At 42.5% G+C, this 72,089-nt stretch overlaps 1 long non-coding RNA gene across 1 annotated transcript; it reads left to right on the forward strand.

Moving 5' to 3' along the window:
- The first annotated feature begins 28,885 nt into the window (after positions 1-28,885).
- On the forward strand, positions 28,886-56,344 carry LOC140914889 (uncharacterized). The gene is made up of 3 exons (XR_012160029.1): positions 28,886-29,119; positions 52,847-52,964; positions 56,098-56,344. It is a non-coding gene; the product is annotated as an uncharacterized lncRNA (long non-coding RNA).
- The last annotated feature ends 15,745 nt before the right edge of the window (positions 56,345-72,089 follow it).

Genomic DNA, 72,089 nt, shown 5'->3' on the forward strand with positions numbered 1-72,089 from the left:
TGCAAGTGCTTCAGAGGATAGGATTAAAATTCAAAATGATCTGGACAAACTGGAGAAATGCCCTGAAGTAAATAGGATGAAATTCAAAAAGGACAAATGCAAAATACTCCACTTAGGAAGGAACAATCAGTTGCACCCATACAAAATGGAAAATTACTGCCTAGGAAGGACTACTGCGGAAAGGGATCTGGGGGTCATAGTGGATCACATGCTAAATATGAGTCAACAGTGTTATACTGTTGCAAAAAAGCAAACATAATTTTGGGCTGTATTAGCAGGAGTGTTGTAAGCAAGACACGAGAAGTAATTCTTCCGCTCTACTCCATGCAGATTAGGCCTCAACTGGAGTATTGTCTCTGGTTCTGGGTGCCACTTTTCAGGAAAGATGTGGACAAATTATAGAAAGTCCAGAGAAGAGCAACAAAAATGATTAAAGGTCTAGAAAACATGGCCTCTGAGAGAAGACAGAAAAAACTGGGTTTGTTTAGTCTGGAGAAGAGAAGACTGAGAGGGGACATGGTAACAGTTTTCAAATGTGTAAAAGGTTGTTAAAAGGAGGAGGGAGAAAAATTGTTCTCCTTAACCTCTGATGATAGGATAAGAAGCAATGGGCTTAAACTGCAGCAAGGGCGGTTTAGGTTGGACATTAGGAAAAACTTACTAACTGTCAGGGTGGTTAAGCACTGGAATAAATTGCCTAGGGAGATTGTGGAATCTCCATCATTGGAGATTTTTAAGAGCAGGTTAGACAAACCCTTATCAGGGATGGTCTAGATAATACTTAGTCCTGCTGTGAGCGTGGAGGACTGGACTAGACAACCTCTTGACATCTCTTCCAGTCCTATGAGTCTATGCATGAAATGTTATCTGATAGAGCTGAGGCCCCAAAGATTAGAGATGGATGATAGCATTCAGGCGGGGATTTGAAAGTATAATACAGGACAACAGAGAGGAGGCAGTACAGAATAACTCAAGATTTGCGGAAACTTGCTGAACAAAAGGACCTGATGGGCAGTTGACCCATGAAAGAAACTGACCACAAGAACAAGGCAGAGGAAGAGACTGGACAGTGGAGGTGAAATAGAGTTGAGTAATAGGTTTGCTGCACTATAGAACATGGAGGAAAAACAGGCAGAAGATAAGGAGGCAAGGAAGAAAAGAAGGGAAGCCAGAATGCAACCCCAATGCATTTACAGTCTTAGGGCTTATCACCCCTACAGTGTTAGCTCAGGTTATAAATCAAGTCTTGCCCCTAACCTACATCCTGTCCACACACACAAATGTCTAGCTTGAGTGTGGTGGTGCTTTTAACTCAAACTAGCTGAACTGTCATGTAGTGTGGCTTGAAGCTTGAATGCTGCTGCTGCTGGAATTAGTAATGCAGTGGAATGCAGCTACTCCGTGCTGCTGATACAACCCCCCTGTGCTCTTAATCCAATCACTTGTTGCAGTGTGTGTGTTATTTTGCAATGAGAACAGTCACACTTGAGCTAGGTTAGCTCAAGAGGAGTTAACTTGAGCTAAAACTGCAGTGAAGACCAGCTCTAAAAGACAGACATGAATAGCAGAAGACACACAGGGCCAAGAGAGGTGTTAAAAATGTTATTTTATATCATTTGTTTGGTCTAGTGATTTCCTGCCCCTCCTCCGCTGTTGAGAAGTTCTCTCTCTTTATTTTTAATCTGTTTGCTATGGATAGGAGTGGGAGCTACTTTTTACTGTTTTGTAAAGATATTGTCTAAATTTGATGGGGGTGTTTCTAGATAATTTTCTCTTTGTGGACTTCTTTGTTTATCTATGTGACCTTGGCCATGAGTAAACCTAGTTTCAAATGTGGTATATGCATTATTAACACTCTGTGTACTTAGAAGTGTCTGGTTTAGATGTGAAAAAATCATAAAAATGTTGTTTTATGATTCATTAAACTTTCTGTTGACACTCTGAGATACAACAAATAGGAGTCCATGAAAATTGTTTATAAGAGACTATTAATTGCTCTGTTTCTGAGAAATCTGTTTAGAAAGTGACCTGTTAGTGCTTCCTCCCCTGTGATAGCATTCAGCTTTTCACTTCTTATGAAGCTTAATCAACAAAATTGGCCAGAGTTCTAGGACATAGTTCCTGTGGTGACTCACAAGTTTTAAGTGAGTGTTTTTGACAGGCCATAATTCACTTTATGAATCCTTTCCTTTTTCTCCTTGGAAAAACAGAGGTACAAATATGGACCAACTTTGCAGTACAATATTTTATTTCTGCTTGAATGAAATTTTGAATAAATGAGCTTTTTGTAACTTTACCTTGGGTGTAAAATGGGGACAAATACTAGCTGGACTAACTCTCATGCACATGTTCAGTATTATAAATGGAGCTGTCACTGTTTTAATGTTTTTGAAGAAAATTAACTACAGTGCTTACATTATCTCTATTGTAATAAAATGTTATATTGTGTTGCTAATTTGTATTGTGCTGAGACGTTAAATGCATGTACATGGTACACATAACAGATCTAAGAAAACAGTGTTTTTGATGAAAATGGTGGTCAGTTATTAAAATACCATGGAGACAATATTTGTGACATTTTGCTACTATTTCTAGTACAAGGTAAAATTATTGCATTGCTAATTCTAGAGTTTTCAAAAAGAAAATCCCTTTAAAAGGGGAAACTGCAACTAAGAGTTCTTACAACTGTACCAAAATGTCATCCATTTCTTACCTGTTGCTCTTTGAAAGAAACACACAAACAAAACTCTTGCAGTTATAGTAATGAGGGGAGACACTTGGAAAAGTAGTAGGTTTTTAAAAAAAAAAAAAAATCAGAGAAGGGAATTTTTAAAGTCCATGGTGGCCCTCTAAGCAGGGGCAAGATATAGTCTTAACAGTAGTCAAGGTGACCTCTAACCACAGATCCTGGGTAAATCACCTGGTGTGATTATCTTCCGGTTCTTTGAAAATGGCATAGTATCCTGCAAAGGAACGGGGGGGCTGATTAACTCAGTGAAGCAGAGTACTGCTGATGCTTCAGAGTACTTTGCAAAGGCAGGTCATTAGCCCTACTTTTTCCACCTGGGGAAATAGAGACTTGCCCAATTTCACCCAGTAAATCAGTGGCACAGCTAAGTGTGATACACCCAGGTATAGAACTGATGTCTTCTGAGCCCTAGGTACACAGCTTACCTGCTGAGCAAGGCTGCCTCTCAAAAACAGAAAAGCTTGTCTTATGTGTTGAGCACCCACAGGTCCCCCTGCCTTCATGAAGAGCTGCAGGTGCTCAGACTCACCTAAAAAATAAATATTCAGTGACAAGCTTCAGTTTGAATTCATTGCTTCAGTGCTCTGTTTTGCAATGGGACTCCATAGTCATTTCATAGTGCTAAGACTTTTTTTTCATAGGGACACCATTCCAGATCTTTGCTATTGGATAAACTGCCTTCCTGAATGAAAGGACATGTCTAAAGATGGCGTGATTGCCTAACATGGTGTGCAGTTAGTGAATACAGCTTGTGTATTTGGCATGGAATCTTAGAAACTAACCCCAAGATAATGAGTTTACAGCACTTCTTACACTAAGGAAAATGCCTATAGGATTGTAAAGTTTGGAAGGAAGGGCTTAGAAAGAGCTACATTCAAAGGAACTTAAGAATTCTAGTTCAATTTCCCTCACCCCCCAAATATTTATCTCTTCCAAAACAATCTGTGTGAAGAGACTGAACTTAGTTTTTCTAGCTCTCTAGCTTCTGTAGTGCTTATGAGGATTAGCTCATACCGAGCTCAGAGGAGTCAGCTGCCAATGTGAATGTTGCATTACTGGGATGCACAGGTGCATGCTGATCCAGTCCCAAAGACCTTTTAAGAATTGAGAGAGCCCACATTATGCAGTCCCCAAAATAATTTGCTGGGAAAGCAGCCATCCAGTGACAGGCAAAAGCAAATGCAGGCATCTCCAGAAGAAGGAATAGGACTGGGTTTGCATTGCTACCTTCAGCCCCAGAGCAAACAGAACTAGTCCTAGGGATATACAGAGCATGTGATGGCTTGCAGCACCCCATAGTCCTGTCTGGTGACAGCAGCAGCAGCATGAGGTGCAACCTTAGGGTTACAACAGCTATGGGGAATTGCCAAGTCCCCAGTAAGGAGGGACAATACCCCCTACTCCCATCCAGTAACCACTTCTCTCCTCAGGCTGTCTCCAGTCAAGAAGGAGGAGCTAAGCAGAGGGAATGACTTGTTCTGACCATCCATTGCAGAAGCCCTGAGACATTGGTGAGGAGAGCACACAGCACCATCCAAGGGATTGTGGAGGAGGAGAGGAAAGGAGGGCAGGAATGTTGAAGGAAAGTGGCTGAAAGGCAAAGTGGTACCAGTGGAATGCTGACACCTGCGTGTTTACAGAGTAAGGAAAGAGCTGGGGTGAGAGTGAATGAGGGGAAATAGGGTACTTGTAAATGCGGAGCCAGTGTGTATCTGGGGGCAGGTGGAAGTGTCTCAAAGTTTGGAATTTATTTCCCTGAAATTGACTTTTTTTCTGTGCAGAAATGCAGCTTCTCCCCTAGGCAGGAGGGTGCCATGGCTACAAATGTTTAAGGTTTTTCGTTAGGTATTATATATGTTAGAGGAATAATTAAAATTGCTGTGATGTCACATTTTGTTATTCAGTGGAAAGACAAAAAAAGGTTACTGTGGTTACTTGTGGCTATATCTAGTGGTGAATTTTTAGGGGAATTTGAAGTAGCCTTAGATTATTAAGTGCCTTATTGTGCTTAGTGTGATATTGGTGTTAGTGACGGTCCTTATTGCAATAGGTTGAAATAACACATACACCTAGGAGCTCAGGAAGGACTTGAAAATGGGATTCCAAAGTTTTTTTTTAAAAAAGATACTGTTTTACCTGCAAAGCTCTACCTCTCTGGAAGCCTAGCTTCAGAGTGATCTGTCCCATTATCGTAAAGCTGAACAGCTTTTAATACAAAATGCTGATTTTGAAAAGCTTATTTCAGCAGCCTTTTGTTTTATAAACTATTAAACCAGTGGGCAGAAGGCTGTTACTGAACATTTGTTCCACTGTTTGCTGAATGAAGAATTGAATAGTAGGCATTTAATTTACCTATAGAAGAGAGAGTAAAGATGGAAAAGTCTAGAGTATTGTTGCAGAAGTAGAGAACAAGAGGCTTCGGTTATGAACAGCTTGTGCCAGTGAAGCCTGTTTATGGTGTGTGGACAAACAGACTGAAAGAGGGGACTGATGCTTAATGAGGTCACCAAAGCTATTACAAAAGACTTAAAATACCTCTAAATTGTTGGTATTAATCCAGCTCAGGGTGCTAGTGAACAAATGCCACCATCTGATGGCTGTTCTACCTATGTGAAATGAGTTTGATAGTCTCAGTCCAGTTCTCAGTGGACAAGTTTCCCCGTCAGAAGATGGGCTACCATAAGTTGTTGGCAATGGAGTGGCTAGCCATGGTATGGTCATGTAAACTGAACTATCCACTAACCGGAAGAGTAGTTCACCCAGGTAAGTATTGAGCTAGAAGGGCAGGGAGAAGCTTACACAGGTGGAACAGAGACTCCACCAGTACATTTGATTGAGAAATTCAGCCTGCAGCACTGACAATCCAGAACCCTCTCCTCGCCCCCACACATACGGGTCATGAGGCTTGAAGTTAGAGCAATTAAGCAAGGACTTAAAAAAAAAAAAAGATGGCACTAAAGGCATATTGTCAAAATGGATGGAACTTTTTAAAAAGTGAATTTAGTGTTGATGAAATGTGCCAGATAGCTCTAGAGACTGAAGTCCTCTGACTACAAGATATGTATATCTCAGAAAGTGGCAGTGTATGTTTGTTCTGCCCCACCAATGTGCTTCCTCCTTTACCCAGCTGAGTGATGTAGCTATAATACTGCAGCTGGGACACACCTAGTTTCAGCTGTCCCATAGGGTGAGTTTTCCCTTCCAAAATAACCCAGCAGGTCAAAACAATACCTAACAGAAGATCAATTTTTTCTGCAAGAAAGATCCTGTACTTTGTCCTTAACACTTTAAAATAAAGGTTAAATTGTGCCAAATATATCGGAAGAGAAGATGTCAGGGCTCAAAATGGAAGGTCATCCTATCATCATTTATCAAGCCTACAGCCCAAGTGCCAAATAGCCCACTTAAACATGAGGACATAGGTGGAAAGAAGTGTTGCTCTAAAGGATTCACACTTGGAAGAGTTCAGTTTAGCAGGAAAAACAAGTAGCTGGTAGCGGTAAGTTAAAGTAACTGCCTATGCAGACCCAAATCCAGCCCTGTGTAACTTCACTGATTTCATAAATTGGACCCAAACACTATAACTTGCAACTTCTTTGGATCCCTCAACATAAAGTAAAACCAGCTCAGACTGCCTTACATCTTCCTCCTGATGTGTTACTTGTACCATCTTGTATATCAACTCTGAATTTGGCCCTGCGAGTCTTGGAAGCCAGGGTCTTTCGTGTATAATAAAAAAAAAATGTAGATGTAAAGTCAGGAGCCACATGTGACATCCTTCATTCCCTTCATGAGACTCTTTTAGCTCTTTCAGGATGCCCCTTGACCCTCAATAATGGTGTTTCATTTCCTTTTTTTGACCTTAAAATACACATCATCTTTATTATTTTTCACAAAACAGGTGAATTCTCATACCCTTTCTCACAACACTTGTTTTGAAGAAATCATGAACAGAGACTTTTATAGATCTCTCAGGATACCACACTCACCAGTGATTTAACTTCTCCTACTCTAACCTTCCTGTCCCACAGTCCTTATCTAGATGTACTCATTAGCAAAACCTTTTAAAAACAACCAAATTAATACACTTTTAATAAGAGGATGTTGGTCAGTGACAGAGCAACATTAGGAGTCTGTCAGGTGGTCAGTAGATATTGTTAAAATATTTGCCAAAAGAAAAGGAAACTGCTAAATAAAGAACAGGATACAGAACTAAGATCAGGAGTACTTGTGGCACCTTGGAGACTAGCGAATTTATTTGAGCATAAACTTTCGTGAGCTAGAGCTCACTTCATCAGATGCATTCAGCTGTAGCTCACGAAGGCTTATGCTCAAATAAATTTGTTAGTCTCTAAGGTGCCACAAGTACTCCTTTTCTTTTTGCGAATACAGACTAACATGGCTGTTACTTTGAGAACTAAGATCAGCCTTGTTCAGGATTCTAAGATGTTGTGGTTGGAAACACCTTGCAACTTTAAGGATGTGTAGTCATTTTTCCTCTAACTGCTACTTTTCCCCAGTATTTATCTTGAAATTCAAGTAATGTCTTGCACATCTGATCACTCCGTCCCTTCCACTAACTGCTCACACTCCATCAGATTTTAAGGTCTGTTTTTGAGCCTGCAACACTTGCACCTTTCTCCAATGAAAGGAGTTTATATAATTAAAAATAATATCTTGTATGTAAATCAAAAGTCGTATTGAATTTGCTTTTCTGCTCCTAAGATTTTCATTCTGAAAGCCAAACTAGAGTGGCTGTTTCCTGAGTCATCATGAGAATGTTTTAAAACTGTATGACCAAAATAATGGTCCAAAGCAAATATGCCAATGTTACTGATGTATAGTAAATGTTCTTTATTTATTCAATAATCATTTATTTAATGAATAAACATTTATTCAATAATGTTAGTTCATCCAGCCTGAGACATCTTCCCACAAAAAATTCATAAAATATAATTCCAATTATTTGATATTCAGAAGTATCCCCCCAAATTGGAATTCCTTTTTTAAAATTGTCTTTTTTTTCCTCTGACTTTCAGAAATATCTCTATCCCCATCCCCATCTAGATAATGAAGGTTTACCTGTATTTCATTTGACAAAACTGGTCTTACAGCACCTCATCTGTAGTGGGAACTGTAGTATTATGAAAATTACTTTTGCAATGCTGTCTATAAGCTAAAAACAGTCAGGATCAGGACCTTTCGTTTATCAGTTTTAATTAAGGCATTTCCTAAAATTGACTCCGTAAAAAGGGGAACTACATTATGGCTTCATGTTCTCCAAGAACACATCCACCTGGCTATTGGAGAATAACAATGCAAATCACAAGGAGTGAGGAGTTAGGCCAGGGTCAAACAAAGAACTTTTTTTTTACACTGACACTTCAGCGGATGACCCTCTTCTCCTTGCTCACACTTGCTCTCCCAAACACTAGAAAAGGGGTATAAAACTGTAACTAAGTAATTCCTGTGGGTTTCTTCTTGTCTCCTTTGACCACCAGTCCACTTGCTGTGGGAGGATACACTAAATTGACATCTTAAGTTCAGTGACTTCCATTGGTCGCTGAAGATATGCTGGGTTGGGACTGCTGAGTGAATGCAGCAGAGAATGCATCCACCAAATAGAAAGGGAGGGAAAAGAAAATTGCAGCAATTACCTCACCAAAAACCCTGGAGTGCCTTTTAGCATAACTGATGGATTTCATTCACATGATCTTCCAGACAACAAAATGGAACAGTAGCATTGATTTTTTTTTCTTGACTGTCTCCTACAGAGTTTGTGAATGAAGTCTACTAACAGCATTAACAAACCTTCCAGTATCACTTCTCCTGCAATTAGCCACTAAGCTTGTAATGCAGTAGTGGGTGTAGCCAAGAATTTGTTCTGTACAGACACTGGACTTGCTTCATTTCCCCATCCCTTTCGTCTCTGCTTGTCCATTCTCACTCATTTATACTCTGCTATTCTTTCTGTTCTCCTTCCTGCTTATTTCTCACTAACACCGGTAGAAGAATTTTGATTGCAGTCAGTTTTTTTTGCCAATCTCAACAAAAAAGCAAAAGAGAGATTTTTATTTATTTTTTTTTTAAAGAAAACTTGCATGAACATGTAGTTGTTGTTGGGCTAGCTCTATTTCTCACCTGAAGCCCCAGTTCTGTGTTTGTGATATCACAATTAGTTTGCGGTGGATGTAATCATGCCTGTGGGTGAGGAAAAATCACCAGGAGAAATGAAATTCCTAAGCAATGAAGATGCTATTTTCATGCAGGAGTCCCAGAGGTTTAAAAAGGAGGGAGAAAGTACAAAGAAATTATTACATAAAAGCTGGAGTGTTTCTAAAAAAAAATGTTTTTCAGTTTTCTGTGGCCACTTAGTGTCTGTCAGTTACTAAAAGGTTTCTACTTATGCTGACAACTTTTATAGTACTCTTGTGTTGGCAAATGACTGCAGGACCATTGACACCTCCTGCTGAATACAATCTTGGTAGCGCCTGGGGTAGTGGTAAGAAAAATGTTGAATGCTATGCCCTACTTTCAATTTAACTAATGAGAGGGTCTTTTTATCCAACCCATAACAGGAGGTTCTCTAAGTGTCTTTAATTAAAATAAGAGGCAGCTTGGTTCCATAATTCTGCTTTCTATATCTGGCATAGATGACAATCTATGGATGTAAAAAGAAAAGGAGTACTTGTGGCACCTTAGAGACTAACAAATTTATTGGAGCATAAGCTTTCGTGAGCTACAGCTCACTTCATCGGATGCATTCAACACGGCTGCTACTCTGAAACCAATCTATGCATGTGTTCATCTTATCAGGAAAGATCAAGCAGTCACCAAACCCTCTCAGTGGCCATGTTTATAACACATGAAAAAGTAGGAAGTTGGGGAGCTGAGTTGAGAACTTGAAAACTCATTGAAAGGGCAAGGGATATTAGGTGTTTGCTGTAAAATCCTCAAAATATACATCTAAGGTGTAGTGGAACCTACTGATATGCCTCTCCTGAAAAAATACAGATTGCCTGTGATTTCTCTTCTCTGGTTATATGCCATAAAATTCCAATCTAACTGCAAAGATACAAACCCTGAGCAACCCAGAGTTGGGGGGAAATGGCATTCAGATATGTGTGACTGAGGAATTTTCATTGTTTGCTAGGAACCCTTTATTAAGTGACAGAATATTCTGTTAAATAAACCAAACATCTGAAAAAAACAAACTACACTGAACATATTGGTGCGGGATGCCATAGTCCCTGATTTTGAATATTTGACAAATTAAATTCTGCAAATGTCATGTTTTAGCTGAATTGATTAGCAGTTACTGAGTCTTTTATTTTAGTGAGTGAGAATTTACAGACGGTGGGGGAATTCTTTTATGCATTTCATAAACCAAAATATCCTGTTACTCATTCTGATCTAGAAACAAAGAATAGTCTGTCAAATTCCACTTTCTTATCTCTCAGACAAATCTTTTCTAAGCTTGCCAAGAAAGTATACTAGTGTACTACCCCCAGTAAGCAAACCTTTTACTAATATTCACTTTTTAAAATATATTTTTGGTAATTGTTACAACTCTTAATAATAAATGTTTTGGCTGCTTGGATAAGTTTGTTACAGGTAAAAAAAAAGGCTACAGCATAAAACTCCCAGATACCTGCTTTCTAGGATTCTGTTTATATGGATTCTTTAATCCAAATGATAGTGCCATTGGGCACTTCTACAGAAGGGACACATGAGGCAAAAATACATTCATGCTATTTATGTGGTGGCCCAGTACAGCAAAAATACCCTGTTGTACATGGCCATTTAGATTGTGTTGTGAAGTTACAGCCATCTTTAGTGCTGTGGGCCATGTCTTCCTGAATGTGTCTCCTTTCTTCAAAATCTCTGAGCCAACCTGTTGCCCCTGCCATGTAAAAAGCCATGAGAGGTAATTTCTTCTAAGAGAGCCTTCATCAGGAGTCTCTTGTGCCTCTCACCCTAAATTTTCCATTAGTTGGTGGGGTTTGCCTCCTGTACCTTTTCCCCCTGGCATCCCATTGGAAAAGGCATGGGAGGTCTGCCTTCAAATTTGGTGGATCCCTGGAAATCCACAGCACAGACAGCCATGGACATCTGCACAGAGGCCTAGTGACCCCACAATTGCTCCAGCCCAATGCACACAAAACCCTAGCAACATAGCTGCATTGGACTGGGCATGGTGTCCAGGCTACCCACAAAAAGTAATATGGCTTGAGCTTGGGGGCTGCTACCTTTCTGGACAAGTTCTTCAGGGCTAAAGGGGAGTTGGTATGTAAACATCACCTCTCGGCCCTGCCCTGCCCAGTCCATGCTCCTTCCCATCATGGACCTGAGATGCTCAGTTGAGTTAGACTTCAGATTTAAACAAAGCAGAGTAACACAGATAATTCACTTTTTGCTGGCAAAAAATAATAATTTACATCTGACTATCCAGCTTTCTCCTGGCAGGCCAGTTAGCATTCATTAATTGATTAGTATGCTAAGTTTGATCATATAACCCCATTAAACTTCAAATGGTACCTCATTGTGTGAGTTACTGAGCTCTTCAACTTCTATCAATTTCAGCGGGAGTCGATGGCTCTCAGTATCTTTCAGTATTGGGCCCTTGTTCAGATAGGATGGGAGCATAGACAAGAAATCGAAAATACATATTTCTGTTGGGATTACATCTCTATTCCTAGAAACTATACTAGTTTGAGTTAGCACAGAGAAGGGCGAAACTCCAGTTTATGGGTTCCTCACCCCCTTAGGTTAAAGTAGTTTGCATGAACTTTGAGAGAATTGTGGGATGAATCTGCACATGAATAGGGTGTACAGAGGGCTAAATCCTGCTTGCCTTACCAGTGCAAGTGCTAGCCCTTTGGGGGCCCTAAGCAGGAATATTTTGGGCCCCCACACACAACATATACTAATAATTAACAGGGGGCCCCCTTGAGCCGCTTGGGGCGCTAAACAATTGCTTAGTCTGCTTATGCCAAGCGCCTGCTCTATGCCTTACTCTGGCTGAAAGGATGGGGTTTTTGCAGGACAAAACAGAAGGACAGCTCACAAAGCTGTAACATTTACAAGAACTGTTGCAACAGTTTTGTGATTCGCTTTCAGATTATGTCTAACTCTATCATACGTGGGTTGGAGGGGAATGTCCCATTGCTGTAAAATCCCTAACCATTTGTTTTTCTCCTAATAATACTTCCTCTTCTCAACTTCCCTTCACCTGCACTACACCTGGCTAAAGGCATCTGTTGTTCATATAAGAATAATTTGTTTTCAAGTTTGTTTTATTCTATTTATACTTAGTATGGTAATACCCAGAGGGTGCAGTCAGGACCATGGTCCTATTATGTTAGAAGCTTGACAAACCTAAGGGAAGACATAGTCACTGTCCTGTGGGGAAAGGTGAGTAAAAGTGTCGCTTTAAAGTTTTGAAGTTTTTCTTTAAATGTAACAAAGATATCAATAAAAGAATAGTATTAATAGTCTAATAATAAAATACTACAATGAATATTCCAAATTAAATGTCTCCTTATGCTTAAAATGCCTGCCCCTAAACAGTGTGGACAAGTAATAACATATACAATTTGACTGATCAAATAGCTGCAAGATCCAGTGCAGTATTCTAGCATAATTTCTAGACATTAGTTTCTTTTTTTCACAAATCTGGCTGGAGACCAAAGCATCAAAACACAGGAAAACCCCAGACATGCCCAGACACTCATCTGTGTGAAGTTTGTTCTTTATCATAAACAAAACCAAGACTCTAAATGTCACATGTACATTGTTTTGCATGTGTTTTGGATAGATAGTATTTGGAAAAGTTAGCATTTTATGCACAATGATCCTGAAACCCTTGCTGAAACTCATATTGAATACATCACCTGATTCCCAAAGTGTCAGAATTTCAGCCTGTGTTTTGTGACAAAGTCCTGCCACTCGACACATTTTAATTGGTTAATATATTAAATACTATTTTAAAGCCATTCCAGAAGCAATCTGTTAATTCTCTGTCCCATTTTAGGAGGTAGTTGCAGACAACCATTCTTCAATTGGTCATCTGTTCTCTATCCCCCTTACAAAGTGCACTGATGTTACACAGGCTCTTGTATACCTTAGTTCATAGTCCACAAAGCTGTGTAATGCATAGCTCTTCCTTACACTTCAATTAGAACATTCAAGTAGAATGCCGTGCTGTCAAGGCTGTAAAAAAGGTGTGAAAACTAGTACTTAGGGCTGTGCTTTGTATTTGAGTCCAACTGTGAATACTCCCAAATGTAGGAGTAGGTAAATGGCACCAATACAAGCCCCTCTTTACATAGGGCAGCATGTTTAATCCAACGGTTTGCAACAGTGTTGTTGTACTTGTACAAAAATCCCTAACAGAGAACCTCCAACATGAGGAATGTTCATATTTTGATCTGCACAGTGGCTATGCATCAGAAATGTGCATCTTTTATTCATGTATTTATTAAGTATATAAACATTAAAAGGTGCTTATGCAAAGCTCAAAACACCTTTATCATATCTCAAATACACAAAACATATATGCATCACCCCCCAAAATGAAAGAAAATAAAATACCCTGTGATCCTCCCGCTGCAGAACACCATGCTCACTACACACAGCCTGGACTTCAGCCCATGCCCACCCCCTCTCTAAAAGCCTGAGAGAAGAGCCTTGGTAGTCTGAAGTTGCCTTTTAAAATCTGATGAGTCTGGACTGTACAAAGTGCCCTGAGTAAGGGGTAGTGCACAGCTGCGCTCTGCAGCGCAGAGAATGAGTTGTAACTCAGTCACAATTCCTTCCTCCTTGCTGCTCCCTCCCCTTGTCTGGGGTGGGAGTAAATTATTTCTGCTCTTTTGTGGATTAGCTCAACTGCCCTCTGAAAACCTGTTGGCAAGCAGGGGGTGATTGAGCCAGGGCTCCCCCAGTTTCCTCCTGGATGGGAGTAACTGGCAACTAGATCTTACTCTCCACCCTCCCCAGAGAAGTAACAATTTGTGCAGCGCTGAGCAGTGGAATTGGGTGGGTGAGTGGGTGTTCCAGTCCCAGTTACTCTCCTGTGCAGCTGAGTGAAAGCTCTGTCAGTCTAGCCCATAAGTAAGAGGGGGTTTGGTTCTTTTAGTTGTGAATGATACAAGACCAAATAGTATAGTTCACACCTAACCATCTCTCAGCACTTAAAATAAAATAAAACAATAATCAAACTAAAAACATCCACCCAATGCCAGGCTAAAACCAGAGGTCTTCAGTTTAGTCTTAAAATTGATTTCAGATCTCCGCAATGCGAGGGACTACAACTCTGGTCCATAGGTCAGAAACACTGAAAGCAAAGGTGGTTCCTTTACAGGCTTCCAGCTGATCAACAAGACAGATGAGAACTCCTGCCTGAAGGATCATAGTGGAATGAAGGAGGTTATTAAATCTGAGGTAGATAAGGAAAGTAGCCCCAAAGAGCCTGAAAAGTCAAAAGCAAAATTTTGAAGTAAAAATGTTTTAAACCACTGCAAAGGCTCTAAATCAGGAGTTTGATGCTGGGCTAGCCCTAGTCCAAGGTTAGGTAGTTGAATAGCTTGGTAGCCAAATTCTGGGTGGAGGTTGCCATTCATTCTAGCCAACAGGAAAGTAGAGAGAGTAATTTTAGAGGTTTTAAAGCCATAAATTACTGTTTCCAGGTTAGTTATGGAAAGACAAAGATGTATCCTGGCAATATTCCTGAGAGGGCAGGGCAGGCATTTGGTGACTTTTTGATTTGAGCCTAAAGTGACATCCAGACACTGATTCAATGATCCTAAATATTACTGTACCCTGATGGGCTATATTTTGCCTTTCAGTGTGTGTATCTGAAAGGCAGAAGTGAACACCAAGTGGAAAAGTAACCAAAGACAACAGAAACTGGCAATTGCATAGCATCAAACCTGAGCACTTTAATTTTATTGATCTTTAGTTTTAAAAAATTCTTTGCCAACCACAAATTTTACAGCTGAAAACCGCATTCATGTTCTTGAGTCACCAAAGATACATTATCAGAGGAGCTGAAGATGGGAGTGATGCCAGTTGAATGTAATTAGGCAATCCATAAAATTAAAGCTATCATCCATGCATGTAAATGTTAAAAACATGGGATCCAGAACAGAACCCTCAGGAGTAGCCCAACGGCTTACCACACTATCAGAAATAGAATCAGAGGAAGTGAAAGAAGTATAATTAGAAAAATGAGTCTTCAGCCAAAAGATCCTCTCTATGACATATGCAGACTTTACTGGGAAACTGTAAAGCAAATTAGACCCAAAATGTAGACTTAATTTAACATAATAATAACTTAATATAAGATTGAGATTTTCAAAGATGTAGAGATTTAGATATCTTGCATTACAATTAATGGAACGCAGTGTTGTCAACTCTTGTGATTTTATTGTGAGTCTCACAATATTTGGTGTTTTTCTTAAAGCCTCAGCAGCTGGAGTCAAGTGAAATATATAAGAATCTCAGCTTCAATTTTTAAAGAAATAAGTTTCTAGCCCTTGTGCTTTCAAGTAAAACTTGAAAACACAAACTCTACAGGCTCAAAAACGAAGGGAAAATAAAAACAACCCAACATTTATTATTTTAAAAATGTTATGACTGTCAAGCCCATTTCATGATGCGGTGGGGGCGTACATGATTTTTGGGGTGGCAATATTGTGTCTACAATCTCTCTGAAAATCTCAAGCTTATAATAATAACTTGTCATTATGTTTTCAAATAGCAATGAAAACAGATTTGGCCTCTTTTCCCTGGATTCATCTATTTTCTTGCAATATGAGGGACTGGTTAGGGCACTAGCCTGGTACTCAGGAGTACCAGGTTCAGTTCACTGCTCTGCTGCAGGCTTCCTGTTTGGGATTGAACAAGTTTCCCCGCTCTGTGCACCCATTCCGGGAGAGGAGTTTGGAATTAGCCATTGCAGTCTGTCTGCAAGATCACACATCAATCAAGCTGGGCTCACTGACTCCAGCACCATGTGTGCAATGGGTCAGGATTCGTGGAACTGCAATGGAGAATGTTCAGATACATTAATGTATGCCTTGTGCACACTATCTCTGCAAGTGGAGCCAACCCTCCTCCCCCATGCTCTCCATTCTAATGAGCTATAGACCTCAGGTTCAACCTATCACCATAAGGAGGAACTGTCAGAGGGGGAGACATCAACGCCTCTGGAGATCCCCTCTGAGGGCAGCAACTCAGATATGCCACCACCGGAGACCTGTATGGACAGTAACCAAGAAACTCTGCTTTTAACACAGTCTTGGAGGTGCCCCACTGGGATTGGACCACCAGCACCACATGGCTACAACCTGGCTGGGCCTGTACAAGCACAAGCACATCTGCTCTGGCCACCAGCAACAGGGAACTGGGACTAGCATCTCTTCACTGGGCACCTGCATCACCTCTGAGAGCAGCTGCCACGGTCCTCCACCTCCTGTGGCCACAGATGGGGACAAGATGTAATATTTGGCTCATGGTATATCCCTAAATGACCCTCAAACAAACTTGATAACTCTCTCTCTCGAGAGAGAGAGACCGGGAGAGAAATCAGTTCCTACTGCAGTGTGCTCATGAAGTTTTTCCCACCCCACCCGCATTACAGCTGAGAGAATTTTGGAGAGGTCATGGCAAACCAGAATGACACACTGGTGTGGGAAGTTTCATGGATAAGGTGGAGCAAGATGGATGGCTCAAAGGTGTGCTGGACTATTAGAATAAATCCAGTGATGTGAGCTGCATGAGCTGTGACAGGCTGTATGGAGTTAAAGAGGCCATTTTTGCATTGCATGGTTGGCAAGACAGCCAGACTGCAAAAAAAGATAGCAGAGGCAATCATGCTAATGGCCACCCAGTGTCAGGCATCTGGCATTCTTCCCAACTCATCAGTGCATGGATTCAGACCCAAGCGCATGAAAGTGTTTTGCCCATCCTCCCCACTATTCCCCCACTGCAGAATCAATTCAAACAATCCTAGCCAAAATGTTGCTTACTGCCCAGCCATTCAACCACTACCATCTACCATACCAGCACCCCACTTGCTTCACCTTTCATGACCTTCATACTCTCACTTGTACCAATGTTTGTCAGTCCCTTCCTCCCCAACCAATTGCCTCTGTCCTTCTACCTCCTCCTGTTCCCATACGTACTCCTATCTGCCCCAGACCCCCCATGCCTTTCTACCCATCATCTGTGTCCCATCCCCCCCATCCTCCCCACACACACATAGGCTTGGTGCTCCAGTCCCCCTATCACAGCCTGCAATCTGTCTGTCACAGATAACAACAACTGGACTGTCTACCTCTGCTGAAACTGATATTGACACCTGGACAACTTCTCAAATACCCACTACTTCTGAGGGTGAAACTGCTGATCCACATTCAAACAGTGACAATAATGGTCACCTGCGCCCTGTGTTTTGGTTACCCCTCCACCAAAACCTTCACATTAAAGAAAGGGCAAAGCAGTGATGAGTGACCCCGGTCCCAGCACGTCTCCACCAGTAAGCCCCACAACACAGCAGAGAACCGGAATGTACAGGGACAGTTACTGGGTGCCAAAGGAAAAAAAAAGGTAAAAAATGAGCAGCCGTGTGCACTTAACACCTGTTCCTTCCCCCACTCCCATGGACTTGACCACCACTTCCCCCAAACCTTTGTTATGAAGATACTTCTTTATTTCCATAACTATCCAAACTGTCCCAACACACATCTCTTATTCCCTGTAGGTGCCACACTAACCCCCTGACCCACTAACTTACAATCTATCCCTGTCTAACTAAACATTTTCTCACAACATACATCTCTGGCTCACTCTCAGTCGCTGTTTCTGGCTCACCCTACACTTTCCTGCCGCCATTTAAGCACATTCATTGTTGCCACTCCACCTAACACCTGCAGTCAGTCCCAGGTGACGTGTTAAGCTTGACCCAAGCACTTCTACATGCCCAGCCACTGGAAGTGAGAGAGGAGTGCCACAGCCTAGTATAAATGTCAATTAGACACGCAGGGAGCTCCATGTCAGCAAGAGAGCTGAGAGGTGGCACGTGTAACTGTTCAGATGTACTGCTAGCTGGGTTTGTGATTGTCCCTGTGTATAAGCCCCGTTTCTCAAAGCTGTGGCCATTGGCTGTGTGGTAGCAGCAATGCTTAGGCTTTTCTACTGCTCAGGCATTGTGGTTCCAGTGAGCAAGAAAGCAGGTGTCCATGGGATTAGGCACCAGATAAGTGGCAGTTTTAAAAATACCATTGGTGGACTTTGGTGCCTATCTGCCTCTTCAGGTGCCTAAATGCCCTCAGTTTCTCTTTACCTCCGTTCCCCCTCTGTAAAATGAGAATAATACATCCCTACTACACAGAAGTGTTGTGAGGATGACTAGACTGAAGATTGTGAGGCTCTCAGGTCATATACAGGATAGATAAATAGAAACCAGATACTGCAGCACTTGTGCCAGTGCAGGAGATCCAGAAAATGAAATAGGTCTGCGCATGGGACTGGGACTCGGAAGCCAAGAACTCTTACAGTAGATCCAGAAAGTTGTGACCCTACAATGTTCCTCTGCATTGTACATAATACATAGTATACAGACTCCTAGTATTGCCATTATAGCACTGGATGGCAGATACATGTACATCATGATAGTTATGAAAATAACCATGAGGTATTCTAAGGAAATGCCTTTGAAATGGTCTGAAATCCAAAGAAGCGAATGGAGAAGATGCTAAGAAAACAAGTGAACTGTTGTTATACGTTTCTTTCCTTTAAATTTAAGTTGAACTTTGAAATGTTTCCCAAAAATTTATTAGCAGCTTTGCAGATGACATGTTGTTATAAATGTAAAATAATACATCTCCCACCCACCCACTAATCATAACTGAGTACCATTTGCATCTAAATAAATGGGCCATATACAACTCTAAGATAACTCAAGGAAGAATTTGGCTCAGGTTAGCCTGAGTTAAGATAAAACATTAAGAATGGTGCATTGTGTACAATACATTGTGTATCTTTTTCTTCAGCTGAAGATATGTGGGAAATACCCTATACCAGGGTATATATTTTGTAGATAAGAGAAGACTGATGCGTGACTTATAAAAGGTAACCTCCAACGCTTAAACATTTAAACGATTATTCTGAATTTAGCTTACTGATTTCTAGGAAAACTCAAACCGAGAGTATGGTTGATAGAAGGAATTGATAGAACCTTGTTTACTGGCATTAACTAAAAGGGCCAGTAAAGTGGTAAGTGTAAAGTGGTAAGCTCCAGAGCTGCCCCTATTCCTCTAAACTGTACTTCATCACAAGCTAGGCAGTCATTTTAGATGGAGCATATGTCCAGGTATAACTATGGAAATATTTTATACAGTGGAAGCTGTTTCTAATTAAACTGTTTTAGTTGAATGAGAGTCTCAAATTGTTTCAGTCAATTGCCACTAGAGATAGACCTGACCTGGAATCCAGCATCCTCCCATTCCAAACTTTTGGGAGTTTGGCTCTGTGGCCAAACTTAACAGCCTGGGCTGGTCTTTAATTGCAGAGAATAATTAAAATTCTAATTATAGGCAGGGCTGTCCTTACCCATACGCAAAGTATGCAGCTGCGTAGGGCCCAGGAAATTTGGTGCCCCACATTTCCTGGTGCCCTATGCAGCTGCGTACTGCTCCAGCCCCTGCCCCACCTCTTCCCCAGGGCCCCCACCTCTGCTCCGCCCCAGCCCCACCCCCACTACACCCCTTCCCCAAAGCCCCCCTTCCCGCCTCTGCTCCGTCCCCCGCCCTGCCCCTTCCTGCCCCTGAGGACTGCAGCAGGACCAGGCCTGCACTCACCAGCAGCAGGAAGTGCAGCGACCCGGCCGCTGTTGTGCTGCCGGTGGGTCCTGGGGGCTGGTTCCTCCCTGCCTCCCAAGCCAGCCTGCCCCCCACCTACGGAGGCCTGGGGCCCCCACAACCCCCCTGCACGGGGAGCTGCGTAGGGCCCCAGAATAGCTAGGGACGGCCCTGATTATAGGTAATGACAAAATATAGTTAAATTGCTGGGTGAAAAGGTTATTTTCCTACAGGTGAATTCTATTGTGCTTTAAGAAATGATTCCCCATTGTGTCAAGCTCCCTCCCACACTGTATGCTGTCATATTGTCCTTCAGTATGGGTCTGTCTGGCATTAACTTGCCCCTTGGCAGTTGCAGAACAGTTATCCCAGTGAGTTCAGAGCAAACTGCAGCTCTCTGTTCAGTGGCTCTTCAAAACCTCAACTCAACTTCAACATTAACACAAAGCTGTTGCTCAAGGGCAGGGGACTAAGGGTGCGCCCTTAGCATCTGTCACTTGATAGAAGGGGGATGGCCAAGAACCCCCACAACAAACATTGCAACCCTGCAAACCAGCACCAGCACTAGCCCCCCCAGAAGAACAGAAGGGAGAATGCCCTAAATAGATGAGCAAATTAAGAGATTCCCCTTCTCTTTGCCAAGCTGCTAGGCCCAATCATCCTAACATTGTGCCTCTGGGACCTCTGCACTGCAATAACAATAATCAATTAACCTGTCAGGAAAGATTGTGTTTAGAGCCAATATTGCAAGTCCAGCCCAGCAAGTCACTCCATACCCTACCTGCTGTTTCGCAGAGCCCAGAAATGAATTCATTTCATCCTAAGCAATCTGCACAGCATACTTCATATCCATCCAAGAATCCAGTCCAGTCTCTCAGGTTTATTGATGCTACCACATGCTTCATTTAGGAAGATCTGTACTGAAGAACAGAAGAAATGGCCATTCTGGGTCAGACCAATGGTTCATCTAGCACAGTATATGGTCTCCTGACAGTGGCCAGAACCACATGCTTCAGAGGGAATGAACAGAATAGTGCAATTATCATGTGACCCATCCCCTGTGTCCAGTCCTAGCCTCTGGCCGTCAGAGGATTAGGGACACCCAGAGCATGGGGTTCCATCCCTGACCATCTTGGCTAATAGCCATTGATGGGCCTATCCTCCATGAACTTATCCAATTCTTTTTCGAACCTAGCTATGCTTTTGGCCTTCACAAATTACAAAATTACTCAAGATAAGTAAATCCAAAGTTGACTCCAAAGAGTTACAAAGGGATCTCACAAAACTGGGTGATATGACAGATGAAATTCGATGTTGATAAGCACAAAGTAAACATAATCCCAAGTATACATACAAAATGATGGGGTCTAAATTCACAGTTACCACTCAAGAAAGAGATCTTGGATTCATTGTAGATAGTTCTCTGAAAACATCTGCTCAATGTGCCCCATCTCCAAAAAAGTTATATTAAACTTGGAAAAGGTACAGAGGAGGGCAACAAAAATGATTGAGGGCATGAAAGAGCTTCTATGTGGGGAGAGATTAAAAAGACTGAGACTTTTCATCTTAGAAAAGAGACAACCAAGGGGGGATATGATAAAGGTCTACAAAATCACAAATGGTGTGGAGAAAGCGAATAAGGAAGTGTCATTTACCCCTTCACATAACAAATTTTGCCAACTCACTGCTCATCCCCTTTTTCAGATAATTTATGAATATGTTGAACAGCACAGTTCCCAGTACAGATTCTTGGTGGACTTCACTATTTACCTCTTCCTATTGTAAAAATTGACCATTTATTCCCGCCCTTTGTTTCCCATCTTTTAACCAGCTACTGATCCAGAAGAGGACCTTCTCTCTTCTCTCTTCTATCCCATGACTGCTTACTTTGCTTAAGAGCCTTTGGTGTGGGACCATGTCAAAACCTTTCAGAAAAGTGCAAATACACTATATCCACTGGATCACTGTTGCCCATATGCTTGTAGACTCCTTTAAAGAATTCTAATAGACTGGTGGGGCATGATTTCCCTTTACAGAAACCATGCTGATTCTTCCCCAATATATCATGTTCATATATGTATCAGATAACTCTGTTCTTTACCACAGTTTCAACCAAGTTACCTGGTACTGAAGCTACACTTACTGGCCTGTAATTGCCAGAATCGCCTTTGGAGCCTCTTTCAAAAAATCTGAATTATATTAGCTATCCTCCAGACATTGAGTACAGAGGCTGATTTAAGCACTGGGTTACATATCACAGTTAGTAGTTCTGCAATTTAATATCTGAGTTCCTTTTGGGTGAACACTATCTGGTCCTGGTGACTTATTACTTTGTAATTTATCAATTTGTTCCAAACCCCTACCTATTGACACCTCAGTCTGTGACAGTTCCTCAGATTTGTCACCTAAAAGAATGACTTAACTGTGGGAATCTCCCTGACAACTTCTGCAGTGAAGACGGATGCAAAGAATTAATTTAGCTTCTTCACAATGGCCTCTCTTCGTTAAGTGCTCCTTTAACACCTTGATCATCCAGTGGCCCCTCTGACTGTTTGGCAGGCTTTCTGCTTTGGATGTATTTTTTTTTAAAAAGGTTGTTACCGGCACCCAGTGCCGAGAGGCAAAACAACAGCAGGGGCTGGTTCGCTACCTGGTGTTGTTCACCCAATAATCACAACGGGGTGGAGAAGCAGAAAAGTTTATTTGCAGCTGCAAAAAGGTACAGGGAGAATAGAATCTCAAATCCTGCACCCAGAGCAGGAAGTTACACAGGCTTTTATACATCCTTTCTTCAGCATACTTATCCAATAGCAAGCTGCCCTAAGTATCCATATAGACAGCCAATCCAGTTACCAGCTAGTTCCCTTGTTTTTTGTATCATTTGTTAAACTATACATAAAGCTGCTTTATTCAGCATTGTTCTTCATATCTGTCCTGTTTGGCCTTGTTTAGTTTCAGGCAGTCTGACTCTGCAACATATTGTTGCAGATCCTCAGCATAACTGCTGTGAGTGCTTCCAGGCGGGGGGCAAGGACACTTGGGCCTAATGAGAGGGGGCTTCATCGACACTCGTGGTCTTCCATCCCCTCGAGTTACCTAGTGGCCATGCCCCAGTGTCCCCAACAAGGTGGTTGTTAGTTTTTGTGTCCTTTGCTTGTTGCTCTTCAAAATCTTTTTTGGCCTGCCTAATTATACTTTTGCACTTGATTTGCCAGAGTTTTATGCTACTATTTTCCTCAGTAGGTGTAGCGGGGTGGTCACCTGCTCTGGCCTTAAAGGGCTTAAAACTGCCCAGGAGAAGGCTGTGGCTAGGAGCAAGCAGTTCCCAGGCTGATTGGGGGAAGCAGGCTCAGATGTGGCCATGCCCCAATCAGGGTTCAGCTGGCCCTTATCAGAGGGCAGTGGGCCAGGAGCAGACAGAGTCTCTCTCTGCCTTTAGAGGGAGAAGGGCCTGGCTGCCGGGGAAGCGTACCTGGGCACCTAAGGTGGGGCAGGGCTGGGGGAAGGCTAGAGGAGCTGGGGAGCTCTGGCCTGGAAACCCCCCAGGCTGCAGGCCTAGTGTAAGGCCAAAAAGGGTACTACAGTTGCAGGAGCAGCCCTCGGATAGGCAGAGGCAGCAGGTCCAAACCCCCCTTGCCTGTGATGATTGGCTGATACGCTACAGTCCACACCAGTGACAGGGGCTAGATGGTGACTGGGCAGTAGTGAAAGACTGAGCCAAGGTGGTGATAGTGGGTGGGGGCTCCCTGGGGAGGGGAGACCTGGAGACTGTGTGGCACTGCCAGGGAAAGGGGCACAGGGGTCTATGAGGGACACAGGGGCCAGCGGCAAGGGGGACACTGACCTGCAGAGGGCACTCTGGAGGCTGGAAGAGCTAATTCCCTGAGAGACCAGCAGGAGGCACAGCAGGAGTGAGTCTCGCTCTATTCCAGTAGGCTTTTGAATTCCACTTTTCAAAGGATGCCTTTTTGCCTTTAACTGCCACTTTTACTCAGTTGTTTAGTCACGGTGGCATTTTTTTTTGTCCTCTTCCTGTTTTATTATTTGGGATGTACATTTAGGTTGAGCCTCTGTTATGGTGTTTTTAAAGTAGTTTCCATGTAGCTTGAAGGCATTTCACTCTTGTGACTGTTCCTTTTAATTTCTGTTTAAGTAGTTTCCTCATTTTTTGTGGTGTTCCCCCTTTTGAAGTTAAATGCTACTGTGGTGGGTTTCTTTGGTATTTGTAAATTCAGTTACATTATCGTCACTATTACTGAGCAGTTGCGCTATATTCATCTCTTGAACGAGATCCTCCACTTAAGACGAAATAAAAAATTGCATCTCCCCTTGTGGGTTCTAGAACTAGCTGCTCCAAGAAGCAGTCATTAATTGTGTCTAGAAGTTGTATTTCTGCATCCTGTCCTGAGGTGATGCATGTCCAGTCAATATGCGGATAGTTGAAATACCCCATTATTATTGGGTTTTCTGCTTTTGTAGCTTTCTAATCTCCTCCATTTCACAGTCCTCATCATCATCCTGGTCAGGTAGTTGGTAGTATATTCCTGCTGCTATGCTCTTATTATTCAAGCATCACATCTCTATCCATAGAGATTTATGGTACAGTTTAATTCATTTAAGATTTTTACTGTATATGACTCTCTGCTTTCTTTCACATATAGTGCCACTCCCCAACCAGCATGACCTACTCTCATTCCTGTATATTTTGTATCTTTTGTTACCATGTCCCCTTGATTATCATTTTTCTACCAAGCTTCTGTGATGCCTATTATATCAATATCCTCATCTAATACCAGGCACTCAAGTTCACTCATCTTAGTATTTAGACTTCTAGCATTTGTATTCAAGCACTTATTTAATCATCTGCCTTTGTATGATGTAATTGAAGGGGATTCTTTTTTGTTTGAATATTCAGTTCCTACCTGTACTTTATCAACTTCTATCCTCTCCTCTTTACTAGGATATAGAGTATCCCTTTAACAAATCCTTTCCATGGAATGTATCTGAGTGAACCATGAGCTTCTCCACAGATGTTGACTTCCCCCCCAGCAATTAGAAAACTCTGACCCTTTTAATTTTACATGCCAGCAATCTGGTTCCATTTTGGTTTACGTGAAGACCATCCTTCGTGTGTAGGCTCCTTCTTTCCCAAAAGATCTCCCAGTTCCTAATAAATCTAAATCCCTCCTACCAACACTATCGTCTCATCCACACATTGATACCCTGTAGTCCTGTCTGTCTAACTGGCCTTGCATGTGGAACTAGAAGCAATTTCAGAGAAAGCTACAATGGAGCATAGTTGAAGACAGAAGTGAAACAGTTGTAATATAAGGACACCTGGCACTATTACTGTATTTTTTAAATCAACAATCAAATATGATTGTAAGCCCCCTTTGGGGGTCATGACTTATTCCTCTGAGGGGCACTGCATAGTCAGTGTTTGACAGAGGAATGAAGTCCTTTGCATCAGCACAAAGTGTTGCCTTGAAGAGGAAGTTGCTCTTGCAGCCTGTTGCTCCTCCCTTTTTCTCCAGCCAAAGCAGTACTGAATGAAAGACAGAGAGTGGCAGGGAGCAAAAAGCAGAAGAAAAAACAGGGTCCAGTTTTAGAACTGGCAGAGGGAAGGCTGAACAAGAGATCTCTTGACAGCCCTTTGGCCTCACCCAGCTGCCCCCCTTCCTCAGTTGGCTCCTATCAAAAATTTCTATCTTAGGAGAGGAGAAGAAGCGAAAGGCTCCAAAGCTCAGACTGCATACTTGTGGGCTGACCAGCATGCTTGAATTTCTGAGATGCCCCAATAGATCAGCATCTGTACTGTAGCAGCTGTTGTGAGTACCCCAGGGGATGTTCCAGCAACCATGGTCTAAGCAGTTAGTCAAAGAATCTTCGGGAGAATGACGGTTGTGATGCTGGATTTTGTTTTATATTAGGTTTAGAAGCCTTAAAATTTTGGCCCCAAATTGCTGCATTGGACTGTGTGTTTGCAAGAGTCATTCAGCTTGTTGTTACTGTCTGGCTTGGATTCCTAAAAATAGTTTAAGGGTGCTCCTCCTCATCATTGACTGCACCCACCCACTTGGTAATATGGGGTCAAAATATAGAGGAGTTCTCAGAACAATTAGCTGAGCATTCATTTTCTAGCAGGATACACAAGTCCCCAGGTACAGGGGGGACTTCTGTGTCCTGCTGGAAAATGGGTACACAGGAACATAGCCAGCTGAGGATGTGCTGACTGGCAAACGCATCAAATTTCTGCCTGTTTCATGGAGAATTTTCTTTTCCCTCTTGCCCCCAACAAACACAGAGCTCCAGTTGGGGCAGCAGTACAGTGTCCCAGGACCTCTCCCATGCTGCTGTTTGTACTCCAGAATCTCAGCTTTCATATAAAAAAAAATAGTCTCCAGCTGTTACAGTTTCAGAGAAAATCTTGAAAATATGCACTGAGTGTAATCAGTTCATATGTTTTCACATAGCCTGAAACAAGATCTTTGAGATGTGTGAACAGCCTAGCTTATTTCAGCGAGGTCTTTTGATTTCTTAAAGAACTGGATATATTGTTCACTGAAATTATTATGAAATAGGATGACACCCATTGTGTACATCTGCTCACAGGAGCCAAAGGCAGTGCTGATACCACTGTCTGATTACCAGATTTAATTACAACTAAACAGATGACACCACAGTCAACATTAACATTAGTCTGACCTATAGATCCAGGCCCTTCATACACATCCAGGTAGTGATTCTCTGCTATGTTCAAATGATTATTTTGATGCCTGAATGGATCAAGCTACCCAAACGATCAAAGGTAGCATGCTCTGATAGAAGCAAAAATAGCTGTGAGAGAATCTTTGCAGAATGGCCATGGATGTCATCTGTACCCTCAGGAAGAGCAAATCGGATGCTACTACTAATAAGTACTTACCCATGCTTGAAAGCACTCTTGGCAATGCTGGAAGTGCAGAAGGGGAAAACTTTTTATAGCAGCTGAGGATTGTTACTAAGCAGGTAAGAGAGAAATCATCCCTATTTGATTTATCTGGAAGATCTGCTACAACCTGTGTGCTAGTTAGAAGAGGTGTGTCCACAGCTAGACAGAAATGAATGAGACTGAGTCAGGTCTTGAGAGGAGTCCTTTATTCTGATCTTCTGCTAATCTATTTTGGTTTGATAGTGAATGTAAAAACCATCTAACATTTTCCCATCTTCTGAGAGAAGTCTTGAAGGCCTCACGAACTCTTTCTTCCTAGAACACTTTCTGCTTACCTACAGTCAAGGCCCATCTCTTTGATGCCCTACGCCAGTGGCTCTCAACCTTTCCAGTCTACTGTACCCGTTTCAGGAGTCTGATTTATCTTGAATTTTCACCTGCTTACATAAGAATGGCCATACTGGATCAAACCAAAGATCCATCTTGACCAGTATCCTGTCTTCCGACAGTGGCCAATGCCAGGTGTCGCAGAGGAAATGAATGAACAGCACAGGTAATCATCAAATGTTCCATCCCCTCTTGCCAATTCCCAGCTTCTGGCAAACAGAGGCTAGGGACACCATCCCTGCCCATCCTGGCTAATAGCCATTGATGGTCCTATCCTCCATGAACTTATCTAGTTCTTTTTTTTTGAACCCTGTTATAACATCAGACATAAAAATACAAAAGTGTCACAGTATACTATTACTGAAAAAATGCTTACTTTCTCATTTTTGCCATATAATTATAAAATCAATTGGAATATAAATATTGTATTTACATTTCAATGTATAGTGTATATAAAGCAGTATAAACAAGTCATTATTTGTATGAAATTTTAGTTTGTACTAACTTCGCTACTGCTTTTTATGCAGCCTGTTGTAAAACTAGGTAAATATCTAAATGAGTTGATATACCCAGGGTTGAGAACCACGGTCTTAGGCCACAGGATGAGGACCCAGTAACTGCTCACTTGCAAGCTCACTCACCCAAGCTTCTGTTATTAGTGGGAGGAACATGAATACTTGTCTAGTAAAACTAAGGAAATACTGAGAAACTGACACCACTGAAACTCCAAAGGCACCCAATGAAATAACAAAATGGGACTTCTATTAGAGCTACACCCTACGTAGAACATCAATAAGTGAGCTGTAGCTCACGCTCAAATAAATTGGTTAGTCTCTAAGGTGCCCCAAGTACTCCTTTTCTTTTTGCGAATACAGACTAACATGGCTGTTACTCTGAAACCTATGGGGATACTGTATTTATTGCAATCGTAAAACATCATCTAAAGCTGGGAGGGAGAATGGGGAAGGAATCTGAGTTGCTTTAACCAAAAGATAATTTAGTAATCTCAAATTATACTATTAAGAGCTCATTATTTCCTTGATTTTAACACTAGAAATTATCACCCATAATGCCAGGGTCACAATCAACACAACAGCACTAATAACAGCCCCCCTCACTGTTAGAGTTCTGAATGGGCTTTTGATGGGAGAAAAGGGAGACTGATGTGGCATTTTTCTACGACTGTTTTCCAAAGCACTATTTTGTCATTTTATGGGAAAAAGAACCAAGGGCTGCCTGAAGCTACCATTGTCCGAAGCAGTAATGTGGATCAGAACTTGTAACCGAGCTTGCTTTCTTCATCAATTTGTAAAAGCTTGTGCGTGTAGTGACGACTTGTTGCTTCCCTTACGGAGTAAGCAGAGGGAGAGATGTGGTTTATTCCAAGAGCCATAACTGGAGGGGACAGATAAATAGATTGAAACATGGATGGTTTACACACTCCAGCTCCGGAAGAGGGGGCCACGCCGAGCCCACCGGGACGCAATCCAAGCATACGGGCAGATACTCAGGGTGGGTTTGACTCTGTCCCGCTAGATGTTTCTCTCTCAGTGTCCAGCCCAGAATGCAAAATCCGGCGGGTTATTCGTGTGTCCCTCGGCATCTGCTCTCAGCACCCCCCCCGCCGCCAGCACGCGCAGCCTTCTCCCCATTCCCCGCCCTGCTCCGGGCCCGGGGCGCCTCAGCCAGGCAGCTGGCCGGGTAAGGGCGGCAGCAGCCCTGCTGGGGCTTCCCTGCGCTACTGGGCCTGTGCAGCCGCGGTGCACACGCTCATCGGGGCCCCAGCGGCCGGGCGCCTGGGCATCTGCGGCGCCGGGGCGGGCAGCTCCTGGGGCGGGGCGGGGCGGTTAGAGCGGTCCCCGGCCCCGCTCCGCAGCCCCGACCGGCCGGGGCCAGCGCCAGGGAGCGGCGGCGTGGCTCGGAGGGCAGGCGGGCGGCGACAGGCTGTGCCCCACTTTGTGTCCAATCAGAGCGTGCGGGGTGCGCGCGGAACAGGGCAGCAATGCGTAAACAAGCCCGGGAAACTCCTCCGCCCCCCGCGCCGCTCCCTCGCACTCCGCTCCGCCGTGCTCTCCCCCGGCTGGCTCCCGCAGCCGCCTCCTCCGCCCCCGCCCGCCCGCTCCGGAGCGCCCTACCGTTACCTGCCGCCCGCCCGCGCTCCCCCCCAAGCTCAGGGCCTCTTGAGGGAAGGTAAGGGACCCGTCTGCCCGCACGCCCGAGCAGGGGGCTGGGGAGCCCGGTTCTGGGGCGCAGGGGGGCGAGCAGGTGTCGTAACAAGTTGCTTAACGTGACATTGCTGTTGAATCATGTTGCAGGGAAGAGCAGCAGCGAGGCAGGAGGGAGGTGACGGGCTCCAAGGGACTGGAGCAGAGAGCCACAGAGTAACTTTCTCCCTCATTTCCCTTTAATTAGAGAGCCTGTTTCAGGGCGGGCAGAGGCTGAGCGAGCTGAGATGTCTGGCTGGAGAGAGGGGGAGAGAGAGAGAGAGACCCTGAAATGCGTTTGGAAGAAGCTGCTGCAGTTTGTGATGCTTGTAGCTGGGGACTGAGAGCAGCAGCAGCACATTCGCTGTTTGGTAACAAGCAGGTTTGCATTTGATTGCTGCGTGTGCTTCCACCAAGGATTTTCCTAGCAAAAGAGCCTGGGTGGCTAGTTAGTGAGCAATAGGTTCTGGTTCAGACCATCTGTTTCTAGGGTAATTATCTCTAGTTAATGCTCCATGGCAGCGTCGTTGGCTTCCGTTTTGATTAGGTTGGATTATTATATAAGGAGGAGAGACAGAAGTCCTCTGTTGCACAGAGAGCTACTCCTGTGCATTTCTCTCTCCAAGTAGTTGGGGATAGGGGGACTAGTCATGGCCCAAAGGATGTAGCCAGTGCAGAACTGGGAGACACACCTGTCTGAGCCCCCAGGCAAAACTGATGAGCTCTTTTTATGCATACTGTTGGGTGTGTTTTCCAGTGGTTGTGGTGGAAGTGAAATACAACCCTTTGTATTTCCTCATTGCACATTTTTTCCTCTTACTCTGCATATTTCTCACTTTAAAAAATAAATGTTTGAGCACAAAAGTTTAAGAACTTGTTTTTTGCTTTATTATTGAGCATGTTTAGTATGTTAGTATGATCTGGAGATGACTGAATGAATCATCATCTATATGGAATAAAGGCTGGTGAATCATCTTTCTCACACACATGTGTGCATGCATACACACACACAAAATACATTGTTGTTGACAGTGAAGGATCAGTGTCTGAAACAGTGGGAGGGGGATAGGATGTACTTTGCACTCAAAAACCCACCCCAGTTTCCTGAGGCTAGGTCATGAGCTGAGAAAGTCTTGCGACACTAAACTGTTATTTTCTTGGCACAGTCAGAAAAGAGTGGTAACCTGTGCCTTTATGAACTAACCAACCCTTTGATTTCCTTACTATCTTAAATGATATTAAGGTTGCCAATATCTCATCATTGATATTTGGGGTGCAGGACAGGAAGCAGTATATTTTAAATCAGATTTGAACAGGGAAAAATATGAAATTGTATAGTTATATATCTGTAAAACATAGGCCAAGGACATTCTTTGTTAAATACAAAGATTTTTTAAAAGGGTTTTGGTTGTAGGCCAAAATAATTGACCTATTTCAAAATAAAAGTTTGTTCCAAGCATTCTATATTTTGGGGGAAAGCTGAGCCAATTTACTCAATAAATGTGCTACAGTTGCACTCTTACATAAACTACAGTCTGATACTGCTCCCTTTAAAGTTGATGGCCACTGGCTCCACTGAGACTATTACTGGGTCCTTAGTATACAGCTTCTCTCTGGAATGCAATTTGCATACCTTCCCCTTTTCCTGGACTTCTGTCTCCTGTCTTCTTGTATGGAGGCGGTAACATGAAATTTACAATTCCTCTCCTTCCCTGTGATGCCAACTTGCATTCAAGAATGAAGCAGCCAAGTATAGCAGGGGAAAATGCTGTACAGGTGAGTCGCATCATACACGCATTTAACTTGTGCGAATTCAACTATCCGCACTCGGCAAACAAAAAAGAAAAATAACAAGATACCTATAAATAGTGCAGGTGATTCCGCCCACCATTCCACTCAATGACCGTATGCCCCGGAGTGAGCGTGAGATGGGAGACGTGAATCTGTTGTTCCCTCAGTTGGTCTCAGTTCCTGCATGCCTCTCATAGTGTGAGCATCTCGCCATGCTGAGTGTGATTCTAGACTTTAAAGATACTGTACGTATTTTTCATACAACATGGCCGCTAAACAAGAGCCAACTAGTTCATCTGGTGCCCAGCCGAAGAAACAGCAATCTGTTCCAACACTGGAGGAAAAACTGGCTGTGTTGAACTTATTGAGAGTAGATATGTCGGTCTCCAACGTGGCGCGTAAATATGGCCACAATGAATCTAGCATCCGTGCCATCAAGATTTGAGAGAGAGAAATTCGTCAAGCCGTGGCATCAAGTGCTCCAATAACTGCTAAGATGATGAGCCAGGTGCGTGATAAGACTTTAGTGAAGACTGAAAAGGCATTAAACTTATGGCTGGAAGATGTGAACCGTAATGCGTGCCTATCAATGGCAACACGTTGTGAGAAAAGGCTCTTAGCCTCTATGCGCTGTTCAAACCTCCTGCCGAAGAGGGACAGCCTTCTGATGAGAAGGAATTCAAAGCCAGCCAAGATTGGCTTAACAGTTTTAGGAACCGCTTCAACCTCAAAAATGTGCAGACTACTGGTGAAGCTGCATCTGCCAATGAAGAGGCAGCAAAAGCCTACCCCAAACAATTAAAGAAAATCATAGAAGAAAAGGGCTATCTTCTGGAACAAGTTTTTAATGCTGATGAGACTGGGCTCTTCTGGAAAAAAAAAATGACCAACCGCACTTACACTTTGAAATCAGAAAGAGAAGCCCCTGGCTTCAGAGCAGCTGAAGATAGTGTGACCGTGTTGTTTTGTGGCAATGCGGCTGAGCATTTAATAAAACTGGGCTTGTTCTACAGGGCTGCAAATCCCTGTGCCCTAAAAGGCAAGAACAAAAATCTCCTGCCTGTGTTCTGGCAATCAAATAAAAAGGCTTGGGTAACAGCAGCATTATTTCTGAATTGGTTCCACAAGTGTTTCATTCAGGAGGTCATGCGGTACCTTGTAGAGAAAGGACTTGACTTTAAAGTGTTGCTGATCATAGACAATGCTCCTGGCCACCCTGCGGCACTCTGGTTTGCGCATAACCATGTTGAAGTCCTCTTTCTCTCTCCCCCCCCCCCAATACCACCTCAAACCTCTCAACCAAGGCGTGATTTGCTGTTTCAAGGCCACATACACGAGGCTTACATTCTCACAGATACATAGCGCTATGGATGCTGATCCCAAACTTAATGTGATGGAGTGTTGGAAGTCCTTCAACATTGCCGATTGCATCCATTGCCTGTTTAATATAAGTGATGCAATCAAGCATGAAACAGTCAATGCATGTTGGCGAAACCTATTGAAAGAACGTGTGAATGATTTTAAGGGTTTCCCAACCATTGACAAAGAAGTGAAACGCATTGTTCAGGTGGCCAGACAAGGGGGTGGTGATGGCTTCGTCGACATCCTTGAGGAAGAAATTGAAGAATTATTTGAGAGCCGTAGAGAAACCTTGACTAACGAAGAGTTATAGGAACTGATAAAATCATCTACAGAAGATGATGACTAAAAGGAAGAGCCAGCAAGTTGGAATCTTCATAAATTTGCTGAAATGTTCCAAGCAGCGAAACACTTGAATGATTTAATTTCTGAATACGATCCCTCTGTGGAACGAAGCCTCAAAATCACATGTAGTATTATGGACAATTTGAGACTGTATCAAGAAACGTTCGAGCAGCTCAAGAGACAACAGCGACAGTTGCCGATCACCATGTTTTTCAAGGAAAAACAACCAGCAGCAGATGAGCCTACGCAATCAACTTCTCGAGCTGAACCAGAGCCAACCACTTCGTCTATGACTAGCTCTCCATCACCCAAGTTCTCCGTCACCTGGATCGACATCATGCCCTGATGACCCTTGTAATTACCCCTCTGTAATTAAAAATACAGTACTGTAAAATTATATTTTGCATATGTACTCTTTATTATATACAACCCTGTACAGTAATATATATAAATGTATACACAAAACCATGTACAGTATACTGTGTTTTATGGCCGATTTAAGGGATTTTCAAGGGTAATTTGACTATACGCGATTCTCGCCTTACATGCTGACTTTAGAACCTAACCCCCGCATAAGATGCAACTCCACTGTACACATTCAGGCACCTGCAATACAAAACATAAGTACTGTGTCATAAGTACTGTGGGGTGTGTATATGTTTGTGTGTGTGTGTCCATTTAAACAGTCTCTATTTAAACCCCCACCCTCTTGTCTGGTCGTTGTACATCCTTTATTTCGATGGCCTTACCAAATTCATGGTCCATTTTGGTCAATTTCACTGTCATAGGATTTTAAAAATAATAAATTTCATGATTTCAGATATTTAAATCTCAGATTTCATGGTGTTGTAACTGTAGGGGTCCTGACTCAAAATGGGACTGGGGGGGTCGCAAAGTTATCGTAGGGAGGTTGCCATATTACCACCCTTACTTCTGTGCTGCTGCTGACAGCAGCACTGCCTTCTTCATAGCTGGGTGGTGGAGAGCGGTGGTGGGTGGCTGGAAGCCCAGCTCTGAAGGCTGCACTGCCAACAGCAGCAGTGCAGAAGTAAGGGTAGCATGGTATTGTATTGCCACCCTTACTTCTGTGCTGTTGCCTTCAGAGCTGGGCCTTCAGCCAGCAGCTTCCACTCTTTTATGCCGCACAGCTCTGAAGGCAGCATCACAGAAGTAAGGGTGGCATGGTATGGTATTGGCACTCTTACTTCTGCGCTGCTGCTGGTGGGGCGCTGCCTTCAAAGCTGGGTGCCCAGCCAGCAGCCGCCACTCTCTGGCCACGTAGCTCTGAAGGCAGCACAGGAGTAAGGGTGGCAATACCGTGACGCCCCCCCGCCCCTCGTAGCCACTTTTTGGGTTGGGAGCCCAAGTTTGAAAAATGCTGGTCTTCCCTGTGAAATATGTATTGTATAGGGTAAAAGTACACAAAAGACCAGATTTCATGGTCCTTGACACATTTTTCACGGCTATGAATTTGGAATCTTATCTCTAATGGGCTGAGCTCCATACCTGCAGCTCTTCTCCAGAAGAGGGCAGGAAAGCAAACATGTTCATGGACAGGGTTGCTGTTAGTGTCTCCTACATTACTGTTAGGAGAGAGGGGGCATGCCATCTTCTGTGTTCATACAGAGGTGAACACACTGGCACTTCATAGATAATTCTATATCAACAAATAGTGTAGTTGTTGGATGTAAAAAGACTAGATTAATTCAGCGTTCACTCTAATCATTTTAACACTCAAAACTCAGGAAGTTCAGCAGTTAACAAGGGTTAGTCTGCATAGCCGTGGTAGCTCAGCAATATTGGACACATTAAACAGGAGGTATATTTAAATGAATAAAATATTCATCAGAAATAGGTGTGCAATATGGCCAAGTTAACACAGAAGTGGAAAATTTAGTTTGATATGTTTAAATTACCAACATTAATGCTGCATCAACGTTTCTTTCATTTAATTTTCTTTAAAACATCTACAAACAGACAAAAAGAAGAAAATCCATATTTTATTTGGGTACTGTTTGGCACAAAAGTGGAACTGCGCTAAGAAAACTAGCAGTAAAGCAGTATAAAAGGACTATCTGCTCCACTTTTTTCTTCTGTTCATTGTAAAATACACAGAATAAAGTGAGATGGAATGGCAGGGTGCCAAACTCATGGGTGGGTTTAAGGAAGATAGAGCATAACACTCTTTTTCGGATTGGTAGGCAGATTGCTGTATTCTACATACCAGAACCCAAAGAACAATGGGGGTAAAGTGGTGTGAGAAAGCAGATAAAAGGGGAGTGTCAGATGAACTTTGAATCCTGTTGCTTTTATTGTCTTATATCAGGGAAGCATAGTTTTCAATAGGATACACACCGTGATATTCCAAACCTTAAACCAACCCCATCCCTCCCTATTTCTTTAAAAGAAATGTTGAGTATAAAGTCTGAAGTATTAAATCTTGCTTATGAGGTATCAAATGTTCCCACTTGCTTCACAGACTCTGTGCCATTGATGGTTCATGCCACAGCACCGTCATGTAAATCTCTTCCTGCTACCTAAAACTGGAAATGAGTAGTCAGCCTCCCCACTGGAAAAAATTAACAAGACACTTTCCTCACCCCCGTTCCTGCTTTAGAGACCCTTGCTAGATACCTGCAGTGATCCAAAGCAAAGATCAGACTACTATGATAGACAGCAACACTACCGGAGGCAAAACTGGGAAAAATACAATATTTTCTTTAACATCTATAGAAAAAATTCTCCACAGAACACACACTAGTCTGTGGATTGTTTGTCTACAAACTCCTTAAATGAAGATACTTGTTGCCAGTTCCTACATGTCGTGCAAGGTAATAATTATATCTAAAATAGGTTTAATTTCTTTTGCTAGTTACAAATATAAATCAAAATATAATGGAGAGTAGGGCCAGAAAAGACCACTGTGTAACAGAGTCTTCCACCTTCCATTCTCCATTCACTCAATCATTCCTGTTAATGCCTTATCTAACCTGTTCTTGAATCTCTGTGGTATTGGTGCCTTGACCATTTCCCTTGATAGTCCAGTTCTCTATTGTACCTTTTCTTAACTATTTTTTCAATCACTGTAGTGGTCATGAAAAGTGCTAGCTTGACAGCCTTTGAGGCTGAAGCCCTTTATCAACAGAAGAGGTATAGCACAGGCAGCAACCTCAATCATGTGGCAAGACAACCTTTAAGTGCACGTATTGGGAGGAGTGGTGTTTCAATCTCCATTCTTTGTTCTCTCTATGAAAACTGGCTGTGAAAACTTTGTGGTGGTTTTGTGATATGCAGGATACATATTCTCACTTGTCAAGGAGGGACTGAACTATTTCTGCCACCATCTCTTTTTACGTATAAAACATTGAACAGTCCTCATATGGTAACAATTTATAGTGACAACTGACCATGTTCCCATTTGATCCGGTAACCTAAAGGTGAAATGCTCATTTCCCATTACTAACTGCCAAATCCATCCAGTCCCCAAGAACTTTCCTAATAGCTACCCACACCTTTTTGTTCCTTAGGGTTAGGACATTACTGCTTGTTCTGTCATCTTCTGAGACTAAATAATTTTCTTCCTTTATGCCATTACCTTAAGTGTATGTATTTGTAAACTTGGAGTGCTTTTGCTGGGTTGATGTATGACATACAAATGGAAACAAACTGGTTATTTTAAACAAAGAAAAGAGGAAAGAGGAAAAAAGTTAACCCTTCAGCCCTTGAAGATGTTTGGATACCACAGTCCATTTGCATGAGTGTTGGAGCTCCATGTTTGCACTGTAGGCTTATTCTGCTTGGTGCCAAGTGAGAGAGAGAAGTTTTTTTTTAAATGGGTTTCCTCAGGCTTAGTGTAGAGTTGCATAAGCTATACAATTATTTTTAACTGATTGGAGCTCAGTAGCAAGTTCATATCATTTAGTTTTTAAATGTTAATTTAATTTGAACGAACCTCTTAAATTTCTTTATCTTCAGTTCCATCACTCTGGACTGGAGGCTTTCTTCTTTCCAACAAATAGATATTGGCAGTTTCCAGGCAAATTTGCACTGACTGAAACCCTATGCCTCTTTACTGATGTCAGTGGCGTTTACAGAGTATAATTTCACTGCAGAATTTTGCCCTTCAAATGTCCTTAATGTTCTGTTCTCCACTCATTCAGCCATAGTGGCCTCTCCTGTACCATGTACTGCAAGACGCACTGGAAGACCTATTGAACTGCACTTGCAAGCAGTTTTCTTAGTTCTCTGTCCAGCAATTTGTTTTTCATGAAGAACTTTTCAATGAGGAATATTAAGGACAGAAAGGGATGGAAATGTCCCTGTTTCAAACCACTATATTGTGACCTTTTTGCCTGAAGTACAATAATAATCTTATTTGCCCAAAAGGCACTACTGTGGAGACTCAAGGAGAAAAGGCCTTCCTCTCTGAGGGGCTTAAAAATTGTATATGGAAGTTGCTGGGAGTTGTTCAACTCTCAAAGAGTACTGAAGCCTCAGTATTGTTTCCTAATTCACTTATACTCTGTAGTGCACACCAACAATCTGTTCACCCTGATATATATTTTTTTAATTGTTGGCCACCCATATGGCTTTTTCTGACAACTTTTCAGTTTGTCATTTAGGTGATGCTGTAATATAAATGTTTAAAAGTGATTCTAGGTTTAGGAATTTGCCCAAGTCTTCTCAAAACAAAATAAAAAAACCCCACAACATTTTACTGCAGGGATAAGAGTGTTCTCCCCAAGCACCAGAGCATTATAAAAGACAAATAGCATTAAACAAATAGTTAATAATAAGAATGAAAACAAGTAAGCCTAAATTTTGCCCTTGGTGACTCCTGTGAAGCTCCAATAACTACAAGGGCAAGTGCACAGGAATCACTGATGACAAAATTAAACCCTAAGAAAATTAAAATTTGAACTTTGTTTAAAAACCAAAACCAAAATGAGTTTCTATGGACAAAATGTCCTGCGCTACTCTGACTGGGATTTGGGATATGTTGACTATGAAAAAAAGGCTATATAAAACCAAATACTGTGGTATGACTATATTGTAGAGAGATAATTTATCTTCATATTATACTTATAAGGGTGATTTTTTTAATTGGTACTACTCTGAAGGATAGGAAATATGTGAATTTACAATATAGTGATACATATTACATTTATATATCTTTAAATTATTGCAATTCTTGGGTCAGTTTTCAGGACTAGAAGAGTTGCCTACTAGAATGGTTTAGGCTGTAACTTGCTGTTTCCAGTCTTTCAAGAGTAATGTATTCCCTGCACATGTTGTTCTGTAACAGAAAACAAAACCTCTCTCCCACCACCAATTTACTTTGCAGTAAAAGTGAACAACTTGGTGTCTGAACATATAGATGAGTAACTCTCTCATACAAAGATATAAAGCCATTGAGGGTTTCTGGTGATATCATTAAGCAGAACATAAATGATTTCTCTTTAGAATTTTAAGATGGTGTATTCTTGTATACATTATTTTTAATATAAAAGATTACGTTTTTTTAGAAAATGTCTTTGCATTCCGTGTAGAAAAGAAGCAAGTTGGTTTCAATATACATGCAATCAGTACAGTTAATATGGGTGTGTGATGTGGTATACCCATATTAATTACATTTATATTTTGGTGACCTGTGGGAATAGCATGTTGGAGTCAATTCTGTTCTCAGTGGGACTATTCATGTGAGTAAGGGCTGTGGAACTTGGACTTATATAAGAAATGAAACTAGGATGTTACAAATATTTTTATCCCAGTCGTTTTCTAGCATTTCATCCTGTGGACCATCTTGTGAAAAAGACCCTCTTATGGAACCATCTCCCCTTTCCACCTTCCCCAGTTACCCACTTCTTGGTTCTCAAAATATTTTGTTCTGCCGACCATGAGCAAAAATTCCGTGGACAACTGGTGGTCCATAGGTCAGAGTTTGAGAACCATTGTTCTATTCACATATATAAATAATACCTGCAGTTTGAAGTCACGTGTATGTAATTAATTATATTTATTATTATTATTATTATTTGATATTGTGGTAGGGCATAGTAACCTTGGTCAGGATCAAGACTTTATTAAGATCTGGAATTTCCCAAGGAGTAGTGAGTATCTAAAATGACTGCTGCCATAAAAATAAAGTGTAATACTGTTCAGGTGGCATTTCAGTGCTAGTTAGCCAATGATCAGACAGCCAGATGAGTTGAGTTCTGTTTTTTATCCAGTGGGGATCATGTTGGTGTTAAGGATGAGTAGTTGCTTTACTGGAAATGAGACAAGAGGATAAGAGTCCCAGGAGTCCCTTACAGAAACATCACTAGTAGTTAATGCAAGTGTAACAACATTATTCACCAAAGAGGGAAAAACAGCATCAGAATAACATCCAGGCTCTGGTTTAATGCCAGAAAATCATAGCTATTCTTCACAGCTAAGGATTAACTCTTGGGTATCTAGTCACAATGAAGGAACAGTTGGATCAATTGTTCTCTATGTCCACTGAAGATAAGACAAGTTGTAATGGGCTTAATTTGCAGCCTGGGAGATGTTAGGAAAAACTTTCTCATTATATGGGTAGTTAAGATCTAGAATAGGTTTCCCAAGGAAGTTGCGGAATCCCCATCACTGGAGGTTTCTAAGGTTAGACAAATACCTTTGAGGGATGATCTAAGTTTACTTTGTCCTGCCACATTGCAGGGGGCTGGACTCGATGAGGTCCCTTCCAGCCTACATTTCTGTGAAAGTTAGGAATATTTCTTGTTTTCATGATTTTATGGAATTTATTTCCTTTAATTATGTAAACAAGCACCTATGGTAGCTGAATGGCAATAAGCACATTATATTTTAATAAAATTAAAGAGTAACCTGACTAGATATTGCTTAATTTATAGTTTCCCTCCTTGAGAATTGATTTTGCAAGCCAGCAAAATCAGACCGATAGTTTTGATTTTTTTTTTAATCTTAACTTTTTATTTCAGTAAGATTTAGATGAGCTTTCTCCCCCCTTCCCACATGTGCCCAAATTTTCAAGTGTGTGTTTGCAATGACCAATGCACATGCATTTGAAATAACATACACATAAACAAGTGCAATGCCTGATGTCCTATGTATGTGTGCATTTGAAATCCCTTACTGATGTGTGCACTTTTCTGAGTATGATCTTTTGAAAATTTGGATCTTAATTTGTATTTGTTACAACACTGAATAAGATGCAAAATTTTCCATTGGTTTCACAAGAGATTTTCCATTGAATTCAGAGAGGCTGGATTTTAGCAATTTTTATTGGTTTCAATGGGGCTTTTCTATAACATCTGGCTTTGCTCAAAATTTCAAGAGTAAGTTTCCGTTCAAACTGATGGTGCCTTCCTATTGAATCTGTTCTGGTATCCCAGAAGAAAAAAAAAATCTGAGTTGGCTCTGTTCATTCAAACCAAGGTGAATTCTGCATGTTAGAACTTGTGCCAGTTTCTTTTTTACTCAGGATTGTTTATTGCTCCAACCCTACCCCCTTCAGGGAACCTGGAAGAACCAGCTTCCTTTAGCCTGGTCATATGCTCTTTAGAGCAGGGGTAGCCAATAGGCGGACCAGGGGCCAAATCTAGACCACCAGATGCCTTTGAACTGACCTCAAAATCTATTTATTTAGTTATCATTTTTTTAATTATTATTATTATTTTCTCTGGAGTCTGGACCTTGACTAGACGTTGTCCAAGAAATTTGGACCTTGACAAAAAATAATAGATTACCCCTGTTTTAGAGTAACCATTGTTCTAGCAACTTAGAGGCATTCAGCGTTAATGACTTCTTGATTGTCCTGAAGTAGCTTCCAGATAGGGTTTGTGAGAGACATGACCAGTCTTTGCTAACAAGTGGCTGATTCAGTACACACTGAGGGTCACTTTATATACATAGTGTTAATAAAATCAATCCGAATACATAAGTTTTACATAGACCGATGCCCTAAACTGTCACATATGGGATACCGCCCCTCTCTGAGGTGTGATTATTTCACTGATGATACATATTGATTCATTTTTGGTGGTGTTCTGCTGGGGTGAGTCTAATTTTTCTTGAGTTCTGGTGTGACAAGCACATTTTCCTGTAGTTGTGTATGAGGCATATGGGAAATTGATCGTGTCTTTCATTAGCTGAAGTGTTCCTCTGTAACTTGATGTTCTTCATTGACGAGATTTCCTTTGTGGCCATTCTAATCACAAATATTACAGAAGAGCAAAAGAGGGTGATCTAGAGAAACATTACACAGAACGATAGTGAAAGAAGCCAGATCCATCAACATGACACTCAGGAATCTGAAGAGACCAGGGCAAGAGCAAAATAAGTAGCAGAAATTGGTGGACATCCTCCACACCTGAAGTGGTGTGAGGATAAATTAAAAAGAAAGATGTATATGTTTGTATAGATGAACCACCAGCCTGTTAACTAGTGTTTCTATAGCCGGTCCCACACCACAGGAAAAAGAGAACTGTGTACTCAAAGTGATCCATATTCTAGGGAAATCAGAACACTATTAGACCCATTATAATATTATTAATTAAATAAGGCTACTCCCATCTTTTCATGTACTCTGTGTGTGTGTGTGTGTGTGTATATATATATATAATCTGCCTACTGTATTTTCCACTCCATGCATCTGATGAAGTGGATTTTAGCCCACGAAAGCTTATGCCCAAATACATTTGTTAGTCTCTAAGGTGCCACAAGTACTCCTTGTTGTTTCTGCAATAATACTGGTTTACTATTCGTTGCACGAAGATTCAATAGTAAATTGGTGGGGGTTTTCTATCATGTTTTAAGTGTTTGCCAAAGTCTTTTTGAGCCTCTAATATAGCTCCATAAGGGGAATCAAACTTACTTGTATAGATCCTCAATTCTCAATGTTCCCTCAAAGATGAGGTAATCTGAAGAATCAATCCTTACTATCTCCCAAAGATAGGGTTGCCAACGATCTCGGATTGGCCGGGAGTCTACCGGAATCGGCATCAATCTCCTGGTGACTATTGAAAGCAATCTGGGAGATTTTACTAGGCCACTAAAAGTCTGGTCCCTACTTGCACGCTCCTACTTGCTTACTCCGCGCTGCTCCTGGAAGCGGCCAGTCTGGCTGCTAGGTGCAAGGGCGGCCAGGGGGTCTCTGCGTGCTGCCCCTGCCCCGACTGCCATCTCCACAGCTCCCATTGGCCAGGAACCACAGCTAATGGGAGCTGCGGAGACGGTGCCTGCAAGCAGGGGCAACACATAGAGCCACCTGGCTGCTCCTGAGCCTAGGAACCAGACTGGCCACTTCCAGGAGCCGCCCAAGGTAAGCACCGCCTGGCTGGAGCCTGCACCTCAAACCAGACATGCCAAACCCATGAAAAAAACATAGAAATTGCACTTGGTTTTGGCTTAATTGGCTTGTTGGCTAGTTTTTGGCTTGTAGCTTGCTGCTGCTTTTTTTTTTTATCAGCTCCCGTGAAGCAGGGGCAAGGGGTGGAGAGAGTCAGGGATACATAGCAGGCCCACCACAGTCCCAGACTGCATGCCAGGGGGATTTAGTCATATAGAGTGTAGGGGTTCTTAGGGATTGGCTTATTTTGGCCTTATTTTGAAATAAGGATTAGCTTGATTTTTGGCTTATCGTGAAAGTTGGGGTGCTTATTTACCGCATGAAAGCTGGCAACTGTGCCCCAAACCCCCTGCCCCAGCTCTGAGTCCCTCCCGCACCTCAACCCCCTGTCCCATTCCCTATTGCACCCCAAGCTCCTGCTCCAGCCCGGAGACCCATCCTGCACCCCAAAACCCTCATCCATGGCCCCACCCCAGAGCCTACACCCCCTCCTGCACCCCAAGCCCCTGTTCCTACTCTGAGCTCTCCCACACTCTGAACCCCTTGTTCCCAGCACAGAGCCTGTTCCTGCCTCTGCCAAAGAATTACTAGGTGATGTTGGGCAAGTCCTCAAGGAATCAATTCTGAAGCACTTAGACGAGAGGAAAGTGATCAGGAATAGTCAGCGTGGATTCACCAAGGGAAAGTCATGCCTGACTAATCTAATTGCCTTTTATGGGTATGTCTACACTACGGAATAAGGTCGAACTTATAGAAGTCGGTTTTTTAGAAATCGGTTTTATATATTCAAGTGTGTGTGTCCCCACAGAAAATGCTCTAAGTGCATTAAGTGAATTAACTCGGCGGAGTGCTTCCACAGTACCGAGGCTAGAGTCGACTTCCAGAGCATTGCACTGTGGATAGCTATCCCACAGTTCCCGCAGTCTCCGCTGCCCATTGGAATTCTGGGTTGAGATCCCAATGCCTGATGGGGCTAAAACATTGTCGCGGGTGGTTCTGGGTACATATCGTCAGGCCCCCGTTCCCTCCCTCCCTCCGTGAAAGCAAGGGCAGACAATCGTTTCGCGCCTTTTTTCCTGAGTTACCTATACAGATGCCATACCACGGCAAGCATGGAGCCCGCTCAGGTAACCGTCACCCTATGTCTCCTGGGTGCTGGCAGACGCGGTATGGCATTGCTACACAGTAGCAGCAACCCCTTGCCTTGTGGCAGCAGACGGTACAGTACGACTGGTAGCTGTCATCATCATGTCCGAGGTGCTCCTGGCCACGTCGGCTGGGAGCGCCGGGACAGACATGGGCGCAGGGACTAAATTTGGAGTGACTTGACCAGGTCATTCTCTTTTTAGTCCTGCAGTCAGTCCTATTGAACCGTCTTATGGTGAGCAGGCAGGCGATACGGATTGCTAGCAGTCGTACTGTACCATCTTCTGCCGGGCAGGCAAGAGATGAGGATGGCTAGCAGTCGTACTGTACCATCTTCTGCCGAGCAGCCATGAGATGTGGATGGCATGCAGTCCTTCTGCACCGTCTGCTGCCAGCCAAAGATGTAAAAGATAGATGGAGTGGATCAAAACAAGAAATAGACCAGATTTGTTTTGTACTCATTTGCCTCCTCCCCTGTCTAGGGGACTCATTCCTCTAGGTCACACTGCAGTCACTCACAGAGAAGGTGCAGCAAGGTAAATCTAGCCATGTATCAGAGGCCAGGCTAACCTCCTTGTTCCAATAAGAACAATAACTTAGGTGCACCATTTCTTATTGGAACCCTCCGTGAAGTCCTGCCTGAAATACTCCTTGATGTAAAGACACCCCCTTTGTTGATTTTAGCTCCCTGAAGCCAACCCTGTAAGCCGTGTCATCAGTCGCCCCTCCCTCCATCAGAGCAACGGCAGACAATCATTCCGCGCCTTTTTTCTGTGCGGACGCCATACCAAGGCAAGCATGGAGGCCGCTCAGCTCACTTTGGCAATTAGGAGCACCACCACACGCATTATCCAGCAGTATATGCAGCACCAGAACCTGGCAAAGCGATACCGGGCGAGGAGGCGATGTCAGCGCGGTCATGTGAGTGATCAGGACATGGACACAGATTTCTCTGAAAGCATGGGCCCTGCCAATGCATGCATCATGGTGCTAATGGGGCAGGTTCATGCCGTGGAACGCCGATTCTGGGCTCGGGAAACAAGCACAGACTGGTGGGACCGCATAGTGTTGCAGGTCTCGGACGATTCCCAGTGGCTGCGAAACTTTCGCATGCGTAAGGGCACTTTCATGGAACTTTGTGACTTGCTTTCCCCTGCCCTGAAGCGCATGAATACCAAGATGAGAGCAGCCCTCACAGTTGAGAAGCGAGTGGCGATAGCCCTGTGGAAGCTTGCAACGCCAGACAGCTACCGGTCAGATGGGAATCAATTTGGAGTGGGCAAATCTACTGTGGGGGCTGCTGTGATGCAAGTAGCCCACGCAGTCAAAGATCTGCTGATATCCAGGGTAGTGACCCTGGGAAATGTGCAGGTCATAGTGGATGGCTTTGCTGCAATGGGATTCCCTAACTGTGGTGGGGCCATAGACGGAACCCATATCCCTATCTTGGCACCGGAGCACCAAGCCGCCGAGTACATAAACCGCAAGGGGTACTTTTCGATAGTGCTGCAAGCTCTGGTGGATCACAAGGGATGTTTCACCAACATCAACGTGGGATGGCCAGGAAAGGTGCATGACGCTCGCATCTTAAGGAACTCTGGTCTGTTTCAAAAGCTGCAGGAAGGGACTTTATTCCCAGACCAGAAAATAACTGTTGGGGATGTTGAAATGCCTATATGTATCCTTGGGGACCCAGCCTACCCCTTAATGCCATGGCTCATGAAGCCGTACACAGGCAGCCTGGACAGTAGTCAGGAGCTGTTCAACTACAGGCTGAGCAAGTGCAGAATGGTGGTAGAATGTGCATTTGGACGTTTAAAGGCGCGCTGGCGCAGTTTACTGACTCGCTTAGACCTCAGCGAAACCAATACTCCCACTGTTATTACTGCTTGCTGTGTGCTCCACAATATCTGTGAGAGTAAGGGGGAGACGTTTATGGCGGGGTGGGAGGTTGAGGCAAATCGCCTGGCTGCTGGTTACGTGCAGCCAGACACCAGGGCGGTTAGAAGAGCATAGGACGGTGCGGTACGCATCAGAGAAGCTTTGAAAACCAGTTTCATGACTGGCCAGGCTACGGTGTGAAAGTTCTATTTGTTTCTCCTTGATGAAACCCGCTGCCCCTTGGTTCACTCTACTTCCTTGTAAGCTAACCACCCGCCCCTCCTCCCTTCAATCACCGCTTGCAGAGGCAATAAAGTCATTGTTGCTTCACATTCATGCATTCTTTATTCATTCATCACACAAATAGGGGGATGACTACCAAGGTAGCCCAGGAGGGGTGGTGGAGGAGGGAAGGAAAATGCCACACAGCACTTGAAGCACAGCACTTTAAAAGTTTACAACTTTAAAATTTATTGAATGCCAGCCTTCTTTTTTTTGGGCAATCCTCTGTGGTGGAGTGGCTGGTTGGCCGGAGGCCCCCCCACCGCGTTCTTGGGCGTCTGGGTGTGGAGGCTATGGAACTTGGGGAGGAGGGCGGTTGGTTACACAGGGGCTGTAGTGGCAGTCTGTGCTCCAGCTGCCTTTGCTGCAGCTCAGCCATACGCTGGAGTATATTGGTTTGATCCTCCAGCAGCCTCAGCATTGAATCCTGCCTCCTCTCATCATGCTGCCGCCACATTTGAGCTTCAGCCCTGTCTTCAGCTCGCCACTTACTCTCTTCAGCCCGCCACCTCTCCTCTCGGTCATTTTGTGCTTTCCTGCACTCTGACATTATTTGCCTCCATGCATTCGTCTGTGCTCTGTCAGTGTGGGAGGACAGCATGAGCTTGGAGAACATGTCATCGCGAGTGCGTTTTCTTTTTCTTTCTAAGCTTCACTAGCCTCTGGGAAGGAGAAGATCCTGTGATCATTGGAACACATGCAGCTGGTGGAGGAAAAAAAAAGGGACAGCAGTATTTAAAAACACATTTTATAAAACAGTGGCTACACTCTTTCAGGGTAAACCTTGCTGTTAACATTGCATACATAGCACATGTGCTTTTGTTACAAGGTCGCATTTTGCCTCCCCCCACCGCGTGGCTATCCCCTCAACCCTCCCCCCTCCCTGTGGCTAACAGCGGGGAACATTTCTGTTTAGCCACAGGCAAACAGCCCAGCAGGAATTGGCTCCTCTGAGTGTCCCCTGAAGAAAAGCACTCTATTTCAACCAGGTGACCATGAATTATATCTCACTCTCCTGAGGATAACACAGAGAGATAAAGAACGGATGTTGTTTGAATGCCAGCAAACATACACTGCAATGCTTTGTTCTACAATGATTCCCGAGTACGTGTTACTGGCCTGGAGTGGTAAAGTGTCCTACCATGAAGGACGCAATAAGGCTGCCCTCCCCAGAAACCTTTTGCAAAGGCTTTGGGAGTACATCTAGGAGAACCGCGAATGCCAGGGCAAAGTAATCCTTTCACATGCTTGCTTTAAACCATTTATAGTATTTTAAAAGGTACACTCACCAGAGGTCCCTTCTGCGCCTGCTGGGTCCAGGAGGCAGCCTTGGGTGGGTTCGGGGGGTACTGGCTCCAGGTCCAGGGTGAGAAACAGTTCCTGGCTGTCGGGAAAACCGGTTTCTCCACTTGCTTGCTGTGAGCTATCTACAACCACCTCCTCCTCCTCCTCCTCATCTTCTTCGTCCCCAAAACCTGCTTCCATATTGCCTCCATCTCCATTGAAGGAGTCAAACAACACGGCTGGGGTAGTGGTGGCTGAACCCCCTAAAATGGCATGCAGCTCATCATAGAAGCGGCATGTTTGGGGCTCTGACACGGAGCGGCCGTTCGCTTCTCTGGTTTTCTGGTAGGCTTGCCTCAGCTCCTTAAGTTTCACGCGGCACTGCTTCGGGTCCCTGTTATGGCCTCTGTCCTTCATGCCCTGGGAGATTTTGACAAAGGTTTTGGCATTTCGAAAACTGGAACGGAGTTTGGATAGCACGGATTCCTCTCCCCAAACAGCGATCAGATCCCATACCTCCCGTTCGGTCCATGCTGGAGCTCTTTTGCGATTCTGGGACTCCATCATGGTCACCTGTGCTGATGAGCTCTGCATGGTCACCTGCAGCTTGCCACGCTGGCCAAACAGGAAATGAGATTCAAAAGTTTGCGGTTCTTTTCCTGTCTACCTGGCCAGTGCATCTGAGTTGAGAGTGCTGTCCAGAGCAGTCACAATGGAGCACTCTAGGATAGCTCCCGGAGGCCAATACCGTCGAATTCTGTCCACAGTACCCCAAATTCGAGCTGGCAAGGCCGATTTAAGCGCTAATCCACTTGTCGGGGTGGAGTAAGGAAATCAATTTTAAGAGCCCTTTAAGTCGAAATAAAGGGCTTCATTGTGTGGACGGGTGCAGGTTTACATCGATTTAATGCTGCTAAATTCGACCTAAAGTCCTAGTGTAGACCAGGGCTGGGATGAGATAACTGGTTCTGTGAATGAAGGGAAAGCAGTGGACATGTTATTCCTTGACTTTAGCAAAGCTTTTGACACGGTCTCCCACAGTATTCTTCTCAGCAAGTTAAAGAAGTATGGGCTGGATGGGTACACTACATGGTGGGTAGAAAGTTGGCTAGATTGTCGGGCTCAGCGGGTAGTGATCAATGTCTCCATGTCTAGTTGGCAGCCGGTATCTAGCGGAGTGCCCCAAGGGTCGGTCCTGGGGCCGGTTTTGTTCAATATCTTCATTAATGATCTGGAGGATGGTGTGGATTGCACCCTCAGCAAGTTTGCGGATGACACTAAACTGGAAGGAGTGGTAGATACGCTGGAGGGTAGGGATAGGATACAGAGGGACCTAGACAAATTGGAGGATTGGCCAAAAGAAATCTGATGAGGTTCAACAAGGACAAGTGCAGAGTCCTGCACTTAGGATGGAAGAATCCAGTGCACCGCTACAGACTAGGGACCGAATGGCTAGGCAGCAGTTCTGCAGAGAAGGACCTAGGGGTTACAGTGGACGAGAAGCTGGATATGAGTCAACAGTGTGCCCTTGTTGCCAAGAAGGCCAATGGCATTTTGGGATGTATAAGTAGGGGCATTGCCAGCAGATCGAGGGACGTGATCGTTCCCTTCTATTCGACACTGGTGAGGCCTCATGTGGAGTACTGTGTCCAGTTTTGGGCCCCACGCTACAAGAAGGACGTGGAGAAATTGGAGAGAGTCCAGCGAAGGGCAACAAAAATGATTAGGGGACTGGAACACATGACTTATGAGGAGAGGCTGAGGGAACTGGGATTGTTTAGTCTGCAGAAGAGAAGAATGAGGGGGGATTTGATAGCTGCTTTTAACTACCTGAAAGGTGGATCCAAAGAGGATGGATCTAGACTCTTCTCAGTGGTAGCTGATGACAGAACAAGGAGTAATGGTCTCAAGTTGCAGTGGGGGAGATTTAGGTTAGATATTAGGAAAAACTTTTTCACTGGGAGGGTGGTGAAACACTGGAATGCGTTACCTAGGGAGGTGGTGGAATCCCCTTCCTTAGAAGTTTTTAAGGTCAGGCTTGACAAAGCCCTGGCTGGGATGATTTAGTTGGGATTGGTCCTGCTCTGGGCAGGGGGTTGGACGAGATGGCCTCCAGTGGTCCCTTCCAACTCTGTTATGCTATGATTCCATAAGTCATGTTAAGGAAAACGTTGAGTTGGCTGCTAACTGTATATTCCTGTTTCCTGGGTGCCCAATATGAGACACTTATAGCCAGGTTTGTAGAAGTGATAAGCACTCACAGCTGCCACTGAAGCCAAATGGAGCTGTACTTGGAACATAAAGAGTGCTATAATGTGCCAAGTACCCAGGGTCCAATTTTTAGGGTATCTCAAGTAGGTACCCCAAATTCATAGAATCACAGAATATCAGGGTTGGAGGGGACCTCAGGAGGTCATCTAGTCCAACCCCCTGCTCAAAGCAGGACCTAATCCCCAACTAAATCATCCCAGCCAGGGCTTTGTCAAGCCTGACCTTAAAAACCTCAAAGGAAGGAGATTGCACCACCTCCCTATGTATCACATTCCAGTTCTTCACCACCCTCCTAGTGAAAAAGTTTTTCCTAATATCCAATCTAAACCTCCCCCACTGCAACTTGAGACCATTACTCCTTGTTCTGTCATCAGCTACCACTGAGAAGAGTCTAGATCCATCCTCTTTGGAACCCCTTGGAAGTAGTTGAAAGTAGCTATCAAATCCCCCCTCATTCTTCTCTTCTGCTGACTAAACAATCCTAGTTCCCTCAGCCTCTCCTCATAAGTCATGTATTCCAGTCCCCTAATAATTTTTCTTGCCCTCCGCTGGACACTTTCCAATTTTTCCATATCCTTCTTGTAGTGTGGGCCCAAAACTGGACACAGTACTCCAGATGAGGCCTCACCAATGTCGAATAGAGGGGAGCGATCACGTCCCTCGATCTGCTGGCAATGCCCCTACTTATACATCCCAAAATGCCATTGGCCTTCTTGGCAACAAGGGCACACTGTTGACTAATATCCAGCTTCTCATCCACTGTAACCCCTAGGTCCTTTTCTGCAGAGCTGCTGCCTAGCCATTCGGTCCCTAGTCTGTAGCGGTGCATTGGATTCTTCCATCCTAAGTGCAGGACTCTGCACTTGTCCTTGATGAACCTCATCAGATTTCTTTTGGCCCAATCCTCTAATTTGTCTAGGTCCCTCTGTATCCTAGCTCTACCCTCCAGCGTATCTACCACTCCTCCCAGTTTAGTGTCATCTGCAAACTTGCTGAGGGTGCAATCCACATCATCCTCCAGATCATTAATGAAGATATTGAACAAAACCAGCCCGAGGACCAACCCTTGGGGCACTCTGTTTGATACCGGCTGCCAACTAGACATGGAGCCGTTGAGCCAGACGATCTAGCCAGCTTTCTATCCACCTTATAGTTCATTCATCCAGCCCATACTTCTTTAACTTGCTGGCAAGAATACTGTGGGAGACCGTATCAAAAACTTTGCTAAAGTCAAGGAATAACCCGTCCACTGCTTTCCCTTCATCCACAGAGCCAGTTATCTTGTCATAGAAGGCAATTAGATTAGTCAGGCATGACTTGCCCTTGGTGAATCCATGCTGACTGTTCCTGATCACTTTCCTCTCCTCTAAGTGCTTCAGAATTGATTCCTTGAGGACCTGCTCCATGATTTTTCCAGGGACTGAGGTGAGGTTGACTGGCCTGTAGTTCCCCACATCCTCCTCCTTCCCTTTTTTTAAAGATGGGCACTACATTAGCCTTTTTCCAGTCGTCCGGGACCTCCCCCGATCGCCATGAGTTTTCAAAGATAATGGCCAATGGCTCTGCAATCACATCCACCAACTCCTTTAGCACACTCAGATGCAGCACATCCGGCCCCATGGTCTTGTGCTCATCCAGCTTTTCTAAATAGTCCCAAACCACTTCTTTCTTCACAGAGGGCTGGTCACCTCCTCCCCATGCTGCAGTGCCCAGTGCAGTAGTCTGGGAGCTGACCTTGTTTGTGAAGACAGAGGCAAAAAAAACATTGAGTACATTAGCTTTTTCCATATCCTCTGTCACTAGGTTGCCTCCCTCATTCAGTAAGGGGCCCACACTTTCCTTGACTTTCTTCTTGTTGCTAACATACCTGAAGAAACCCTTCTTGTTACTCTTAACATCTCTTGCTAGCTGCAACTCCAAGTGTGATTGGGCCTTCCTGAGTTCACTCCTGCATGCCCGAGCAATATTTTTATACTCTTCCCTGGTCATCTGTCCAATCTTCCACTTCTTGTAAGCATCTTTTTTGTGTTTAAGATGAGCAAGGATTTCACTGTTAAGCCAAGCTGGTTGCCTGCCATATTTACTATTCTTTCTACACATCGGGATGGTTTGTTCCTGTAACCTCAATAAAGATTCTTTAAAATACAGCCAGCTCTCCTGGACTCCTTTCCCCCTCATCTTATTCTCCCAGGGGATTCTGCCCATCAGTTTCCTGAGAGAGTCAAAGTCTGCTTTTCTGAAGTCCAGGGTCCGTATTCTGCTGCTGGAGGAACCTGTTGACAATTTGAGTTTAAATCTGTCTGTGCCTCACTTTCCCCAATCTTTAAAATGGGGATAATAATATCATCTAATTTCACAGCATGTTTTGAAGATAAATTTATTGATGTTTGTGAAGCCTTCAGATGTTATAACAATCAGCAACATAGTAAGAGAAAGTTAAATATTAGTATTCAGTGCAGGGTTTGGATTGTGTGCTGTAAATAAGGCCTGAGGCTGCACACTGTATGAGAAAACTAAAAAAAAATTTGAATAACCACCCATTAACTGAATGGATAGGTGTTGGAAAAATATTATATGGTGTTGTCAGTGAAGGCTGTATCGTACATGCACACAAAGAGGATTGAGCTCTTTTAACTTTCTTTGCTTGTAATTATTATTTATATTACAGTAGTGTCTTGAGTCCCCCAACCTGAGGTTGGTGTTTTACAAATATAGAGGAAGTCCCTGTCCCAGAGACTTTTCAGTCTAAACAAATGGGTGTGATAGACAAACTGGGATTAGGAGAGGCAACAGTAATACCACCATGTCTTTCATAGACTGGCTGGGTGTGTAATTTTTAGGTACAAAAGTGCTGTGGAGGTTGTTTTTAAAAGTTGTCCCAGCTCCCCACCTTCCTAACCATTATCAGCCATCTGTGTTCCATAGTCATCACAACAGATGCCTATGGAACTTGAGGAGGACACAGCAGTGGTGTTATGGATTAGTTTGTGGAGGGTGTTCATGCATGAGGGGTGAGAAGGCACACGTGGAAGAGTGGGATAATAGAAACAAATCCAAGATACTTCAAATTAAAGATTTTAGAAACATTTTTTTAAATATCTCAACAAACAGGATTACTCAGGCTCACTAGAGTGAGTGGGACCTACTGTATTCACCCAAACATTTCTTTAAAATATGACTTGGGCCTTAATACAGTTTCCTATGCTTTTCTACCCAAATGGAAGACATTTCTTAGGAATCACTGAGTATCATATCAACAGGAGCTGTTTCCTGAGTGTCTGGTATGGGACAGTTTTGTAATTTAGGGAAGATCACACCTCTTTTGTATGATGTCTTCTGCAACTATTGGCGCTCTCCTTAGGTGAGAAGACAAACTGTTGGAATTAATGATGGTGACAGTTTAGCCCAATAATCAGAGGTGTCACATGACCCCATTGCTGCTGTTGTACTTTTGCTTCTGCTAGACTTTTCCCTCCTACCACAGTTGTGTATGCACTGAGGCTCATGCACGTTGTGGAGTATTGGCTGGAAGCCCTGATGCTCCTGCTTCACTCACTCTGCCATTTCTGTAGGAATTCTCCCTAGGAACTCCACCAAGTATGTGCATATTGATCCCTGGGTCTGTACCAAATATGGAGGCAAACTTGTTCCAATGCCTAAACAATGCATGGGACCCTACCAACTTGCTGGATAGCCACCATTCTTGTTTAACTGAGTACTGAACTTCACTCAGTTAATTAAGAATGGCAGCAAATAGACTGTAGAGAATTATATTGTGATGAGTAAGCAGCATGTGCATCCATTAAATATTTTCAGTTTAAAAATATTTTGCTGTGTGTTCTGGTACATTCCTGTTTCAAATCTTTCATCCTTGTCCTTTCCCACTCCTGCAACTGTGGCATTTCTTTTTATTAGGATTATTTTCAAGATTTTATATTTCAAGGGTTTTATTTTTCATTAATCATTTTGTTCTTTTCCTTTGCATGTTTCTGGTTATCTTACAAGGATGAGGAGTTGGTGAAAACTCCAGGTAGAAGATAAATTAAGGAATCAGAAGAAACTGGAATATACCACAAAGAAAACAAGCAAGTGTCCCGGAGCAGAATCTAGAGTACAAGTGCTGGTATGAAACTACAAATATTTTTGTTGGACTTAGGACAGTGTCTACCCTGGAAGAGAAACCTGACCTAATATAGAGCACAGTTTGTAAAACAGTTCTCCTTGGTCAACACTGGCCAGGCAGAGTGTTGAAACCATCCTTACTAGAAGGACAATATTTAAATATGATTTTGGCTAACACAGTATTGCTTCTACTGCACATGGGGCCTGTTTCTCTTCAAGCTTGAAGTAATAGGTTGTATAGTGTCTTGATTCCTTATATGTAGCAATACCAGGCTATTACCTTCTAGCACTAGGTTTTGAAATGACGTTGTTAGAAATATTGACTCTGATTATTTTTTCAATAGTTGCATAACTTTTTTGGAAACTATTATCAGGCACATTGCCTTTAAAAAATCAGAACATATTGCAATAAGTACTCTGCACAAAATTGATCAGTTAAAATCAGTTAAAATTTGCTATAATTATGTATTAAATGATAATAAACAGAGGGCATTTTAAAATCATTGCATCTGTTCTTAAGTGAAGATTTAAGCAACTAAGCAGAGAGTTAAACAGCAATATTTATAATCAAATAGGATTAGTTAGGACTTGTTGAATTTTGAGTGTTTAATATTATACAAGGGAATAGGGAGGGGGACGTATAATATCTCTTACCCTGTCTCCCCTCAATGTAAAGCCAAAAGGTAGTTGAATGATTCATTTATGACTGAAGAAGATATTGGCATACTGTGTTAATCTAGATAATCCAACCTCAATTTCACATGTCAGAGTCCCTGGTCCTATGATCCCACTGAAATCACTGACAAAATTCCCACTGAATTAAGGGACCAAAGTTTGCCTTGTTATAGCAAGGTTGTGAAAAGAAAATATGTGGATTTACATGCTCTACATCTGTGAGCCCAAAATCAGCGTGAAAGGGGGGCTTTACCAATTAAATCAGATTTTGTCATAAGTATGTAAGACAACATAACAAGGAAAATATAGACAGACTCACTCACAAGGGATTTAGTAATGCTACAATTAGAAAAAGAACATTTTCATTTTTGTGACTAATTGTTGTTGTTTCCATAACTTGGCCATTTAAAGTCTCAGACTAAATCTTCGTATACTTTTACATTTCATGTTGTCTGCGTGGAGTCAATCACCCCTCCTTTGGAAACTGCTTATTTTTCAGCACTGTTTGGGGGCTGAGGAGGTTAGATCTAGATTGGAGATAAAGCTTCCTTTGGTGGTTTCAGATATTTGCTTTCTTTTTGTAATCTTTTTAATCAAAAATCTTCATAGTGTAACATTGCATGGCCTCTTGACATACTGCAGATTGTCTAGTTCCATACACCTATGGCCTTAAATAAGAACACTTACGTAGTGTCGACTGATCAAAACTGGAGTTATGCTCTTACTATCAGATTCCAAGCAGAATTCTAGCTGTGGCATTTTGTACCAGCTGAAGTCTATTAATGGCATGCAGGGCAAAACAGCATAAAAGGGCTCTACAACAATAGTCTAAACAAGATGACACAAAGGTTTGAATAAAGACCTATGCGTCAGCAGAAATGAGGTGGAGATGTAATCTGGCAATATTCCTAAGGCAATATAATGGAGATTTCCATAAAACAAACATTTCATTCAAATGTTAGACGAGACTCCAGCTGAACTGCTAAATTGCAAATCCTGGGGAAAAAAAGCATTCTAAAAGAGATGGAGAGAAAAGACAGAATTAAGAGATGAGTGATTTTTAGCTCGTGTTTATATCCCACAAACCCTTGCATTAAGTTGTAAGAAATATCTAAATATGCCTTGACACTATTTAGGCATTCACAACAGAGATAGCAAGTAGAGTATGGGGACAAATTAAATTTAATTGTGTTCCCAGTATATAAATTAAATTAAACACCATGGTGATAGATCAGTTCACCTAATAGTAGTATGTAAATCAAGGCACCTGGAATGGTATAGTGGAACTCTTGTGATAATATATGTAATAGAAGAGCAGACATCATTATGAGATACAAACTGATTGTTAAGAGGAAATAGGAGCCTAATTTAGTACAGCACCATGATCCAAAGAGAGTTAGATATGATAGATGCACTAATCATTATAGTCAGAGCCTCAAAAAATGTCCCTCTTATTTCGGGAGGTGCTGAAAATATTGAAAAGGCAATATGCTTAGCCTCTGATTGTGGGGACAGGAACTTAAATTGCTCAGCAATAATCCCTCTGACCATTTTGGGAGTAGCAAGGAAAGGCCCAGAAACTGTATGGCACTGCATGCATATATGCAAAGGGACAAAATAAAGGCTGCACATTCAGCCTTGACTGTCTGCTTATTTAAACAAATCAAAGTTACCTTAAATGTGTGTGTTTAGCTTTAAATTATCTTTCCTCTCATTTCATGAGTTGAACAAATAATACCCAATGAGTTAGAAGCAAAAGATTGTCCATATCTAAATCAGCACCACGTATTGTCTTCGTATAATCTATTAGTCTCAATGTGATTTTAAGATTACAAAACAGGTATTTTTTGTTGTATATGAAACTTATCTGACACTTTGGCTGGGTGTAAAATTGTTGCCTCCAATTTAAACTGTATATTGTGATTAGTAGATTAAATCTATCCCAACTAATTTTTTCATTCTAAAAAAAAAAAGCATGTAAAATAAGAATAGTGTGTTACAGTATCTGTTGTACCAATTGATAATATTTGATAAAAAGGAGGCAAGTAAATTACAAAAAAATTTTAAAAGGAAAACCCCAAGAGTTCTTCTGGAAAGATAGTTTTAATTTTTTTTTTTTTTTTTTTTAAAGAAAGTCATGCTTCAGTGGACTCAGAGCATATATTTGAGCCTAAAGTGCCAGATCCAAGATCTAGGAAAAATAAATATCTTGTGGCTGTATATGACAGTTGTCTAAAGGCAGTGCAATTTGTACTCTTAGTAGAAGTAGAATTATCAGGTGTGTTTGAGTTCTTGGAAGACAGTTTTCAGAAAGGATATAAAGTCCCCTCCCTTTTCTTTTTTTATCAGCCTCAGAATTTTAATGTTTCAGTACCTGATCAAGTTTTATTCTCCAGTAAATCAATGGACCTGATTCTCAGTAGCCAAATTATGTCACCTTTGTGCTCCCTTCATTCTAGGGCTGTGCAAGAAACTGCCTGGCCCCTAATATAGAGCAGCCTCAGGAGTTCTATAAATGATGCTCTGCTTTCCATAACCATCAATGGCTATCAGACAAAGAACAGCTATCCTACAGTGCACTCCAGCCACATCTTCAACACACCCATGATCCACCCATACATCAGGGGGCTGATGTAGAGCCCTTATGCTAGCTTTATATCAGCTAAGAAGGCACCCTGCATAGAGGATATTGTCGGGGAGGATTGACTGTTTTGGCTGTGGGGTTTTTTGTTTTTTTGGGGGGGGGGGCAGGGATGAGGTTGTTTTTTGGGAGGCAGATTTTGTTTTATTTTTGTTGCTTTAATATACATGTTGCTATGTAGTTGTTAGAGAAGGCAATGTATAAGTGACCCTACTACGGAAATTCTTAGCTATTATAATCTAATCAGTTGCACTATTCAGGAGTGTGTGATTTTGTCTGGAGGAGTTTCAAAGAGTTTACAGTGCATGAGATTAAAAAAAAACACAGTAAAATGCAACCAAACTAAAATATCCACCAGGGAAGGGGGGTAATAACCTAGTGGACATTGTTAGTGCTTTCTAATAAGCTGTACAGGACTCGTGCTTTGGGGATAAATGGGTTAGAACTATCCAAGATGGAGAGAGACTCTCCACAAATAAAGTATTGGATGTGCATCATGATTTAGTATTAGAGGTTTATGCCCATTCAAGAATGTTGATATATCTTGTGATTAAGAGGGTATGATGTTGCTGTACTTTGCTAGTGGATACTTTTGCAACCACCAGAGTTATAGAGAACATGATGAGTGGGGGTGGGTGTTTGCAGGTGGCATTGCCCAGTACTTAGGGAGTTAGGCTCTACTCTTTCCCCTAGACCATCTTCAGACCTGGTGTTAGTCTGTCGTTTAGTGGGGGTTGACTCAACCCTCCAGTCAGGTTACAACTCAGTCCTCTCTCCCTCCAGTCTGACATGGCCCACCTCATAAGTGTCAAATCCCAGCCATGGTTTGCAAAAGGTATTAATCCTTTCCTTCCTTTTGTACCTCCAGGGGTGAGTCTAAAAGGTGAGGGATTTTTTTGCCTTTCTTAATGAGTTGGCAGTGGAATCCAGGCCCTCCCACTCCACTGAAGTCCAACCTAGGGCCTATAAGTAAGGCTGCGTGTCTGTCACGGAAGTCACGGATTCCGTGACTTTCTGTGACTTGTGCAGCAGCTGGTGAGGCTCAGAGGCTGCCCGAGCTGGAGCTCCCATTGGCTGTGGTACCCGGCCAATGGGAGCTGCACTTGTGGCAGGAGCAGCACTCCCGGAACCCCCTGGCCTTCCCTCCCCCTAGGAGCTGTGGGGGCATGCAGAGCCAGGTAGGGAGCCTATCAGCCCTGCCAACCCCCTCCACCAACCCCAGCACCAGTGGGTATCCCAGGCCGTGAGCTACCGCCTGTTCTCCCCCCCGCACCAGCGGGGTCATGTGCTGTTGCCCAGTTCCCCCTCCCTTAGCACCAGCGGGGGTCCTGGGCCTCCCAGCACCAATGGCACCCCTGGACCACCACCCCCAGAGCACCCCACGCCAAAGTTTTAATTAGGGTTATATAGTAAGTCATGGACTGGACACAGGCCGCAATTTTTTGTTTACTCCTGTGACGTGTCTAAGACTTTTCTACTAAAAATACCCGTGACTAAAACGTAGCCTTACCTATAAGCATTACCAAATGTCTAGCACCCAGGAGTGCCTAAGGCTGCCTCCTTGGGCCACTTCCTACCACCCACTCTCTTGTCAAAGGCTTCCAGTCTGTCACTAAGTCATAAGAGAAAAGGTATCAGTTGCACCTTCAGCCCCTCTGGGCTCATTAGGCAGGCTCCTGCTCCACCAGAGATGATTTCTGTAGCATCCTTCTTCAGGCACTCCCAAGGCAGGTCCTTCTTCCTGATTTGTCAGGCCAATTCTGAGCTGATTGGCTCCCTTTTAAATTCCACCTCTAGCTGGTGCATGCTCTGTAGGTCAGAGTTGCTCTTTAACCCCTTCAATTCTAGTTCAGGGTTTATACGCCCCATCACAAGGCCACAGTGCAAAGTGATCTCTAATTTTCTGTTTCATTCTTTTCTATTGATAGGTAAGTTTAACATGTTGAACAAAGGCTCTGGGGTTTATAGTATTACTATAAGTAATTTGGTTTAGCTTTGAGCAAAGCAATTATATTTGTGTGGGTTTTGTTTAAATATGTGCTGTTTGCAAAAGCTGTAGCCATTATGATGAAAATCCCACGTTAGCAATTATCTGATCTTTCGGACACATTGTATCTCTGTGTATATCACGATGCTCCTATATGATTCTAAATGTGACTTCTATAGGCAGCTTCTCCAGTAACACTAATCAGTGAGATATTTTGAAGCATTTCTGTATCAGCTAAATGTATAGTAAAAGTAGTCTGTTCCTTTTTAACATTAGAATTGTAGTAGTGATTTCAAGCCAGTACAACAAATTTGTAACATTTTAGGGAAATAGCATGTCTTTTTTTGATCCCAGAAGAGATTTGTTCTGAAAAGCCTCCTAATCATACAGTATAGAACTAAATACATACACTGTATCTTTCATGAATATTTAAGGAGGGAATAGTAAAATAGCATTCAGAAAGTTAATTAGTTTGTTATGAATCTGGCCCAAATCCTGCTTGCTTTGAGGTTTGGAGTAATAGAAATGGGATGAAAAATAATATTAAAAAGTGCAAGATCATGCATTTAGGGGCCAATAACAAGAGTTTCTGCTATAAGATGAGGTCTCATCAGTTGGAAGTGGTGGAAAAGGAGAAATTTCTGTATGTATTAGTTGATTACAGGCTGACTATTAGCTACCAATGTGATGCAGCTGTGAAAAAGGCAAATGTGATCCTAGGATGTGTATGGCAAGGCAGTTCCAGTAGAGAGAGAGAAGTATTAATCCCATTATACAAGGCACTGGTAAGACTCATCTGGAATACTGTGTACAATTCTGGCCACCCAGGTTCAAGAAAAATGAATGCAAAATGGACAGGTGCAGAGAAGGGCTACTAGGGTAAACAGGGAAATAGAAGGCCTGACTTTTATGAAAAGAGACTAAAAGAGTATGGCTTGTTTAGCCTAGGAAAACAAAGGCTGAGAGGGGACATGATTGTTCTTCATAAATACATCAAGAAGTAAACACCAGGGAGGGTGAAGAACTATTTAAATAACAACATTGGCACAAGAACAAATGGGTATAAACTGGCCATGAGTAAATTTAGGCTGGAAATTAGACAAGGTTGCTAACCATCAGAGGAGTGAGGTTCTGGAAGAGCCGTCCCATAAGAGTAATGGAGGCAGAAAACATAGCTAGTTTTAAAATGGTGCGTGATTAAATTTATAAATGGGATTATATGACGGGGTTGCCTGAAATTGTTAGGGATTGGATTCAGTGACTCAGGAGGTTCATTCCAGGCCTATGTACTCAAGCAAGGTATCTTGGTAAAGTCAGTGGATGACATGCATGTGTGAAGTAAGTAGAGTTTGGCCCTGTTTCAAACAAAAGTTTATATTCACTCAAGCGGGCCCCCTATCATAATAGGCGTCAGGTTTTGTTCATTTTATTGTATAAAACATGCATGTATAAAGCTGTGTACATTTTATAATGCATGAAAAATTGTGTTACCCTAACCATATTTTTTTCCACGTGTATTAATTATTTTCTTGTACCAAAAGCTTTTGGAAATTCTGTTTAAACTGTGTACCTTCATTTCCACCATTTTAATTTTCACCTTTCTAAAAAAATCTTGGAGAGTTTTTTAAAAAAGAAATGAGATCTGAAAGATTACATGTGGCATTTCTCTACAGTGAAACTGAAACTATTTTTGAGCTGAATTCTCATATCAGCATTGCAAGTTACTGACAATATTGTTCTGGGAATACAGCTCATGGTGGCTACTCTTATTTTTGTTGATTTGGGATCTGAAGAAATATAAGCCGTCAAACATTCCTCATATGCACATGAAGATATGTCATGCCATAACAATACTGGAAACTTGTGTGAAACCCTCATTCTTTCTTTATCTATGCCCACATGCTAATAGTAAAATGAGTCACCCAGTTAACTGCAAAGCAGAGAATTTACTTTGGTGTTCAAAAAGTTTCTGTGCCCTTGAGAAAAAAGTCAGAGTAGGTGGTGTTCAAATTATAGAGCCAAATCATCCTCTCCTTGGGAAAAACCCGTAGAGGGGAATGGAAATTCTGCAAGTTGAAACTCAGAGTTCCTGATTGATCATTCTGTTTGTACTGTGGTGGACAAATCCAGCCCTTGCAATCAGAGGTTGTAGCCTCCAAAAGACATTCAGAAATGGGGGAATGCTCCCGGAGCCTACAGTGCAAACTCCAGGGGAGAGAGGCAAAAGAGAAGCAGCACACCTTAAGATCCTTTGGTCTCCTGACACTACAAGCCCCCTTTCGGAGCAGTTTCATTATGTGCGTGGCATTTGTATGTAAGATAAGGTTGATGTTGTCAGAATTTGCATATGCATTACATTCTCACAGGGAAATGATGGTGTGGAAAGTTACCCTGCTGCCCCTGCCTCTGTAGAAACAGGTTGCATCTACATGAGGAGCTAGGGGTGTGATTCGTGGCTCGAGGAGACATACCTAGGTTCATCACGCTAGCATGCTAAAAAATAGAAGGTAGCTGTGGCAATATGAACAGCAGACAGGCTAGCTGCCCCATGTACGTGTTCATCAGAAATCATAGGCACATTATCAGGGTGGCTAACCTGTCCCTCCACTTACGTTACCATGGCTGCATGCTATTTCTAGCACGGTAGTTTGATGAGAGCTAGAATGGGTATGTCTCTTTGAGATGGGAACCACACCTCCAGCTTCAAGTTTAGAAATATCCATAGAGGAGGCTTCTGCAAGTTTCACGAGCAGGGTCATGAAGTGTATTGTATACAGAAAAAGAAAAGGAGTACTAGTGGCACCTTAGAGACTAACCAATTTATTTGAGCATAAGCTTTCGCTCACGACTAACACGGTTGCTACTCTGAAACCTGTATTGTATACAGTGTATTTTCCCTTATTCCATTAGCTTTGGCCAGTACTTGTGCGTTTTTCCAGCCCCTCTGCACACGAGATGGGACTGTGCATGTACTTCTAACCATTATTCTAAAGTGTGGTAATGAAGAGATGTCCTCCTTTAAACATACCTGTTTCCAGAGTTTACATATGTGTTTGCATAAATCTATCTGTTTACCATTGTCTTAATTTGTCCCACAGCATTTTCTTTGTTGGTTAAAAATACAAAATGAGACAATATTTTTGCTTCAACAATTGCTTATGTTATTAAAAACATTGTTTGGAAATAAGCAGGTGTCAAGGTTCCTCCCCCACTCTGAACTCTAGGGTACAGATGTGGGGACCTGCATGAAAAACCTCCTAAGCTTATCTTTACCAGCTTAGGTCAAAACTTCCCCAAGGTACAAAATATTCCACCCGTTGTCCTTGAATTGGCCGCTACCACCACCAAACTAATACTGGTTACTGGGGAAGAGCTGTTTGGACGCGTCTTTCCCCCCAAAATACTTCCCAAAACCTTGCACCCCACTTCCTGGACAAGGTTTGGTAAAAAGCCTCACCAATTTGCCTAGGTGACTACAGACCAGACCCTTGGATCTTAAGAACAATGAACAATCCTCCCAACGCTTGCACCCCCGCTTTCCTGGGAAATGTTGGATAAAAAGCCTCACCAATTAGCATAGGTGACCACAGACCCAAACCCTTGGATCTGAGAACAATGAAAAAGCATTCAGTTTTCTTACAAGAAGACTTTTAATAAAAATAGAAGTAAATAGAAATAAAGAAATCCCCCCTGTAAAATCAGGATGGTAGATATCTTACAGGGTAATTAGATTCAAAAACATAGAGAACCCCTCTAGGCAAAACCTTAAGTTACAAAAAAGATACACAGACAGAAATAGTTATTCTATTCAGCACAATTCTTTTCTCAGCCATTTAAAGAAATCATAATCTAACACATACCTAGCTAGATTACTTACTAAAAGTTCTAAGACTCCATTCCTGGTCTATCCCCGGCAGAAACCAGCATATAGACAGACACACAAACCCTTCGTTTCTCTCCCTCCTCCCAGCTTTTGAAAGTATCTTGTCTCCTCATTGGTTATTTTGGTCAGGTGCCAGCGAGGTTACCCTTAGCTTCTTAACCCTTTACAGGTGAGAGGAGCTTTCCCCTGGCCAGGAGGGATTTCAAAGGGGTTTACCCTTCCCTTTATATTTATGACAGCAGGCTAATGCATTTTTATTTCCTTTTTAATAATGCATGTTTAGCTATGAAGCAATCTATCGGTACTGCATGCATGGTACCCAATAACTGGATCATCACACTACCAGCATAAATAGATTAATTACATCGTAGAGGCATAAAAATAACCCGTGTCTGGAAGTTATAGAGGCTGTGTATGGAATTAGACAGTGTAAACAGACTTGCTCGTGTTCATTATGTGTTTATGTTAATAAGAAAGAAAAATAGTGTTGAGTTTTCAGTCTTTGGGCTTGATTCTACACTGTCTTGCACCTAATGTGCAAAGTGGATGTAAAATGCTACTAAATCAAAATGATAGTGATTCAATTCCATTTTGCACAGGTATAAATGACTGCACAAGGTGCAAGGCACTGGAGACTCAGGGTTTTTATCTTCAACTGTAGCAGTTTCTCAGGGCTGTTTTCCTTGCCTTCTTCTGAGACCAGATTGAGATTTGGGATTTGACTTTAAATCATTAAAACTTCTGTTCTAAAAGTGACAATGAATAGTCAAGGACTGAGTGTTTCACCTGATTATTTTATGTGAAATTTGGAACTCTCGGGTGCAGTGTTTTCTAGTGATGCAGAGGTTGTCTAGTTTAGGTCAGGGGTTAAATGAATTTAGAGAGGAAGAATGGTATTGTGCTAAAGGCACTGGACAGGGATTCAAGAGCTGGGTTTCATTCCTAGCGTAGTAGAATCCCTCCTTATAATTCCTGGTAGAAAATTCTGATGCCCTTGTGGGAGTTACTCAATCTTTCTATACCCATCTGTGAAAGTGGGTTAATCATACTTCCCTTTCCCACACTTGTCAGTCTAATCTATTTAGTTTTTAAGCTTGTTGGGACAAGGACTGTCTCTTATTAGGCTTATGCACAGTGCCTAGCACAGTGGAGACCTAGCTCAGTTGGAGCCTCCATACACTAGTTTTAATACACATAACAATTAATAATCTGGAGCCTGTTCCTGTTCCCATTGCAATCAGTTTATAACATTCCTCTGTGTAACTTTCTCCCTTTTTACAGAAAAGGAAACAAAGATTTACTTCAAGCTACATGCATCTGGTCAAGTTCATATAGTTTTAAAAACTAAATATTTTTGTATGCAACATCAGTGACCTCTTGGTTGAAATCCTAGAGACTTTATTAAATAGTGTAGCATTATAGTATGAAAGCTGTTCCTTTCTTTCAGCTAATTTTTAGGATTGTACAGGCAATGTCTAGTAGTGTCCCAAACCTATGGTTTTCTATTCAGGAGTTTATTAGTGTAGAACTAGGTTGTGTCCCATGCTGCCAACCCACATGACCCATATCACAAGTAGCACAGATGGGAGAGAAGTCCCCACAGGGTTTCTATACCCCCGGCTCATGTGGGCAGGAAGAGGGCGGATCGCCAGTGCCACCTGTCCCCACCCAAATACATGCAGGCCAAGCCAGCTGCACCATCGCAACAGGAGATGTATGCCATACCAGGAATTAGGGGCTGGAGCAGGTTTACACGCACCCCTGTGGAGCAGGAGGAAATCATGAGGCAAATGATGACTCGGAGTGTCACAATCTGCTTCCTGTTCTGCTCCTGAGATATCACACCTACATGCTGGCCACTATAGAGGGATTGTGGCAAAACCACAATTGACCCGATGGGATATGTATACGCTGCAGCTGGAGCAAACCTCCCAGCCCAGGTAGACAGACTTGCACTAGCAGGGCTTGAGCCAGCAGGCTAAAAATAGCAGTGTGGGATGTAATGGCTCGGGCAGCAGCTTGAGCTCTTAAGCCCACCTAGCCCCCTGGGTCTGAGCTCGGGTGGTTAGCCTGAGTCTCCCCCAGAGCCACAATGTTCACACTGCTATTTTTAGTATACTTGTGCAAGCCCATCAGCCTGCCTAGGCTGGGAAGCTCACTCCAGGCGGCAGGGTAGACAAACCTTTAATTTCACGTTACCAATCCAGCCATTGCCATAGGCTTCCTTCTTCTGTTTAATAGTTTGATTCAATCTCATGAGACCATTGCGATGAAGTGGCCCTGTAGCCTCTTAAACCCACCTTCTGTCTGCTCCAATCCTTCTGTGCACCTCTCTTCTGTTCCCCTAAAGACTTTTTTTCTAGCATCCAAGTCCTGTCAAACTTTGTGGTTCCCTGTTCCACTCTACCATTTTATTTCTAGTTCCACACCTGTGTCTTGGTGCATGCCTTTGTATTATGCAGTGCTTGGTACAAATGTTCAGGTTTGCATATAAATAAAATATTCATTATATGTATTTTTTTCTGATGCCCTATAGTACTTCAGAGTGCTTCAATTAATTTACCCCTTCTACCAACTATAATAGTTGTATTATGAGTTAGACTGTTTACAAGCCTCTTCATTCTCCATTTGCTTTTTAAACTAAGTGTTTCAGCAGAGATTTAGTGTTAGCTAAGCACTTACTCTGGTTCCTTCTGTTTCAACGCAGCAGATTAATATTTTTCTATCCCTTAAAAATTGGTAATATTTTAATGAGTTCTGATTATCTTTACAAAACTCTTGGGGCCAGATTATGGCCTTCTGCAAAAGAACCTGTGAGAGAAAGCATGGGTGGTAGCTTGAGGACTCTCTTCTTCCTCTTACCATCTTTTCCTAGCTAAAGAAGCAAGTGGTTCTGTCCTGAAGATTGCTCCAAGATAGACACAGGGCCATCGGTACAGAGGCCCCAGCTCCTATGCCAAGTCTGTGGCTTCCTTGCTCGACAGAGCCAAATTGTCAGGGACTCCCATATGGGTAGATAATTTTGGGACTCCTATGAAGGGGAGGCTTCACAGCACTGAGGGGGCAAAAAAAAAAAAAAGTCTGGGTCTGTATTACCTATCGCACAAATTCCCTAAAGGGCTTGTTTGGGACAGTGGATGTCCCTGACCACATATGCAGTCTCCCTCAGACACCACCTCCCCTCACACAGGCCCCTGGACCCACAGAGAGCTTGCTGTCCCTTCACACTTGTATCTCCCATTAATATCCGTGAGTTCCACATGAAGATCGCTTGAAAGACTGGTGTGACAATCAGGGTCCAGACACCCCCAGGGGTCAACTGAAGGTTTAAACCCAAAACCAACTGACTGTGCTATTGTATTGTAAAATATGTCAAGTAAAGTCTTCAACGAAAGCTGTAATGCACTTAACTTCATAGTCATATGAGATATATACACAGTTATAGTTAAGAATGTGTCCGTGTGTGTGTATATATATGTAGAAAATCGTAATGGTAATTGTGGTGCAATTTCAGCATCACCTCACAACTGGGCAGTGCTGCAATCAAGCAGAGAAGGGCTACCCCCCCAATTAGATGAGGATTGCCAACCCTCCCAGTTTCGTGAGGAGTCTTTCGGATTCATGCCCTATATCCTGGAGGCTACTGAAGCCAAACTGGGAGATTTTAGGCACTGAAAGTCTGGTGGCGCAGCGGGGCTAAGGCAGGCTCCCTGCCTGCCATGTCCCTGCACCGCTCCCTGAAGTGGCTGGCACATCCCTGCAGCCCCTTGGGCTGGAACTGCGGCCAATGGGATCTGTGGGGGTGGTGCTTGTGGGTGCGGGCAGCGCGTGGAGCCCCCTCCCCACCCCATGGACCCCAGAGATGTGCCAGATACTTCTGGGAGCAGTGCGGGGCCAGGGCAGGCAGGGAGCCTGCCTTAGCCCTTCTGTGCTGCCGCCTGGGAGCCACCCGAGGTAAGCACCTCCCGGCCAGAGTCTACATCCCGCACCCACTCCTGCACCCCAATCCCCTACCCCCAGCTGAAGTCCCCTCCTGCACCCAAACTCCCTCCCAGAGCCTGCACCCCAACCCAAATGGAGGGAGGGGGATGGAGTGAGCAGGGTGGGGCCTTGGAGAAGGGGTGGGACTGGGGCGGGGCCTTGGGGGGAAGGGTGGGGCTGGAGGCAGGGCAAGGGTGTTTGGGTTTGTGTGATTAAATAGTTGGCAACCCTAGATTAGACTGGCTCGAAGCCATCCTCCAGGTCAGGAAAAAAACTATGAGGAACCATCAAGTCAAATGGGAACAGCTTGAAACTGAAAAGAAAACCTCAGACTTTGAAAACTACGAAATGAAGGTGTTTTCTCCACTTTTAATATCTATAGTGGCTGAGGGGGAAAAACTGCAAAATCTTTAAAATGGAGGGGTATAAACTGAAGATATCCAGAACTTGAGGTACAGTCTTGGAGGTGGGAGGCTGTGTGTGAACACTGGATCCCCCTATGGATAGGGGTACACTAAGAAACTGTTCAAAGAAATAGGTAACTTATCTTAGAAAAGGGATTTTATCTAGTATAGAAGCATAAAGCCTGATATTGTGTTTTTATGTTTAGTTTCTGTGTAACTTACATGCGTTTGCTTCCCTTATTACTGCATCTTTGAATCTGTGGCTTTTCTGTTAAATAAACCTTTAGTTTATTTTTACCTAAAACAGGTCTCTGTGCAGACTGTGTGGAGTGTGTGTGCCAAAGTGAGTTGATAAATGGAGGCTGGTTTTACACCTTCAGGGATGACAAACCAGAGGGGAAAAGTCTGAACGTCTGGTAATTAAGCACTTGAGAAGGATGGGACTGGGGAGTCTTGGGACTAGAAGGACTGTTGGTGTCATTCTTCAAAGAGTAACTAGGCTGGTGGAAGCCAGGGTGAGACCATGCTTGTGGGCTGGCTGCTGGTTTCAGGGACCTGAACCAAAGCTGCACAGTATAAAGGCACCCAAGGTTCCAGGGCAAGTGGTGACAGAACACATTACTGGTCTGGGTGATCCTAAAAACGTCCATTTGAACCCTAAATGCTTAGCCCCTTTGGGATGCACTGAAAGGAAACAGTGTTGTTTCTGTTATTTCTACTAGTAGTAGTTGTATACTGGGCCACTAGAGTGCATTTACATTAAGCACAGGCTGCAGAGTACTGCACTCAAAAAATGACATACCCCAGCTCTTCATTAAAATCACTGCACCCTGCCTTTTGGTAACTTAATTTCTAAACAAAGATGGCTTTCAGGCTTGTACACCTCTGGCATTCAGCAGCATTGTTGATCTTTTGTGTTAAGTTCTTCAGGACCAGAACTGATTTATTGGCGCTCACATTTTTTATTTTTAAGTAAAATAATAGTACATGAGAAGAAAATAGGAGGTGCCTGAAGCGACATCTAGGAACTTTAAGGCCTATTTTTGAGTGGTACCAAGCACCCACAATTCCAACTGAATTAAATGGGAATGTTGGGTGCTGAGCACCTCAGAAATTCAGGCCAAATGGTCATAGAACCATAGAAGAGGAGGGCTGGAAGGGACCTCAAGAGGTCATCTAGTTCACCCTCCTGGGTGGTAGGAGCTATAGAAATAATAGATCTACCAGGATCCTCCATGAAAGATCGATAGACATCTAGAAAGCTAGACATGCAATTCTGTAAATGTCTAGTTTATTATTGGACATTTCCAAAGTGAATTGTTTAAGATGAGTTGTTTTGTCAGCTGAATATAAGTGTCTCTTATGTTTAGACTTAAACCTTCTATTAATTAATTGTGGAAGTGAAAAATTCCTTTAGTTTTTCCATTAATATCTTTCATATACAGGTACCTAGAATTTTGATGGGGTTTTTTGTTCAATTTTACTGCTCCAGCTCCTAATAAAAGAAAACTGGAAACAGGCATAATTTTCAAAAATGGACACACAAGGCACAGGTGACAAATACTAAGAGAAATAAGATAATTTTATACAGACTGATCCTGTATTCACATGCTTAAAGTTAAGCTCATGCTTCTGTGTCTTGCCGGATCAAGGTCATAATGAGAGGGACTAAGAGATACAGTGGGATAGTACAATTACCTTTCACTCTAAGAGTCAAGTTCACATCCTGACTCTGATCAGTGCTGCTTTAAACTGGTTTGTGTGGAAGGTCAGTCGAGCAAAGCATGGAGTTCCATTGTCTGTGCTACCTAAATGACAGTGTCCATTTTCAGCTGTTTAAGGTTTGTTATTCACAGGACACAGTCAATCCCATTTAAGGTTTGCTCCTGTTCCCAATAGTATGGTCATTGATTTCAAGAGAAGTAATATCAGGCTCCTAATAAGGATGTCAGCTCTGAAACTGGAAAATACAATCTCTACATAATAAAAGTATCTGTTTATTAAAGAGGTGTGTACAGAGCTTTCTTGACTACAGATGAAATTACCTGTTTTACTTTATGTACAATAACTTATTTCAGTAATTTGTCTCAATGAAATATGTTGTCCAGTTCTTCTATTTATAATGAACTCTATGTTGAGCAGTTTCAACAGCATCACATTCGTTGTACTATATAGTCTTCAGAAAGTTTGACGTATTTTCTCTGCCAGTGCTAGAACTGAGCAGTTCATCATCCCTTTTGTGCAGCAAACACAACAATTTTAAAGGTCACTGGCAAGTTGAAATCCACTTATGTATTTAAAGAAATGTTTAAAGTAATTTCAGGTACTATCCCTGACCCTGAGTCTCCTTGCCCATTTCTGTCCTTTCGCAATTATGTTAGCCTATTTAAAAATGTTTTTCTCTTCCTTTTTACAATGCGGAAGATCCACAGAAATAACAGGGAGAGCTCACAACAGTAGGCAAAATAAATTTCAGACAAAGGTGTAAGTTGGCAGACTGTCTTTAGGTATTTAACTTTTTTTAGTTGTTTTACTAATAATGGCTTCTCTCATTATCCACATGAATCCTCAGAGGGCAATTAACCCAAACAGGCAACTTTCAGTTTGTGGTTGGTGAAGGCATGCTATGGCACTGGCATTTCTGAAGAGTTATAAGACACACGGAGATGATAAAACATCTGACAGCTGTCTAGTTTTCTCAGCAGCAGAGGTAAATCTCCTTAATTTATGTTAGTTTTCACAGCTAAGCAAAAATAAAATTAAGAGTTTATATTTAGATGTAAATGAACAAGTAGACAGAATTAAGATAATATGAACAGGCTACATCTTAAGATGTGTGTCAACAAGTGCTCATAAGCTGAATTCCTTGTCAAAAAACTAATCAAGTCTCCATGCATTTGTTATGAAGGCCAATGGTTTAATAATAATTGTTTTCTATTCTTAAAATCCTAATGAGGAAGAATAATAGACTGGGGAAAGCCAAGGAGGTTTGCTATGCAAATTGATAATTGAAGCATACTTACTTTAGGCCTATAGAATATAGGTTAACAATAAGTACACTCCAGTCGGTGAGCCCTTCTAAAGCAGACCCCTATAGTGTCCAGCCCATTCTCTGCTGAACACTCACAGAAATACTGAGTTGGCTATCCTAAAGGGAACTGTGTATTCAGAAGTTTGTATGATTCAGCTCAGGATCAGCACCTAGCTTAGTATCACAGCACTTAGATATATGTATAGTGAGAACAAGGATATGTTTATTACCAGAGAGTCAAAAGATAATGAGTAAGAATAATGGAAAGAAAGAGTTATATAGAAAACAAAATCATAACATGCTTTCTAGAGACTAAACCTACCGGACTAGTCTCCTGTCTAAAGAAGTCTTCTCATCCAACGTCTTCTGCAGCATTTCCAACCGAGGCCTTTTGTGATCCCATTTTCATGAATGTAAACACACTGCCTGTTTAGTTCCTAGGTGCAGGATAAAGGATTGTCTGATTTGCCTTCTGTTTATATCCCCAAAGTTCATTGTCTGTACTCAGGGGCAGTATAACCCTTCATCACTTGGTTTTTCTGTGTGTTTTTACCTGTTGACTTCACATCTTTCTTGACTTTGTATGTAAATGGTTATCCATTGTGTTATCTTACAATGCTTAATTTACATCTCAGCAGGTAGACGGGTGAATAAATATTTCTTATCTGACAGAAAACCTTGATACAGACTTTAAAAATGTATTTTCCGTATATCTACATATTCATAACTCCTTACCTAATCTCTGTACATACATTTCACAATGAAATTAATGACCGGTGTGCCCCAGCCTTCATTTAAGACCCCACATGACATTCTTCGTTGATACCAGAATCAGGAAATTCCTGTATTCCACTTGCCAGGAGTTCCTATATCAGAGTATATAAGCATCACTTACATGCCACTGAAATACATGAATCTCTTCAGTAGACCATGGCAGCTTTTCTGCACTCACAATGCTAAACAACAGTTTTAGCAAGGGAAATGAGGATTCTTTTTTTCAAATAAAATACAGGAAATTGAGGCAGTAGAATGTAATTACTAGAGCTGTTGATTAATAGCAGTTAACTCATGCAATAACTAAAAAATTAATCGTGATTAAAAAAATTATTTGTGATTAATTGCCGTTTTAATCACATTGTTAAACAATAGAATACCAATTGAAATTTATTAAATATGTTGGATGTTTTTGTACATTTTCAAATATACTGATTTCAATTACAACACAAAATACAAAGTGTACACTGCTCATTCTATATTATTTTTGATTACAAATGTTTGCACTATAAAAATGACAAACAAAAGAAATAGTATTTTTCAATTCACCTTATACAAGTACTGTAGTGCAATCTCTTTATCGTGAAAGTGCAACTTACAAATATTGATTTTTTTTTGTTACATAACTGCACTCAAAAACAAAACAATGCAAAACTTTAGTGCCTACAAGTCCACTTAGTCCTACTTCTCATTCAGGCAATCACTAAAATAAACAAGTTTGTTTACATGGACAGGAGATAATATTGCCCACTTCCTATTTACAGTGTTACCAGAAAGTGAGAACTTGCATTAAAAAAATAATGCTTTTATTAAATTTGTGATTGAACTCCTTTGGGGAGAACTGTATGTCTCCAGGTCTATTTTGCCTGCATTCTGCCATATATTTCATATTATAGTAGTCTCAGATGATGACTCAGCACATGTTATTCGTTTTAAGAACACTGTCACTGCAGATTTGATAAAATGCAAAGAAGATACCAATGTGAGATTTCTAAAAATAGTTACAGCACATGACCCAAGGTTTAAGAATCTGAAGTGCCTTCCAAAATCTGAGAGGGACGAGGTGTGGAGCATGCTTTCAGAAGTTTTAAAAGAGCAACACTCCGTTGTGGAAACTACAGAACCTGAACCACCAAAAAAGAAAATCAACCTTCTGCTGGTGGCATCTGACTCAGATGATGAAAATGAACATGTGTCGGTTCACACTGCTTTGTACTATTATCGAGCAGAACCTGTCATCAGCATGGACACACGTCCTCTGGAATGGTGGTTGAAGCATGAAAGGACATATGAATCTTTAGCGCATCTGACATGTAAATATCTTGCAACGCCGGCTACAACAGTGCAATGAGAACACCTGTTCTCACTTTCAGGTGACATTGTGAACAAGAAGCGGGCAGCTTTATCTCCTGAAAATGTAAACAAACTTGTTTGTCTGAGCAATTGACTGAACAAGAAATAGGACTGAGTGGACTGTTTTATTTTTGAATGCGGTTTTTTTTTTACATAATTCTACATTTTGTAAGTTCAACTTTCATAATAAAGAGATTGCACTACAGTGCTTGTATTCAGTGAATTGAAAATACTATTTTTTTACAGTGCAAATATTTGTAATAAAAATAAATATAAAGTTAGCACTGTACACTTTTTCTGTTATAATTGAAATCAATATATTTTAAAATGTAGAAATAAATGATATTCTATTATTAACAATGTGATTAATCACAATTAATTTTTAATTGCATGATTA

The sequence above is a fragment of the Lepidochelys kempii genome, chromosome 7, assembly GCF_965140265.1.
Source record: "Lepidochelys kempii isolate rLepKem1 chromosome 7, rLepKem1.hap2, whole genome shotgun sequence".
NCBI lineage: Eukaryota > Metazoa > Chordata > Testudines > Cheloniidae > Lepidochelys > Lepidochelys kempii.